A 71,353-nucleotide genomic window follows, 5' to 3' on the forward strand; every position below is an offset into this window, starting at 1 on the left:
ATGTGTGTACACGTGTGTGTATGTATGTGTGTGTACACGTGTGTGTATGTATGTGTGTGTACACGTGTGTATGTGTGTGTGTGTGTACATGTGTGTGTATGTATATGTGTGTACACGTGTGTATGTATGTGTGTGTACAAGTGTGTATGTATGTATATGTGTGTACATGTGTGTATGTATGTATATGTGTGTACACGTGTGTGTATGTATGTGTATGTACACGTGTGTGTATGTATGTGTGTGTACACGTGTGTGTGTGTGTATGTACACGTGTGTGTGTGTATGTACACGTGTGTATGTATGTATGTGTGTGTACACGTGTGTATGTGTGTGTATGTACACATGTGTGTATGTATGTGTGTGTACACGTGTGTGTGTGTGTATGTACACGTGTGTGTGTGTATGTACACGTGTGTATGTATGTATGTGTGTGTACACGTGTGTATGTGTGTGTATGTACACGTGTGTGTATGTATGTGTGTGTACACGTGTGTATGTGTGTGTATGTACACGTGTGTGTGTGTATGTACACGTGTGTATGTATGTGTGTGTACACGTGTGTATGTACACTTGTGTGTGTATGTACACGTGTTTATGTATGTGTGTGTACACGTGTGTGTGTGTATGTACACGTGTGTATGTATGTATGTGTGTACACGTGTGTATGTGTGTGTATGTACACGTGTGTGTATGTATGTGTGTGTACACGTGTGTGTGTGTATGTATGTATGTGTGTGTACACGTGTGTATGTGTGTGTATGTACACGTGTGTGTGTGTGTATGTACACGTGTGTATGTGTGTACTGTATGTGTGTGTACACGTGTGTATGTGTGTATGTACACGTGTGTGTGTGTATGTACACGTGTGTATGTATGTGTGTGTACACGTGTGTATGTGTGTGTATGTACACTTGTGTGTGTGTATGTACACGTGTGTATGTATGTGTGTGTACACGTGTGTGTGTGTATGTACACGTGTGTATGTATGTATGTATGTGTGTACACGTGTGTATGTGTGTGTATGTACACGTGTGTGTATGTATGTTTGTGTACACGTGTGTGTGTGTATGTATGTGTGTGTACACGTGTGTATGTGTGTGTATGTACACGTGTGTGTGTGTGTATGTACACGTGTGTATGTGTGTACTGTATGTGTGTGTACATGTGTGTATGTGTGTGTATGTACACGTGTGTGTGTGTATGTATGTACACGTGTGTGTGTGTGTATGTACACGTATGTACAGTGTATCACAAAAGTGAGTACACCCCTCACGTTTCTGCAGATATTTAATTATATCTTTTCATGGGACAACACTGACAAAATGACACTTTGACACAATGAAAAGTAGTCTGTGTGCAGCTTATATAACAGTGTAAATTTATTCTTCCCTCAAAATAACTCAATATTCAGCCATTAATGTCTAAACCACCGGCAACAAAAGTGAGTACACCCCTTAGTGAAAGTTCCTGAAGTGTCAATATTTTGTGTGGCCACCATTATTTCCCAGAACTGCCTTAACTCTCCTGGGCATGGAGTTTACCAGAGCTTCACAGGTTGCCACTGGAATGCTTTTCCACTGCTCCATGACGACATCACGGCGCTGGCGGATATTCGAGACTTTGCGCTCCTCCACCTTCCGCTTGAGGATGCCCCAAAGATGTTCTATTGGGTTTAGGTCTGGAGACATGCTTGGCCAGTCCATCACCTTTACCCTCAGCCTCTTCAATAAAGCAGAGGTCGTCTTAGAGGTGTGTTTGGGGTCATTATCATGCTGGAACACTGCCCTGCGACCCAGTTTCCGGAGGGAGGGGATCATGCTCTGCTTCAGTATTTCACAGTACATATTGGAGTTCATGTGTCCCTCAATGAAATGTAACTCCCCAACACCTGCTGCACATACGTGTAAAACATCATTACATATCATATATTTACAAAACAAAGTTATCCAACACACATATCACCCCTGAGAAAAAGGTTATTTAATTAAACGATCAGTAAACGAGACTGATCAGCAACTTTAGCTACACTAAAAAAAAATCCAACTTAAGGATTAGTTATCACTACTTGGAATAGTAAGTTGGGGACTTAAATTAAACTCAAAATGTATATTGTTGTGCTTAACATTTAATAGGAAATACACAAAACCTGAACAATCGTGTTATTGCTCGTTGCTGAAGAGAAAGGTGCAATATTACATAGCTGTAGCGTCTTCACTGAGCTTAGCTTTTAGATTTTACCCTGTAAGGTTAACTAGCTCAGCTACATTTGCTTAGCTGGTTGTTTTTTTCATGCCATGCAATGCAAAACCTGTTCATTTACGAGCCAGTCAGCAGGTGTTGTGTTGAAACAACACAAAGTGCATCATGGATTCACGGCCTTGTTTACACTCATTGTGTTTGTTCATTTAAAACAGCAGGTACAAAGAGCCATAATAATCATGCCCATCAGTATTTTGTATGCAAACTGTCCTACATCTCCTCACAAGCAACACAAAAGATAACTGAAGAGATGAACGATATTGTTTATTAAGTTTGCATGCACATCAAAGTGTAAAAGACATTTTTATCAAACATTATAGGAACATTGACGACTCTGTTGTTTAAGAAGTATTAGAAGCCATTTTAAGAACAAATCCCTTATTGGCAACTTCCAGGAAAGGTAAGAAAGGAATTCTCTCCACTGATTACACAAGACATGTCACTCTGAACCAACAGAATACACCGATCAGCCCTAACATTAAAACCACCTCACTGTCCACTTACCATATAGAAGCACTTTGTAGTTCTACAATTACTGACTGTAGTCCATCTGTTTCTCTACATACTGTTTTAACCTCTGCTTTCTCTAGGTGTCACTCTCACATAAAACAAATCTAAAACTTTCCCCGCTTTGGATAAACGCGGCGGCTCCAGAGAAACCAAAACTAGACGCCGAACAGTGGGTATGTTTCATTTAAAAAAGTATGATAATCTTTCTGTTAGGATTATAAACCGATGAGCAGGGATGGACTGGCCATCGGGAGGGTCGGGAGTTTTCCCGGTGGGTCGCTCCGTATGTGGGCCGCTGAGAGAGTGAAAAATAAATTCTGTTTTAAATATTCCTGAATAATAATCCTGAAGTGTGCATTGGCCCACCACAGTATCCTCACTGCATGTCCATTGGCCAATCACAGAAATGTCCCTCCCCCAGGATAAACCGTAATCACAAACACCGCTACAAAAAATACATAGTGAATGAGTGCGAGATGGAGAAATGGGCGAAAAGGCGTAAAGGAGGTGCAGAAAAAGCCCATCATAAAAAACAGAAAAATCTGCAAGCAGATGCAGAAAAGTGCAGGAAACTGGACAACCTGTTTGGCAGGGAGGAATTACAGCATAGCCAGAGAGCAGAAAGATAAAGTTAGAGTTCAGAGCCTCAGCTTCGTTAGTAACGCCGTTTAAGAAGAGATTGTGGGCCCATCTCAAATGTCGTTTATGCCCTACTTAGGGTACTTCCTAACAGTACAAAACATTTCTTTTAACAGGCACTGAAAGATTAATAAGTAGTTATCTAAGCTACTGTTGGGTACACGTGTGTATGTATGTGTGTGTACACGTGTGTATGTGTGTGTATGTGTGTACATGTGTGTGTATGTATATGTGTGTACACGTGTGTGTATGTATGTGTGTGTACACGTGTGTATGTGTGTGTATGTGTGTACATGTGTGTGTATGTATATGTGTGTACACGTGTGTGTATGTATGTGTGTGTACACGTGTGTATGTGTGTGTATGTGTGTGTATGTGTGTACATGTGTATGTATGTATATGTGTGTACACGTGTGTATGTATGTGTGTGTACACGTGTGTATGTATGTATATGTGTGTACATGTGTGTATGTATGTATATGTGTGTACACGTGTGTGTATGTATGTGTGTGTACACGTGTGTGTATGTATGTGTGTGTACACGTGTGTATGTGTGTGTGTGTGTACATGTGTGTGTATGTATATGTGTGTACACGTGTGTATGTATGTGTGTGTACAAGTGTGTATGTATGTATATGTGTGTACATGTGTGTATGTATGTATATGTGTGTACACGTGTGTGTATGTATGTGTATGTACACGTGTGTGTATGTATGTGTGTGTACACGTGTGTGTGTGTGTATGTACACGTGTGTGTGTGTATGTACACGTGTGTATGTATGTATGTGTGTGTACACGTGTGTATGTGTGTGTATGTACACGTGTGTGTATGTATGTGTGTGTACACGTGTGTGTGTGTGTATGTACACGTGTGTGTGTGTATGTACACGTGTGTATGTATGTATGTGTGTGTACACGTGTGTATGTGTGTGTATGTACACGTGTGTGTATGTATGTGTGTGTACACGTGTGTATGTGTGTGTATGTACACGTGTGTGTGTGTGTATGTACACGTGTGTATGTATGTGTGTGTACACGTGTGTATGTACACTTGTGTGTGTATGTACACGTGTTTATGTATGTGTGTGTACACGTGTGTGTGTGTATGTACACGTGTGTATGTATGTATGTGTGTACACGTGTGTATGTGTGTGTATGTACACGTGTGTGTATGTATGTGTGTGTACACGTGTGTGTGTGTATGTATGTATGTGTGTGTACACGTGTGTATGTGTGTGTATGTACACGTGTGTGTGTGTGTATGTACACGTGTGTATGTGTGTACTGTATGTGTGTGTACACGTGTGTATGTGTGTATGTACACGTGTGTGTGTGTATGTACACGTGTGTATGTATGTGTGTGTACACGTGTGTATGTGTGTGTATGTACACTTGTGTGTGTGTATGTACACGTGTGTATGTATGTGTGTGTACACGTGTGTGTGTGTATGTACACGTGTGTATGTATGTATGTATGTGTGTACACGTGTGTATGTGTGTGTATGTACACGTGTGTGTATGTATGTTTGTGTACACGTGTGTGTGTGTATGTATGTGTGTGTACACGTGTGTATGTGTGTGTATGTACACGTGTGTGTGTGTGTATGTACACGTGTGTATGTGTGTACTGTATGTGTGTGTACATGTGTGTATGTGTGTGTATGTACACGTGTGTGTGTGTATGTATGTACACGTGTGTGTGTGTGTATGTACACGTATGTACAGTGTATCACAAAAGTGAGTACACCCCTCACGTTTCTGCAGATATTTAATTATATCTTTTCATGGGACAACACTGACAAAATGACACTTTGACACAATGAAAAGTAGTCTGTGTGCAGCTTATATAACAGTGTAAATTTATTCTTCCCTCAAAATAACTCAATATTCAGCCATTAATGTCTAAACCACCGGCAACAAAAGTGAGTACACCCCTTAGTGAAAGTTCCTGAAGTGTCAATATTTTGTGTGGCCACCATTATTTCCCAGAACTGCCTTAACTCTCCTGGGCATGGAGTTTACCAGAGCTTCACAGGTTGCCACTGGAATGCTTTTCCACTGCTCCATGACGACATCACGGCGCTGGCGGATATTCGAGACTTTGCGCTCCTCCACCTTCCGCTTGAGGATGCCCCAAAGATGTTCTATTGGGTTTAGGTCTGGAGACATGCTTGGCCAGTCCATCACCTTTACCCTCAGCCTCTTCAATAAAGCAGAGGTCGTCTTAGAGGTGTGTTTGGGGTCATTATCATGCTGGAACACTGCCCTGCGACCCAGTTTCCGGAGGGAGGGGATCATGCTCTGCTTCAGTATTTCACAGTACATATTGGAGTTCATGTGTCCCTCAATGAAATGTAACTCCCCAACACCTGCTGCACATACGTGTAAAACATCATTACATATCATATATTTACAAAACAAAGTTATCCAACACACATATCACCCCTGAGAAAAAGGTTATTTAATTAAACGATCAGTAAACGAGACTGATCAGCAACTTTAGCTACACTAAAAAAAAATCCAACTTAAGGATTAGTTATCACTACTTGGAATAGTAAGTTGGGGACTTAAATTAAACTCAAAATGTATATTGTTGTGCTTAACATTTAATAGGAAATACACAAAACCTGAACAATCGTGTTATTGCTCGTTGCTGAAGAGAAAGGTGCAATATTACATAGCTGTAGCGTCTTCACTGAGCTTAGCTTTTAGATTTTACCCTGTAAGGTTAACTAGCTCAGCTACATTTGCTTAGCTGGTTGTTTTTTTCATGCCATGCAATGCAAAACCTGTTCATTTACGAGCCAGTCAGCAGGTGTTGTGTTGAAACAACACAAAGTGCATCATGGATTCACGGCCTTGTTTACACTCATTGTGTTTGTTCATTTAAAACAGCAGGTACAAAGAGCCATAATAATCATGCCCATCAGTATTTTGTATGCAAACTGTCCTACATCTCCTCACAAGCAACACAAAAGATAACTGAAGAGATGAACGATATTGTTTATTAAGTTTGCATGCACATCAAAGTGTAAAAGACATTTTTATCAAACATTATAGGAACATTGACGACTCTGTTGTTTAAGAAGTATTAGAAGCCATTTTAAGAACAAATCCCTTATTGGCAACTTCCAGGAAAGGTAAGAAAGGAATTCTCTCCACTGATTACACAAGACATGTCACTCTGAACCAACAGAATACACCGATCAGCCCTAACATTAAAACCACCTCACTGTCCACTTACCATATAGAAGCACTTTGTAGTTCTACAATTACTGACTGTAGTCCATCTGTTTCTCTACATACTGTTTTAACCTCTGCTTTCTCTAGGTGTCACTCTCACATAAAACAAATCTAAAACTTTCCCCGCTTTGGATAAACGCGGCGGCTCCAGAGAAACCAAAACTAGACGCCGAACAGTGGGTATGTTTCATTTAAAAAAGTATGATAATCTTTCTGTTAGGATTATAAACCGATGAGCAGGGATGGACTGGCCATCGGGAGGGTCGGGAGTTTTCCCGGTGGGTCGCTCCGTATGTGGGCCGCTGAGAGAGTGAAAAATAAATTCTGTTTTAAATATTCCTGAATAATAATCCTGAAGTGTGCATTGGCCCACCACAGTATCCTCACTGCATGTCCATTGGCCAATCACAGAAATGTCCCTCCCCCAGGATAAACCGTAATCACAAACACCGCTACAAAAAATACATAGTGAATGAGTGCGAGATGGAGAAATGGGCGAAAAGGCGTAAAGGAGGTGCAGAAAAAGCCCATCATAAAAAACAGAAAAATCTGCAAGCAGATGCAGAAAAGTGCAGGAAACTGGACAACCTGTTTGGCAGGGAGGAACTACAGCATAGCCAGAGAGCAGAAAGATAAAGTTAGAGTTCAGAGCCTCAGCTTCGTTAGTAACGCCGTTTAAGAAGAGATTGTGGGCCCATCTCAAATGTCGTTTATGCCCTACTTAGGGTACTTCCTAACAGTACAAAACATTTCTTTTAACAGGCACTGAAAGATTAATAAGTAGTTATCTAAGCTACTGGTACACGTGTGTATGTATGTGTGTGTACACGTGTGTATGTATGTATATGTGTGTACATGTGTGTGTATGTATGTATATGTGTGTACACGTGTGTGTATGTATGTGTGTGTGTGTACACGTGTGTATGTGTGTACACGTGTGTGTATGTATATGTGTGTACACGTGTGTATGTATGTATGTGTGTACACGTGTGTATGTATGTATATGTGTGTACACGTGTGTGTGTGTATGTACACGTGTGTATGTATGTATGTATGTGTGTGTACACGTGTGTATGTGTGTGTATGTACACGTGTGTGTATGTATATGTGTGTACACGTGTGTGTGTGTATGTATGTATGTGTGTGTACACGTGTGTATGTGTGTGTATGTACACGTGTGTGTGTGTATGTACACGTGTGTATGTATGTACTGTATGTGTGTGTACATGTGTGTATGTGTGTGTATGTACACGTGTGTGTGTATGTATGTACACGTGTGTATGTGTGTGTGTGTATGTACACGTATGTACAGTGTATCACAAAAGTGAGTACACCCCTCACATTTCTGCAGATATTTAAGTATATCTTTTCATGGGACAACACTGACAAAATGACACTTTGACACAATGAAAAGTAGTCTGTGTGCAGCTTATATAACAGTGTAAATTTATTCTTCCCTCAAAATAACTCAATATACAGCCATTAATGTTTAAACCACCGGCAACAAAAGTGAGTGAAATAGTGAAAGTTTCTGAAGTGTCAATATTTTGTGTGGCCACCATTATTTCCCAGAACTGCCTTAACTCTCCTGGGCATGGAGTTTACCAGAGCTTCACAGGTTGCCACTGGAATGCTTTTCCACTCCTCCATGACGACATCACGGAGCTGGCGGATATTCGAGACTTTGCGCTCCTCCACCTTCCGCTTGAGGATGCCCCAAAGATGTTCTATTGGGTTTAGGTCTGGAGACATGCTTGGCCAGTCCATCACCTTTACCCTCAGCCTCTTCAATAAAGCAGTGGTCGTCTTAGAGGTGTGTTTGCGGTCATTATCATGCTGGAACACTGCCCTGCGACCCAGTTTCCGGAGGGAGGGGATCATGCTCTGCTTCAGTATTTCACAGTACATATTGGAGTTCATGTGTCCCTCAATGAAATGTAACTCCCCAACACCTGCTGCACTCATGCAGCCCCAGACCATGGCATTCCCACCACCATGCTTGACTGTAGGCATGACACACTTATCTTTGTACTCCTCACCTGATTGCCGCCACACATGCTTGAGACCATCTGAACCAAACAAATTAATCTTGGTCTCATCAGACCATAGGACATGGTTCCAGTAATCCATGTCCTTTGTTGACATGTCTTCAGCAAACTGTTTGCGGGCTTTCTTGTGTAGAGACTTCAGAAGAGGCTTCCTTCTGGGGTGACAGCCATGCAGACCAATTTGATGTAGTGTGCGGCGTATGGTCTGAGCACTGACAGGCTGACCCCCCACCTTTTCAATCTCTGCAGCAATGCTGACAGCACTCCTGCGCCTATCTTTCAAAGACAGCAGTTGGATGTGACGCTGAGCACGTGCACTCAGCTTCTTTGGACGACCAACGCGAGGTCTGTTTTGAGTGGACCCTGCTCTTTTAAAACGCTGGATGATCTTGGCCACTGTGCTGCAGCTCAGTTTCAGGGTGTTGGCAATCTTCTTGAAACCTTGGCCATCTTCATGTAGCGCAACAATTCGTCTTTTAAGATCCTCAGAGAGTTCTTTGCCATGAGGTGCCATGTTGGAACTTTCAGTAACCAGTATGAGAGAGTGTGAGAGCTGTACTACTAAATTGAACACACCTGCTTCCTATGCACACCTGAGACCTAGTAACACTAACGAGTCACATGACATTTTGGAGGGAAAATGACAAGCAGTGCTCAATTTGGACATTTAGGGGTGTAGTCTCTTAGGGGTGTACTCACTTTTGTTGCCGGTGGTTTAGACATTAATGGCTGTATATTGAGTTATTTTGAGGGAAGAATACATTTACACTGTTATATAAGCTGCACACAGACTACTTTTCATTGTGTCAAAGTGTCATTTTGTCAGTGTTGTCCCATGAAAAGATATACTTAAATATCTGCAGAAATGTGAGGGGTGTACTCACTTTTGTGATACACTGTATGTATGTGTGTGTACACGTGTGTGTGTGTATGTATGTATGTATGTATGTGTGTGTACACAGGTGTATGTGTGTGTATGTGTGTGTATGTACACGTGTGTATGTGTGTGAGTATGTACACGTGTGTGTGTATGTACATGTATGTGTGTATGTGTGTGTATGTACACGTGTGTGTGTATGTACACGTGTGTATGTGTGTGTGTATGTACACGTGTGTGTGTATGTACACGTGTGTATGTGTGTATGTACACGTGTGTATGTGTGTGTGTATGTACACGTGTGTATGTGTGTGTGTATGTACACGTGTGTGTATGTATGTATGTGTGTGTACACGTGTGTATGTGTGTGTGTATGTATGTATGTGTACACGTGTGTGTGTATGTATGTGTGTGTACATGTGTGTGTATGTATGTGTGTGTACACGTGTGTATGTGTGTGTGTATGTACACGTGTGTATGTATGTATGTGTGTACACGTGTGCGTGTTTGTATGTACAGTGTATCACAAAAGTGAGTACACCCCTCACATTTCTGCAAATATTTCATTATATCTTTTCATGGGACAACACTATAGACATGAAACTTGGATATAACTTAGAGTAGTCAGTGTACAGCTTGTATAGCAGTGTAGATTTACTGTCTTCTGAAAATAACTCAACACACAGCCATTAATGTCTAAATGGCTGGCAACATAAGTGAGTACACCCCACAGTGAACATGTCCAAATTGTGCCCAAATGTGTCGTTGTCCCTCCCTGGTGTCATGTGTCAAGGTCCCAGGTGTAAATGGGGAGCAGGGCTGTTAAATTTGGTGTTTTGGGTACAATTCTCTCATACTGGCCACTGGATATTCAACATGGCACCTCATGGCAAAGAACTCTCTGAGGATGTGAGAAATAGAATTGTTGCTCTCCACAAAGATGGCCTGGGCTATAAGAAGATTGCTAACACCCTGAAACTGAGCTACAGCATGGTGGCCAAGGTCATACAGCGGTTTTCCAGGACAGGTTCCACTCGGAACAGGCTTCGCCAGGGTCGACCAAAGAAGTTGAGTCCACGTGTTCGGCGTCATATCCAGAGGTTGGCTTTAAAAAATAGACACATGAGTGCTGCCAGCATTGCTGCAGAGGTTGAAGACGTGGGAGGTCAGCCTGTCAGTGCTCAGACCATACGCCGCACACTGCATCAACTCGGTCTGCATGGTCTTCATCCCAGAGGGAAGCTGACGCACAAGAAAGCCAGCAAACAGTTTGCTGAAGACAAGCAGTCCAAGAACATGGATTACTGGAATGCCCTGTGGTCTGACGAGACCAAGATGAACTCGTTTGGCTCAGATGGTGTCCAGCATGTGTGGCGGCGCCCTAGTGAGAAGTACCAAGACAACTGTATCTTGCCTACAGTCAAGCATGGTGGTGGTAGCATCATGGTCTTGGGCTGCATGAGTGTTGCTGGCACTGGGGAGCTGCAGTTCATTGAGGGAAACATGAATTCCAACATGTACTGTGACATTCTGAAACAGAGCATGATCCCCTCCCTTCGAAAACTGGGCCTCATGGCAGTTTTCCAACAGGATAACGACCCCAAACACAACCTCCAAGATGACAACTGCCTTGCTGAGGAAGCTGAAGGTAAAGGTGATGGACTAAACCCAATTGAGCACCTGTGGCGCATCCTCAAGTGGAAGGTGGAGGAGTTCAAGGTGTCTAACATCCACCAGCTCCGGGATGTCATCATGGAGGAGTGGAAGAGGATTCCAGTAGCAACCTGTGCAGCTCTGGTGAATTCCATGCCCAGGAGGGTTAAGGCAGTGCTGGATAATAATGGTGGTCACACAAAATATTGACACTTTGGGCACAATTTGGACATGTTCACTGTGGGGTGTACTCACTTATGTTGCAGCTATTTAGACATTAATGGCTGTGTGTTGAGTTATTTTCAGAAAACAGTAAATCTACACTGCTATACAAGCTGTACACTGACTACTCTAAGTTATATCCAAGTTTTATTTCTATAGTGTTGTTCCATGAAAAGATATAATAAAATATTTGCAGAAACATGAGGGGTGTACTCACTTTTGTGATACACTGTATGTATGTGTACACGTGTGTGTGTGTGTATGTATGTGTGTGTACACGTGTGTATGTGTGTGTATGTATGTGTGTGTATGTACACGTGTGTGTATGTATGTGTGTGTACAAGTGTGTATGTGTGTGTGTATGTACACGTGTGTGTATGTATGTATGTGTGTGTACACGTGTGTATGTGTGTGTGTATGTATGTATGTGTACACGTGTGTGTGTGTATGTATGTATGTGTGTGTACACGTGTGTGTATGTATGTGTGTGTGTACACGTGTGTATGTGTGTGTGTATGTACACGTGTGTATGTATGTATGTGTGTACACGTGTTCGTGTTTGTATGTATGTGTGTGTATGTACACGTGTGTATGTGTGTATGTACACGTGTGTATGTGTGTGTGTATGTACACGTGTGTATGTATGTATGTGTACACGTGTGTGTGTGTATGTATGTATGTGTACACGTGTGTATGTGTGTGTATGTATGTGTGTGTATGTACACGTGTGTGTGTATGTGTGTGTACACGTGTGTATGTGTATGTACACGTGTGTGTGTGTATGTATGTGTGTGTGTACATGTGTGTATGTGTGTGTGAGTATGTACACATGTGTGTATGTATGTTTGTGTACACGTGTTTGTGTGTGTGTATGTACGTGTGTGTGTATGTATGTATGTGTGTACACGTGTGTATGTGTGTGTGTGTGTATGTACACGTGTGTGTGTGTATGTATGTGTGTGTACACGTGTGTATGTGTGTGTGTATGTATACGTGTGTGTGTGTGTATGTATGTATGTATGTATGTGTGTGTACACATGTGTATGTGTGTGTGTATGTACACGTGTGTGTGTGTGTATGTATGTATGTATGTGTGTGTACACGTGTGTATGTGTGTGTATGTGCATGTGTGTGTGTGTATGTATGTGTGTGTACACGTGTGTATGTGTGTGAGTATGTATGTGTGTGTGTATGTATGTGTACACGTGTGTATGTGTGTACATGTGTGTGTGTGTGTATGTATGTGTGTGTACACGTGTGTATGTGTGTGAGTATGTATGTGTGTGTGTGTATGTATGTGTGTGTACACGTGTGTATGTATGTGTGTGTACCCTTGTGTGTGTATGTATGTATGCCTGTGTACACGTGTGTATGTGTGTATTTATCTGTGTGTATACGTGTGTATCTGTATGTATGTGTTTTGTATGTCTAGGTGTGTGTGTACATGTGTGTATGTGTGTATTTATCTGTGTGTATACGTGTGTGTGTTGTGTGTGTGATTGTGGGTATCTGTCAGTGGTGTATAGTAATGAAGTAATAATACTTGGTTACAGTACTTAAGTAGTTTTTTTGGAGTATCTGTACTTCACTGGAGTATAAAAAATATCGTTAACTTTCACTTTTACTTTACTACATTTCCTAAACAAATTGTGTACTTTTACTCCGATACATTTGCCGTTTGCAAATCCGTTACTCGTTACTACAAAATAAAACGACAAGAATTTTTTAGCTGAATGATGTGAGCTGTGTGACAGACTGCAGCAGGTTTAGCAAATCTGTGCTTGTAAATTAGATCGGTGGTTAAACAAATTAATGCGCTGGTGTAAAGAAAGCGCGTCGTTCACCCAAAGATTCGGAACTATCGGCATTTCAGAATCTCCCCGTCCTACACACTGATGTAAGTTAAGAATGATTAACAAAGTAAATCCAGAGCATCATTGTTTATTATTATTAATATTATTATTAGCATTAACATTGTTCAGATATCTAGCTACCATTTTCGATTACATTTGAACCACAAATAAAACGTTTCACTAAATGAGTTCGTAATTACTTCAGTGCAGACATGAAGACGTGTCCATTATTTATAAAAACTCACCTACAGACAAATATTTCCTCAGATAACTTCTGAATCACACCGGCAGAGGAAAGATTCATGGTGCTGAGGAACGTGCACGTCTTTAATCCTTTAATGCTCTCAACAAGAACTCAACTTATTATGGATGATTTTTCAGCTGATGACTTCTAGTTGACACATAAGTTAGAAATTGTTCTTTTGGTAAGAATACCAATATTTTTTGAGTTTAACACGTCAATCAGGTAGTAGATACGGCCCAGAAAAGATGATTTAAATACAGCTTATTTTACCCAAATATTTTGATTTAAACTAATGGTTGAGCAGATCATTAAAGTGCTAAAACTGCCAGGTTTTGGTAAAATTTTGCTTCAAATTAATTCTGCCAAAATTCAGTTGTTTTTGGTTATTGGGATGTATACAGTATCCATGATGAATGTACAACCTAAATAAAAAAAATGGGACAGTATAAAAAATTTAAATAAAATAGATGCAGTGTTTTTTACATTTACATCGACTCTTTTTTCATCTTATATGGACCCAAAATATTTTGTGTTTTGTCTGGTCAACTTCATTACAATTCTTAACATACATAAACATAAGCATTTTAAGCCCACAACGCATTCTTAAAAAGTTGGAACAGGAAAATGTATTCCTCGTAATAAGGTTTAACAGTTGTGAACAGTTGATTATGATCATGAATTGGCACAAATCATGTTCAGATGAAAGGAAGAAAACAGGTTAATTGTTAAGGTGGTTTACAGGCTTAAAAGAACAATCTTCATATTTAAAATAACCGCTTCAGTTTATACTACAGCATTTACTTTTACTTCTACTTTTAATACTTAAGTACATTAAATATCAAATTACTTTTGATACTTAAGTACATTAAACATCAGATACTTTTAGACTTTTACTTAAGTAATATTTTAAGGTGACTTTTACTTCTATCAAAGTAAATTTCTGGTAAGATACTTGTATTTTTACTCAAGTCTGGACTTCAGGTACTTTATACACCACTGGTATCTGTGTGTACACATAAGTATATGTGTTATGGTTTTTGTATGGATGTTGTTAGGTTTTTCAGAACATTAAACATAAATTCAATATGGGAAGTTTTACGGCATTTTCCAAGTTTTACGACATCCAGGCCGCATGGTCTTTTGTCCAACATGGCGCCGGCTAGGCTCCCTCTCTGACTCCCACCGAGGGGGGGGGGGGAGGCGGAGCCCGGGGCTTTTTAGCACATTTCATTGGCTCCAACAGCAGCGGCGTAGGAGGAGCCTAGACTAGTTTAAAAAAGGACGGCGGGCTCAAAGGAGCGCTCTTGCTTTTGTGGTTGTGTGTCTAGACTGCAGGAGAAAAGAGCGCTGATCAGCTTAGCTCTGATATATATTCACAGATCATTTTTACACTTAATAAAGTGTTTTAAAGAGTACTTTCTGGACTTCCCGATTGCTTTCTTCAGGACCTTTTGAACTAAAAGATTCATCCTTAACAGATGGTAGCAGAGGAGATGGTTCGTAGAGGTCTGAGAATTGCATCAGAATTAATTCAGCTGACTGAGCTAAAGACCGGAGATTCTGAGGATATTTTGTACTCAATACAAGGCGCGCCTACAAGGTAAACAGACGTTCTCTGTATATATATTAGATGCATTTATTATTTAGCGTATTGAGTATGAAATTGAATCTCAGAGTCCGTAAGTGTCTGATTAAATTACTAAAGTATCATTAGATAGTTTAAAACTGTGAATATATGCCGAAGCTAAAAATGTATGTTTCCTGATTGCTGAGTTTGAATCAGACCGAGCAAAATAAACGGTAAAGGGCTGTTCGGCAGAGGCTCCACCCGGAACACCATTGGAGCGAAACGTGTCTGTCTGTTTCAAAAGCAGGGGCACGTGATTCGAATGATCTAAGTTTTAACGAGTCTGAGACTGGGTTAATTCTATAGATCTAGTATAATTCGAGCGTTGTAAAACCTAGGATCTGGCTGCTCAAAGAGCGGGATTCTAGGAATGAGCGAGCGTTGGAAATCTATTACCTGGCAGTTCAAAGAACGGGGTTCTATGATTTGAACGTGGAAATCTTAGGAGTCTGGCTGTTTGAAGAACGGGGTTCTATGAAAAAGATTGTCCTAAAATTCGGACTTGACTGTTTTGGGAACGGAGTTCGGTTAATTAGACTTTAAATTCTAAATTCGGTTCGAAAATGGTACATCAGGAGTTTATTTGTCAGTGTTTCTGTGTGCATTTGTATGTAACCTTTTGTTTGTCCGCCATCTGGCACATGTGGTTCCTTTGTCCGCCGGCGCCATTTTAGCTCTGGGTTGCAGCGTGGTTTCTTTTGTTCGGCGGCCATTTTGGACCAGAGAGCGCAACGTGGTTTTCTGTCTATCCGCCATTTTGGCTCTTGAGAACGCAGCGTGCTTTCCCGTCTATCCGCCATTTTGTTTTCTGTCTGTCCGCCATTTTGGCTCTTGGGAACGCAGCGTGGCTTCCCGTCTATCGGCCATTTTGGCTCTATGTGCGCGGCTTGCCGTATCTCTTGTCCATCGGCTATCTTTGTCTTTGTACGCCTGGATTGGGTAAGTGCTGCAGTTAATTTTATAATCAAATTTATTTTTATAATCTTAAGATAACTGTGAGTTAAAACAAGTATTTGTTATGGTACCTTACTAAGTGTGTTTTAAGGTAGGTAGCGTTCTTCAACTTTAAGGTGCTTAAACTAGGAAAGGGGGCACTTAGAGTAGAATTCATCCATGCATGAAAAGTATTACCCCTCTCCACTGAGAGGAGTAAGACATTTTCACAAATAGTTAAGGAAAATCTCCTTAATCAGAGTGGTTATAGTGGATAAGATTAAAATTTTTGACTAACCCAGCGCTTGTTAATCGTGTTAGGAGCTTTGCATGTATTGTTGAGAGATTGTTATATTGTTTTTTTTTGTTTTAATGTGTGGGGCAATGCTGGGCAATAATTCGACATCAATATGTCGCAAGTGGAGAATGTTTCAATAGCGGGGATATGATTTTAAACAAATTCGATCAATACACATACATACACGAAGCCAGTGCTTAGTGTTACCGCTCTGATCACACTGGTTACTGTAACAGTAGTTTTTAAAGCACATCACACAGACTGTAATTTTACTTTTATTTAAGTATGTTTTGTATTAGTAATTGCTACATTTTAAATAACATCTGTTACTGAGCAATATAAAAACGGTAAAGAAATCGCGGCTGGGGAACTGCTGCAGTGAAAATTACGACGGGGAGTCGTTTCGTTTGTCTCGGTTCCTTTTAAAGAGCCGTTTATTCGCATAACGACTCCCGGAAGAGTCGATTCCTTTGTTTCGGTTAGAAGAGCCGGTTCATAGATTCGAATCATTTTACGACACATCGCTAGTGGTTATACAGTTTGAAAAAGTTTTATGTCATTTGAAATGAAGCATTACACATCCCTAACTGTTTTAAGTGTTGCATCAACATGTTTCTTCTATTGCATTTGAGTTAAGGACAACGTTTCTTCTATTGCATTTGAATTAAAAACTACTGTTGAGGTTTGTATCCACTCCTGTTTACATTACACAGAGGAGACCCCCTACTGTTTACTCGGTGAGTACATTTTAAATGAGTTACTTTCTACTTTTTGCTTGAGTAGATTTTCAGAGTAGTAACTTTACTTGTAATTAAGTAAAGATTAATTAAAGTAATAGTACTTTTACTTGAATACACTTTTTGGTACTCTTTCCACCTCTGATTAAGACATGTGTTTATATATTAGATTATATATTGTCAAAGCTTGTGTTTAATTGAGAGTGATGTCGTGTTTTTTCTCTGTGTACAAATGCTGAATACAAGTAAAAGGTAAAAGCTAATATGTTACTGTTTCTAAAATATTGTGTAGTTGTAAAGAGTGAGATTTCATAGACTGTTGCAGGGTTCAGAAGTTTACAGGATACAAAGTCAACAAAGCCAAACTGCAGATATGCCGACCTGTCGTGACATTTCTAGGATGGAGGGTTTCCAGCAAGGGTCAATATCTGACTGCTGACACCAGAGGTTGCATCCTGAATCACCCGAAGCCAACTACCGTGAGTCACCTTCTGTCTTTTCTTGGCTTGACAGGTTATTCCAGGAACTACATCCCTAATTACTCAGGCTTGGTTGCACCTTTGAGGGCTGAAATTACCAGGTTAGGTCAAAGAAACCTAACAACCTAAGTAGAGTGGGCCAAGCCCCTTGAGGCTGCTTTTATTGAATTAAAACAGCAACTGACCTTAGCCAGTGACCTACAACAACCGAAATACTCTGACCCTTTCTATTTGGATGTTTCTGAAAAGAATGGCATTATAAATGCAGTTTTTTTCAGAAAAGGGGGGAGTGGAGAGCTGTACCCTTGTACCATAGCTCAAACAGCACATTTGGTCATGTCATCCTCTTATTGTCAATACAAGTCATGGTGTGACTGCATTTTTGATTTCCACAGCCTTTACCCTGTCAAGAGCGAGAAAAGACAGAATCAATAGTATTCTCACTCAACCTCATATCTCATACACTACAGGGAAGATGGTGAACATCAGGACTATATTACTCTATCTATTTTTTCTGGGCCTGATAGGAATCCTGAATTGGAAATGTTTGTGAAAGGATTTGCATCCAGAGATGCTGCAACAGACAGGAAACAAGTGGGCTTAGTTAAAATTTTAGCAAATGATACTTTGTGTCATTGTCCCTCCTATTCAATTTATTGGCTTAAACTGTTGAACTACATGCTCTAATAACAGCCTCTAGACTGGCTGAAAGCAAAACTGCTTACATATTTATGAACTAAAAACTTTCATATATGGAATCGAACAATTGGTTGTATTTGGTGGGAGAGTGTCTTGTTTTGACTAATTTAAATTTGGAAATCGCCCACCATACCTTGTTGCACAACTTGTGGATGCAATTCTGCTGCCCAAACAGAGAGCCATTTTGTAAATTGTGCATATTCTAAAGTTTTGTTCCAATTTTACAGGACAATGCCAGAGGTGAAACGGCCGACAAAGCTGTTGTACACCTTCCACTGCTCACTAACGACATTATCTGTTTACAGGTCCAGCTAACACCAGACTTTGATTGAACTAACTTTAAAATTCTGTGCTTTCCAACAGGATAAAAGTAGACAGTTAACTAAGTGGAACTATTTAAGTAGAGTTTAATGTGATTCAAGAAAGCCAAAGTGGATTAAAGCGCTGGTGATGATGAGCATGAGGGATTGGCTGACTAGGAGCAGGAGATGGTCATGTGAGAGTCTGTTGGATTGTGGGAAATGGAGTCTGTATTGTTAGAAGCAGGAGGTGTGTTAGTACCAGTGACCAAAAGTTGGGGTAAAAATCTGAATGAATAAATAATAAAAGTCAGGGGTTTGTAGGACTGATGGAAGTTGATATAGCAGAGCTGCTGTTATTTTAAGTATGGCAGAGTAAATAATAAATAGTGGATTGGTGATTTTGTATTGGGAAGAATGTGATTTAGAAAATTTGAAGGCTCTCTAGCATGCGGTGATGATGAAGTAGAATAAGTGTAGAAAATGTTAGATGTAATGTGTATGCACCTTCTGCTCTGATCAGTTTGAACTGTTTGAAGTGGAATTTTATATAGCAGGAAGGGTTAATGCAGTATGAGAGACAAATAATGAAGTGATTGTTTGTTTCCAGGGGATCACTGTCGATTGCCCTGAAGTATATGTTTGTTTCCATAGGACCATTGTCGGTTGCGGTGAAGTAATTGTTTGTTTCCAGGGGATCACTGTCGATTGCCCTGAAGTATATGTTTGTTTCCATAGGACCATTGTCGGTCGCTGTGAAGTAGTTGTTTGTTTCCAGGGGATCACTGTCGATTGCCCTGAAGTATATGTTTGTTTCCATAGGACCATTGTCGGTCGCGGTGAAGTGACTGTTTGTTTCCAGGGGATCACTGTCGATTGCCCTGAAGTATATGTTTGTTTCCATAGGACCATTGTCGGTCGCGGTGAAGTGACTGTTTGTTTCCAGGGGATCACTGTCGATTGCCCTGAAGTATATGTTTGTTTCCATAGGACCATTGTCGGTCGCGGTGAAGTGACTGTTTGTTTCCAGGGGATCACTGTCGATTGCCCTGAAGTATATGTTTGTTTCCATAGGACCATTGTCGGTCGCTGTGAAGTAGTTGTTTGTTTCCAGGGGATCACTGTCGATTGCCCTGAAGTATATGTTTGTTTCCATAGGACCATTGTCGGTCGCTGTGAAGTAGTTGTTTGTTTCCAGGGGATCACTGTCGATTGCCCTGAAGTATATGTTTGTTTCCATAGGACCATTGTCGGTCGCGGTGAAGTAATTGTTTGTTTCCAGGGGATCACTGTCGGTTGCCCTGAAGTATATGTTTGTTTCCATAGGGCCATTGTTGGTCGCTGTGAAGTAATTGTTTGTTTCCAGTAGACACTGTTGTTGTACTGAGGTTTACGTTTTTTTTTGTCTGAGTTGTGCCAGTGAATGTTAAAAGAATACTCGTATTCTTCGACTAGGCAGGAATCTTCTGTTCTAGGGTGTGACTCGTTAAAACCCATCAGTTTGTCTTTTTCTTGATACGTGTTACAGATTTTGCTCGAAAGGTTGTTTAAAGCGGTCTAAAATGTCTAATTTAACACAGAGAATTGAAACAAGTAGTTGTTAAGCGACTGGTGGAAACCTCCTCTGTCAAAGAAAAGGCGAAAACAGGCGCAAAAGTTGAGGAACTGAGTTGGACAGAGGTTGGTCTCTATCCACTGGAAACTAAAGCCCCACCTGGTTCTGAACAACGTATTAAAAATTTTTTCTAAATTTATCTAAAACATAAAGTTGACTAATGTAAAAGGAAATTGGAAGGTGCCCCTGCAGTAAAGAAATTGAGCGTGGGAAACCTGGTGCGGACAGATGGGTTTGTAATGTTGTGAATAATGCACTAGCCTCTCAGAAGGAGAGGACAAGTTGCATCCAACTAATAAACAATAAAAAAACCAACTATACGTAGATATATGAAAATTGAGGATTGGTGACTGGATTGAAGAATTTATTGGATTTATGTTTTGCATGTGTTTGTTGAAATAAGAAGGGAGTGGAAGGTATTGTTTGTGGTGTACTTGTGTGTCTTTGTTCTAAGTGGTACACATAAACAATTTTTTAATAATCTGTCCAGGTGAACTTAAGCAGTGGAATAAAAAGTAAGTTAGAATGGAAGGAATTGTGTAAAGTGGAATTGAGTTGTCTTAAGGGACAAAGTAGTTTGGCAGTTCGACAATACGACTGCAGCAGGTTGGAACAAGTCCAGACAGTATTGTTGTACTGTGGGGATTGATGGCGGTGTTATGTTTAGAAAACAAAGGAATGACCAAGACAGGGACAAGGAGATCGTCTGTAGATAAGGAAGAGATGATGGTAATAGTCAAATCAGAGATGGCATGGAGGGACCAATTGACTATAGAAACAGGTTATGACGACACAAATACCTGACTGGAATGGGTCAAGTACTCAGTATCTTCAGTGAAGATAGATAACTGCTTTGTTTGCGCAGCTACAAAACCTAATTTGGCCACACATCCAGTAACTTAAGGAAATTGGACATGCCTACTCTCATTGTTCAATGAGATTGAGCCAGTAGGGTGTAAGAATTTATCCATGTCTCACCCAGTAACTCAGGAACCAACCCCAACTAACATCAAAGCCTATAAAGGCAATTACACCTGTTTCAGGAGCAACAAACCAGGACCGATAAACAGGGGACATTTTTCAGAAGGTTGGTGTAAGGAAACCTTTATCCTGGATAGTAATGGGAATTATACAGGCAGCCAGCTGAATGCACAAAAATTCAGTAGGGCGGATTTAGTATGGTTGTGGAGATATGAGAATCCGGCGAAGGTTGCATGGGAATTGGTCTGGGGAGTGTGCGCTGGTCTTTTTGGTTATGCCTTTCAGAATCCAAAAGCAGCACGGAATGGAGGATGCCGCGGACGTCCTGACCAATCACCACAACCATCGAAGAGACACCCGAGAGGTCAAACCTGGCGGATCCTTCGACAAGACCGTGTGGATTGATGGTGTAGGGGTCCCAAGGGGGGTCCCAGATGAATTTAAGCCTTACAGAATAGAATGGCATTAGACATGTTGTCAACAGAGAAAGGTGGAGTTTGCCAGATTGTGGGTTCATCGTGTTGCACCTTCATCCCTAATAATACTGCACCTGATGGTAGTGTGACACAAGCTTTGGAAGGATTAAGGGCTTTGTCACGAGAATGGAAGGAAGTTATTACGAGTTTGGTGATGTCAGTATGTGTAGGATTGGTAATTTTAGTGATATGTTGTTGTTGTGGTATCCCGTGCATCAGGGTATTAATAGAAAAATTTGTGATAGAAGTAGTGTGTAGAGGAAGCCGAGGGGGGCAGGATCCACCAGTTATCCAGATGATGTTGGCTGATTTGTCTAGATATCATGTAGATGATGATGAGGAGGATACCCTTGAAGGTGGGCCGGAAGACCCACTTCGAGCAGTATAAGTGCTACTAACTCTGCTTAATTAAAGGTAAAACCGTCCAGACAAGACGAGGAGAGAGGACCAGCACTACTGATCACACACCGTGATGAAGGAAGGAGACTTGGAAGGACTGGCAGAGGCAGACAATGAGGGGACTGGAAGACCCACTCCAAGGGACAGAAGTGCCACTAACTGGACCAGCCAACAGGGAACAAATCACAGCGGAAACGGCCAGTGAAACCAACCATGCGGAAGAAGAGTCCAGAGGAGCCACCGGAACAACAAGAAGAAGAGAAAGGATTTGGTTAGACTAGGAGGGGAAAACATAAACATATAGTTCGCCGACACGCAGATCATCCTTGAAAACACTAGTTAAGTACAACACACATAGTTTAGCTACAAAACGCAAGGGGTTAGCTCAGGATTGTGTACGATGTATATAGGTTTGGTACTCTGCTATTTTTAGAAAAGATATTCTCTGTGTTTCATCGTTTAAATGTTTGTGCCGCTGCAGAAACAGGTAAGACCGACAGGGTAGAATCCATGGGACAGTAGGAGCCATGCAGAGAAACAGGAGCTATGGGCCCCTTCTGAATATCTGCAGTTCCGTCCGGTGGAGGACAACCTGAACGGACTTCCTGTGGAAGCTACGCACCCATTGTTTTTATTTTTTCTTCTGTTTTTGATTTCCTATTTTTTAAATTACGTTACTTTGGAGGGGCGGAGCCCGGGGCTTTTTAGCACATTTCATTGGCTCCAACAGCAGCGGCGTAGGAGGAGCCTAGACTAGTTTAAAAAAGGACGGCGGGCTCAAAGGAGCGCTCTTGCTTTTGTGGTTGTGTGTCTAGACTGCAGGAGAAAAGAGCGCTGATCAGCTTAGCTCTGGCATATATTCACAGATCATTTTTACACTTAATAAAGTGTTTTAAAGAGTACTTTCTGGACTTCCCGATTGCTTTCTTCAGGACCTTTTGAACTAAAAGATTCATCCTTAACAGAGTATGTGTGTGTGTGTGTACATGTGTGTGTGTGTGTGTGTGTTAATTCAGGTTGACTGTGGCGTATTCAGTCTCTCCAAGTTCGATCCATGCATTTGTTGTTGTTGTTCTGGTCGTGTTGTTGTGGACGACAGTAGAGTACAAAACATCATCCTGCAGGAATAATCATACACACACCAATTAATAACACACACACACACACACAGTACACACACAGTGGGAATGATACACACCTGCTCTTTTTCTTTAACACGTTTAGTGTTTGGATTTATAGCTGCGTACAGCACATTAGATCTGTTCTGTAGCAAGAGAGACACAGTGTCACTGATGTGCAGCACAGAACACTACAGCGCCCTCTTCTGGAGAAACTTCTGCTAAACATTTTTACATGTTTATACAACCCCAAATCAGAAAAAGTTGGGACAGCATGGAAAATGCAAATAAAATAAAAACACAGAGTTTCTTACATTGACTTTTATTTGATGTCAGACAGGATGAATCTGAGATATTTCATCTTTTATCTGCTCAACTTCATTTCATTTATTAATAAACATCCATTCCTTCATTTCAGACCTGTAACACCTTCCAGAAAAAGTTGGGACAGTAAAGCATTTACCACTTTGTAATGCTGCCGTTCCTTTTCACCACTTAAAAGAGGTTTTGGCACAGAGGAGAGCGAGTGATTTAGTGTTTCAGCTTTTATTTTGTCTTGTTCTTCCTGCAAACACGTCTTAAGACGTGCAGCAGTACGGGGGGTCGTCGTCGTTTCAAAATCCTCCACACGTTCTTTATTGGGGTCCAGTGCTCTCTTACAGCTCTTAAGCTACCTTTATGCCCTTTAAATTGCCCCTCGGGGACAAATAAAATAATCTGAATCTGAATCTGTACCCTCTTCTTCTATTTTCAGCATTTAGCAGATGCTTTTATCCAAAGCGACTTACAGTACTGTGACAGTATATTGTCTGAACAATTGAGGGTTAAGTGTCTTGCTCAAGGGCCCCACAGTGGCAACCTGGCAGTGGTGAGACTTGAACCGGCAACCTTATGATTACTGGACCTTCTGAGTACCTTAACCACTAGGCTACAATGTCCAAGGCAGCCATGCCTTTGTGAAGACCTGGAATGCTGATTCATCTGACCACAATACATGTTTCCACTGTGTGATGGTCCATCCTAGATTCCTCAGAGCCCAGAGAAGTCGATGCCACTTCGGGACATGGTTAACATAAGGCTTCTTTTTTGCACAGTAAAGTGTTCAGTATGATTAGTGCAGTAACTCTGTATTGTAGAGCTGATAAAGGTTTGATAAACTAATCCCTCACCCATGTGGTTATATCAGCTAGTGTTGAGTGGAGGTTCTTGATGCGTCTGAGGGATGGAAGATCACGAGCGTTCAGATTAAGCTGCACCCTCCACCTTTACACACTGAAATTCCTCCTGATTCCCTGAATGGTTTAATGATATTCTGCACTGTAGAGGGAGAACATGCAAATCCCTTCAGATCTTTCTTTGAGGTTGAATGTTTTTAAACATTTCAATCATTTTCTCACACATTTGTGGACAAACTGGATCCTCTGATCATCTTTACTCATCAGAGACTCTCAGCCTTTCCTGGATGCTGCTTTTGTATCAAACCATGATTACAATCACCTGTTCACATCACCTGTTTAGCATCACATCATTATTTAGTGTTTTCACCTCATTACTAGCCCTAAATTACCCCCGTCCCAACTTTTTTTGGAATGTGTTATAGGTCTGAAATGCAGGAATGGATGTTTATTAATAAATGAAATGAAGTTGAGCAGATAAAAGATGAAATATCTCAGGTTCATCCTGTCTGACATCTAATAAAAGTCAAAGTCACAGTAAGAAACGTGTATGAAAAGATCCAAAATAAATTCCATATAATTTTATACAGTTCCAAATATTTCCTTAGTCCCTTAAAGTTTAATGCAGGGGTGTCAAACTCACGGCCCGCGGGCCAGATCCGGCCCGCCACGTCATTTTTTGTGGCCCGCGAGAGCTTAAACGACTGTACGATTGTTGTGATGGTTCGAGTCGTTACAGAGACGCGCTTATAATTTAATGGGACTCCTGCGCCTTTAAATAAATGTTACTTACTTACTTACTGCGCCTTTAAACGGCAACCGGTGGCATCATAGTCATGGCAACTAACTTTGACCTTCACTCAGAAGCCATGTGACTTTTACGGCAAAAGAACGCGGGGTAGCGTAGTCAGTAACGTAAACAATAATAAATAAATACAAATAATTATCTTGCAATATAATACCAAAGCATTGTCTGTAAGTAGTGGCATTTATATTCTGTATAATGTTTAGTGAGTATATCACAGCGTTTTAGTTAAAATTTACTGTAATTAAATACAATTGTTACCGTTACTACAGCAATTAGTATCTTTACACAAAATGATAACTCGTTAGCGCTATTTTACGTTTGGTTAAAGCTCATATTGTACCAGATGTAACACTTGACTACAGCTGTGTGCTTTTACTGTATTAAGTTCTTTATTGTTTTTATTTTTACTTCATTCTGGTGCACACAGTGTATCACACAGCTGGGAAGCAAATAAAACCGACTGTATTCTGAAGAGAGCTGTCTGTCTGTCTGTCTGTCTGTCTGTCTAGCTGAGAAAGGGGGATAAACTATTAGTGAGGGCAGAATGATGTCTTAAAATACACTGTAAAATCCTACATAAATGCTGATTTTGTGACCTGCAAAGTGACCGCATCCCACCAGTAGATGATGTTAAGAAATATTTACACATGATCCCAAAATGTACAAGAAGATAAGTAAGAAAATTAAGCAGAAGGAGGAAATGTAATGAAAGTGAAAACAAGTTTGTACTTCAGGAAGAAAAACGGTGCGTAATGACTCTTGTGTTATGAGGCCGTGTCTGTGGTAAAGGAGGACAGTATAAATGCAGAATTCAGCCTCCAAGAAAAACAACAGACTGCAATCACAGCAGAATACGTTACAATCGGCCCTTTGAGGGCCACAATAATGCCGATGTGGCCCTCGGTGAAAATGAGTTTGACACCCCTGGTTTAATGTAATTCCATATAATTTCATATAGTTCTACACACTACACACTTCCATGTAGTTCTTCATAGTTCTGTAAAATCCTAATAAAATGAACACAAGTACATTTCTATTCTAGAGTGAAGGTGGGTGTTCACCTGTGCCTCCTGCTGCCCCCTTTGTCCTGGTTGTTCCTCTCGGCTTCCTGTCCGTCCGTCTCTTCGTCCTACAGGATGAAACCAGACAAACATCAGGACTCATCAAGAGCTTCATCACTACATGGTGTCACCCACAGGAAGACGTGTTCCCATAAGGTGAGTGTGTGGTACCTCTGTATCTCCAGTAGATGACCACACCAAGTCCCATCAAGAGCAGCAGACCCCCCACAGCAGCACCGATGATTAAAGAAGTTGGCATCTCTGTGTCTGAGACAAGGACTGTAAAGGATCAGCTCCAGAACTAAACTTCTCTACCAACCCCACAGCCTAGTCTCCAGATCTAACACCCATTTAAATCTATTCAATTAAATCTTATTATGAATAAATAAATAAATAAAATCCACTGAGGTTGGAGTTTCTGACCGCATGTTTCTATGTGTGGGGCAAATGCTTCCACCTAGTGGACGGAAATAAAACTGCTATGCTATTTATGCATGAGCTGCCCTGATATTTATCCCCAACCATACATTATCTTCAACTAATTATTATTTACTCATCATTTTTATTATTCATTTATTATTATTATCATTATTATTATTTTTATTATTATCATTATTATTATTATCCATTTACCAGAACATTTAATCAGTATTACTAGGTAATAGGTAAACAGGAGTTGTTTTACCTGTTACGTTCAGCTGAATATTTCTAGAAATATTGCCGATTTTACACCTGTACTCCCCTCCATCTTCCTCAGTCAGGTTAGATATGCGCAGAGAGAAGTTTCCTGAATCACCAGGATGAAGCAGCTGAACTCTTCCTGTGTAGCGCTTGGTTCTGTCCTCTGGGTAGATTTTTGTATGATGACAGTTATGATTTCTTAAAAGCCATGTGATGTTTTTTGCTCTTTGCTGTGGTTCAGTGTAGGAACAGGGCAGAACGATGGACTGTCCCACAAATCCCATCACTTTTTTCTGACGCTTCAGTTTACTGCAAACTGGAGGAAATGAAAGAGATCAGTATATAACAGAGATCAGTGTATAACAGAGATCAGTGTATAACAGAGATCAGTATATAACACAGATCAGTATATAACAGAGATCAGTATATAACAGAGATCAGTGTATAACTGAGATCAGTATATAACAGAGATCAGTGTATAACAGAGATCAGTATATAACAGAAATCAGTATATAACAGAGATCAGTATATAACAGACATCAGTATATAACAGAGATCAGTATATAACAGAAATCAGTATATAACTGAGATCAGTGTATAACAGAGATCAGTATATAACAGAGATCAGTATATAACAGAGATCAGTGTATAACTGAGATCAGTGTATAACGAGATCTGTATATAACAGAGATCTGTATATAACAGATCAGTGTATAACAGAGATCAGTGTATAAATGAGATCAGTATATAACAGAGATCAGTGTATAACTGAGATCAGTATATAACGAGATCTGTATATAACAGAGATCTGTATATAACAGATCAGTGTATAACAGAGATCAGTGTATAACAGACATCAGTATATAACTGAGATCAGTATATACCAGAGATCAGTATATAACAGAGATCAGTATATAACTGAGATCAGTATATAACAGAGATCAGTATATAACAGAGATCAGTATATAACAGAAATCAGTATATAACTGAGATCAGTATATAACAGAGATCAGTGTATAACAGAGATCAGTATATAACAGAGATCAGTGTATTACTGAGATCAGTATATAACGAGATCTGTATATAACAGAGATCTGTATATAACAGATCAGTGTATAAATGAGATCAGTATATAACAGAGATCAGTGTATAACAGAGATCAGTATATAACAAGATCTGGTTATAACAGAGATCTGTATATAACAGATCAGTGTATAACAGAGATCAGTGTATGAATGAGATCAGTATATTACAGAGATCAGTGTATAACAGAGATCAGTATATAACGAGATCAGTATATAACAGAGATCAGTGTATAACAGAGATCTGTATATAACAGATCAGTGTATAACAGAGATCAGTGTATAACAGAGATCAGTGTATAACTGAGATCAGCATATAACAGAGATCAGTATATAACAGAGATCAGTATATAACAGAAATCAGTATATAACTGAGATCAGTATATAACAGAGATCAGTGTATAACAGAGATCAGTATATAACAGAGATCAGTGTATAACTGAGATCAGTATATAACGAGATCTGTATATAACAGATCAGTGTATAACAGAGATCAGTGTATAAATGAGATCAGTATATAACAGAGATCAGTGTATAACAGAGATCAGTATATAACAAGATCTGTATTTAACAGAGATCTGTATATAACAGATCAGTGTATAACAGAGATCAGTGTATAAATGAGATCAGTATATTACAGAGATCAGTGTATAACAGAGATCAGTATATAACAAGATCAGTATATAACAGTGTAATATATGTGGGCCAGTGATAGCTCAGTGGTTAAGGTACTGGACTAGTAAACAGAAGGTTCCCGGTTCAAGCCCCAATTACCACCAAGTTGCCACTGTTGGGTCTCTGAGCAAGGCCCTTAATCCTCAATTGCTCATTGTGTAAGTCGCTTTGGATAAAAGCGTCTGCTAAATGCTGAAAATGTAATTGTAAATGTAAATGTATAACAGAGATCAGTGTATAACAGAGATCAGTGTATAACAGGTATCAGTATATAACAGAGATCAGTATATAACAAAGATCAGTGTATAACAGAGATCAGTATAAAACAGAGATCAGTGTATAACAGAGATCTGTATATAACAGAGATCAGTATAAAACAGAGATCAGTGTATAACAGAGATCAGTGTATAACAGAGATCAGTGTATAACTGAGATCTGTATATAACAGAGATCAATGTATAACAGAGATCAGTATATAACAGAGATCAGTGTATAACTGAGATCTGTATTTAACAGAGATCAATGTATAACAGAGATCAGTATATAACAGAGATCAGTGTATAACAGAGATCAGTGTATAACAGGGATCAGTATATAACAGAGATCAGTATATAACAGAGATCAGTGTATAACAGAGATCAGTATATAACAGAGATATGTATATAAGAGAGATCAGTATTAAACAGAGATCAGTAAAAAACAGAGATCAGTGTATAACAGAGATCTGTATATAACAGAGATCAGTGTATAACTGAGATCAGTATATAACGAGATCTGTATATAACAGAGATCTGTATATAACAGATCAGTGTATAACAGAGATCAGTGTATAAATGAGATCAGTATATAACAGAGATCAATGTATAATAGAGATCAGTGTATAACAGAGATCAGTATATAACAGAGATCAGTATAAGACAGAGATCAGTATATGACAGAGATCTATATATAACAGAGATCAGTATAAAACAGAAATCAGTGTATAACAGAGATCTGTATATAACAGAGATCAGTATAAAAACAGAGATCAGTGTATAACAGAGATCAGTGTATAACTGAGATCAGTATAAAACAGAGATCAGTGTATAACAGAGATCAGTGTATAACAGAGATCTGTATATAACAGAGATCAGTATAAAACAGAGATCAGTGTATAACAGAGATCAGAATATAACAGAGATCAGTATATAATAATAATAATAAAAATTTTTTATTTTATAAGCGCCTTTCATGAAACCCAAGGACACTTTACAATTCAAATCAAACAAAGGATAAAATTTAAAGTTCATATAGTAACAGACAGTAACAGTCAGACAAGAGGTACACCACAAAAGTACACCAGATAAAACAAGATAAAATAAAAGTAAAATAAAATAGTATAAAAGTAAATAGATAAGAACAAAATAGCTTATTGGCTTGAAGTTTGAAACGCAATTTCAAACAGGTATGTTTTTAAGTATCTCTTAAAAGTGGTTACTGATGTGCACGTACGGAGATACAGAGGGGTTGAGTTCCATAACTTAGGACCAACAACACTGAATGCTCTTTCACCATACGTGCGTAGTTTGACAGTTGGAACTGAAAGCAAGTGAGCATCAGCCGACCGGAGGGAGCGATTGGGACAGTATCTGGACAGCAGAACTGATAGATATTCAGGTGCCAAACCATGCAAGCATTTAAAAACCAATAGCAGAATCTTGTACTGAATGCGATAATGAACCGGAAGCCAGTGCAATTCTTTTAACTTTGGGGTTATGTGTTCGAATGATCTGGTGCGTGTGAGAACTCTTGCTGCTGCATTCTGAACATACTGGAGCTTTTTTAGACTCTTGATAGGGAGCCCAATAAGAACCGAGTTGCAGTAGTCAAGTCTAGAAGTAATAAAAGCGTGTATTAGAGTTTCAGCAACAGTGGTAGGAAGAGATGAACGCAGTCTGGCTATATTTTTCAGATGAAAGAAAGCAGTTTTTGTTATGTTATTGATGTGGGCCTCCAACGAGAGTGTGCAGTCTATAATGACACCGAGGTCGCGAACCTGGGCTACAGAGGACTGGATAAAGCCTGGAACAGATATTGAGGGCTGACTGATTTTTTTGAAAGTGGAAGGGGATGCAATGAGGATAGCTTCTGATTTATTATTATTTAATTTGAGAAAGTTATTAGCCATCCATTTCCTGATATCTTCCAAGCAGCTGACCAGGGAGTTAGGAGGCAATGTTTCCAAAGGCTTTGTGCAGATGTAAATTTGTGTGTCGTCCGCATAGCAGTGGAACCGAAGTCCGCATTGCCGGATAATATCACCAAGTGGAAGCAAATAAATTATAAACAGGAGTGGGCCCAGAACTGAGCCCTGGGGGACACCATAAGAAACAAATGAAGTGCTAGATCTAAAATTACCCAAGGATACAAACTGTTGCCTATCAGAAAGATATGATTTGAACCAATCAAGAGCTGTGCCAGTCACCCCGATCAAATTTTCTAGCCTGTGCAGTAGTGTTTTGTGGCAAACCGTATCAAATGCCGCAGTCAGGTCAAGTAGGACTAATATAGTCACCTGACCAGAATCAGCTGCTAGCAACAGATCATTAATTACCCTCACCAAGGCAGTTTCTGTACTATGGTTGGCTCGAAAACCAGACTGAAACTGCTCAAACAGATTGTAAACAGTTAGGTGTTCTTTAAGTTGGAAAGAAACTGTACGTTCGAGCAGTTTACTAATGAAGGGGAGATTAGATATGGGGCGGTAATTGTTAAGGTCATCAGGGGCAAGACCTGGCTTCTTCAAGATTGGTGTAATGGATGACAATTTTAAACCTGAAGGAACAGAACCTGTGGTGAGAGAACTATTAATAATATTGACGATTAAATGACAGAGTGATGTCTGACATGCTTTAACTAGGGGGGTGGGCAATGGGTCAAGAACACATGTAGTTGATCTGGCATCCTTAATAAGCTTAGTTACAAATGTGTCATCAACAAGATAGAAGGAGGATAGAAAGTTTGTAACTGTTAGGTAAGACCCTAGAGGTTCTGACGCATTTCCAGACTTGAATTCTGAGTTAATGTTTATTATCTTATCGTTAAAAAACACTAAGAAGTCATTACAGAGAGTAAGTGAAGGGGTCAAAGGAAAGCTATTTGCAGGCTGGAGAAGTTTGTTTATTATGGAAAATAAAGCTCTTGGATTACTTTGACAGTTGGTGATGCTTAAAGAATGAAAGTCTGATGTATGTTATACACTGATCTGTGTTATATACTGATCTCTGTTATATACTGATCTCTGTAATATACTGATATAACAGAGATCAGTGTATAACAGAGATCAGTATATAACAGAGATCAGTGTATAACAGAGATCAGTATATAAGAGAGATCAGTGTATAACAGAGATCAGAATATAACAGAGATCAGTGTATATAACAGAGATCAGTGTATATAACAGAGATCAGTATATAAGAGAGATCAGTGTATAACAGAGATCAGTATATAAGAGAGATCAGTGTATAACAGAGATCAGTATATAACAAATATCACTGAGATTCTAAAAAGTAAATGGAACCAGATCAAGAACCAGAGTTCCTTCAGTAGAAAAGCGCTAATAGAACACAATTATTAGTACAGCTCGTTTCTCTCTGGTTCCACCACAGCTGATCAGAGGGAGTCACCGGGGTTCGTGCCCTTTTAGTCTGAATTAAAGTCGTGACCTTCAGATGTTTGTCAGTATCCAGATGCTCTCAGGAATACTAAAATCCTTTAACACAAGACGAGAGTGCGCTGATCATTATTTATTATTTCTTAAGTTACTTTATCGAACTGTACGATGTTTACATTTAATTATCCAACCTGGTGTGTTTAAAATAAATCAATAAATTCTACTGGGGTCCGAGTTTCTGACCGTGTGTCTCTACTTAATAACCAGAACATGATGTTAGAAATGTTAGAAATGATGACCGGAGGTCAGGATCAAACTCAGGTGCTTATGACCAATGTAGATGTGCAACACTCACTCTACACGTTTGTTCAGCGCCAGTGGTGCAGCTTTTAAAGTAGGGCTGCAACGATTAGTAGACATAATCGATAACGTTGACTATAAAAATTTGTCGACGTGGAACTTCATTGTCGACGCATCGTTATTATTGCAACAAAGGTGGCGCAGCATTGCTTCCATGGCGCAGCAGGGAGTTTATGAAGACAGAGAGGCAAAGATAGAGAGACCGAAACTTTCTAAAGTATTTCAGGAGCATTTCAGCCAAAATAACCCAAAGAAACGAGCTGAACGCAGACGCTACAGAGCAGAGTTGTGGTTTCACGCCAGCACTACGGTGAAACGCCAGCACCCTGCAGCCGTGATGACCAGCGTTACTCATTTCATGGCATGGACACAGGTAAGTTTTTACACCGCTTTGTGCTTTAACCAACATAGTACTTGTCAAAAAACTTCCTAAGAGATCGCTATTTTTCAGGTTTGTTAGCTAGCTAACGCATTAAGTGCAATAGTTAATCAGTCAGTTAATGTGAGTAACGTTATATAACTTAAGGTTATAGCCTAACGTTACCCTGTCTCGTCTTCCATATTTTTTGCTCTCATTAATGAGAGCATTCATTCTAAATAATAAGCCTCCTCCACTTAATGATAGCTAGTTAGCTCAGCAGATAATTCAGTTAAGATATTTAACCTGTTATGGTTTAGTTGGCATAGCCAGTACACTATTTGTGATAAACTATGATACACAGCCTTCAGTTTGTGATCATTAATACAGCTTTCTCATTTGTGCTTTCTATTAATAGCACTAAGCAATGGAGTGTGGATGAGAAGAGGTTCATGCACCCCTCAAACGGCCGAGGTCTTCACAGACAGCATTCACATGTTTCTCAACCACATGTTATAAATGTTTTTGACTTCCAGAGTGATAACTTCTGAAACATAACAGTTTCTAATGCTGTCCAAAGCTTTCTTATTTCATTGGATTTTTTATTGTGATTGTGTATTAATGTTTCAAATATATTTAATTAAACTATCAAGCTTAAGTTTCATATTCATGTTTCATGGGTCAGTATTTTCATTTGATCTCAGAACTTAAAAATAACATAACAGAGTTTTGCTATGTTGAGGCAGAGATGGAGGGAATGACGTAAATAATCGTTGACTAGTCGACTAATCGAAAAAATAATCATCAGATTAGTCGAATACTAAAATAATCGTTAGTTGCAGCCCTAGTGTAAAGGTACCTTATCATTGACTGAAAAGGCATTTTTAATTTTTACATTTCTAAGTGTGTGTGAGGCATGTTAAAATAATGTGAGAATGTTTGTACTACTAAAAATTTAAGAGAATAAAAAAAATGTTATATAACAAGAACATGGAATCAATATCACAAGGTACTTTACTACAGTAATCAGAATTGATGAGTTGTTTTACCTGTTACGTTGAGCTGAAAATATTTAGAAATATTGCCGATTTTACACCTGTACACCCCTCCATCCTCCTCAGTCAGGTTAGATATGAGCAGAGAGAAGTTTCTTGAATCACCAGGATGAACCCGCTGAACTCTTCCTGTGTAGCGCTCGGTTTTGTTATTTGCGTAAATTTGTGTACAATTCTTGTTTACAAAAAACCATGTGAGCTCTTCTGTTGTTGGCTGTGATTCAGTGTAGGAACAGGGCAGAACGACGGACTGTCCCACAAATCCCGTCACTTTTCTCTGATGCTTCAGTTCACTGCAGCCTGGAAAAAATAAAGACATCAGTATATAACAGAGATCAGTATATAACAGAGATCAGTGTATAAAAGAGATCAGTGTATAACAGAGATCAGTGTATAACAGAGATCAGTATGTAACAGAGATCAGTGTATAACAGAGATCAGTGTATAACAGAGATCAGTGTATAACAGAGATCAGTATGTAACAGAGATCAGTATATAACAGAGATCAGTGTATAACAGAGATCAGTATATAACAGAGATCAGTGTATAACAGAGATCAGTGTATAACAGAGATCAGTATGTAACAGAGATCAGTGTATAACAGAGATCAGTATATAACAGAGATCAGTGTATAACAGAGATCAGTGTATAACAGAGATCAGTATATAACAGAGATCAGTGTGTAACAGAGATCAGTGTATAACAGAGATCAGTATATAACAGAGATCAGTGTATAACAGAGATCAGTGTATAACAGAGATCAGTATATAACAGAGATCAGTGTATAACAGAGATCAGTGTATAACAGAGATCAGTGTATAACAGAGATCAGTATATAACAGAGATCAGTGTATAACAGAGATCAGTATATACCACAGATCAGTATATAACAGAGATCAATATAAAACAGAGATCAGTATATAACAGAGATATATAACAGAGATCAGTGTATAACAAAGATCAGTATATAACAGAGAGCAGTGTATAACAGAGATCAGTGTATAACAGAGATCAGTGTATAACAGAGATCCGTATATTACAGAGATCAGTATATAACAGAGATCAGTATATAACAGAGATCAGTGTATAACAGAGATTACAGAGATCAGTATATAACAGAGATCAGTATATAACAGAGATCAATATAAAACAGAGATCAGTATATAACAGAGATATTTAACAGAGATCAGTGTATAACAGAGATCAGTATATAACAGATCAGTATATAACAGAGATCAGAATATAACAGAGATCAGTGTATAACAGAGGTCAGAATATAACAGAGATCAGTATATAACAGATCAGTATATAACAGAGATCAGAATATAACAGAGATCAGTATATAACAGAGATCAGAATATAACAGAGATCAGTATATAACAGAGATCAGTGTACAACAGAGATCAGAATATAACAGAGATCAGTATAAAACAGAGATCAGTATATAACAGAGATCAGTATATAACAGAGGTCAGTGTATAACAGAGGTCAGTGTATAACAGAGATCAGAATATAACAGAGATCAGTATATAACAGAGATCAGTGTATATAACAGAGATCAGTGTATATAACAGAGATCAGTGTATAACAGAGATCAGTGTGTAACAGAGATCAGTGTATAACAGAGATCAGTATATAACAGAGATCAGTGTATAACAGAGATCAGTGTATATAACAGAGATCAGTGTATATAACAGAGATCAGTATATAACAGAGATCAGTGTATAACAGAGATCAGTGTATAACAGAGATCAGTGTGTAACAGAGATCAGTGTATAACAGAGATCAGTATGTAACAGAGATCAGTGTATAACAGAGATCAGTATAACAGAGATCAGTGTATAACAGAGATCAGTGTATAACAGAGATCAGTATGTAACAGAGATCAGTGTATAACAGAGATCAGTGTGTAACAGAGATCAGTATAACAGAGATCAGTGTATAACAGAGATCAGTGTATAACAGAGATCAGTGTATAACAGAGATCAGTATATAACAGAGATCAGTGTATAACAGAGATCAGTATGTAACAGAGATCAGTGTATAACAGAGATCAGGGTGTAACAGAGATCAGTGTATAACAGAGATCAGTATAACAGAGATCAGTGTATAACAGAGATCAGTGTATAACAGAGATCAGTGTATAACAGTATAAAACACTCCAGAGCAGCTTCATGTGTATCAGAGGCGTCTTGTCTAGTAATGGTTTCATGCAACCAGCTGCTCTGGAGTGTTTTTGTACTTTGATTTGGACCGTGTTACAGACAGGAATGGATGTTTGTTACCAACTGAAATAAAGTTGAGCAGAACATCAAGTAAAATATTGGATTCATCCTGTCTGCGATTAAATTAAAGTAAAAGGAAATGGAAGAAACTGTATTATTTTATGTATGATGTTTGGGTGTAGGACAGTGTGTGTGTGTGTGTGTGTGTGTGAGAGAGTGTGTGTGCGTGTGCGTGTGTGTGTGTGTGAGGGCAGTTGTAGCCTAGTGGTTAAGGTACTGGACTAGTAATCAGAAGGTTGCCGGTTCAAGCCACATCACTGCCAGGTTGCAGCTGTTGGGCCCTTGAGCAAGGCCCTTAACCCTCAGTTGCTTAGATTGTATACTGTCACAACTGTAAGTCGCTTTGGATGAAAGCGTCCGCTAAATGCCGAAAAATGTGTGTGGTGCTTGTTTAGTGAAAGTTTATTTATTCTTACAGAACTGTCACCTTTAACCAAAACCAGTTTGTCTGACTAACAGCTTCCTGCTTCTTTTTTAGGCACTTCCTCTTTTTATCTCTGTGTACATTTTTATCTACATTTACATCTTTGGAATTTAGCGGACGCTTTTATCCAAAGTGATGTTACACATTTCAAGCAATTTAAGGTTAATGGCCTTGCTCAAGGGCCCAACAGTGGCAACCTGGCAGATGTGGGGCTTAAACCAGCGACTTTCCGAGTACTAGTCCTGAACCTTAACTGCTGATTTACTTCCTCTCTTTTATATCCATCCAACCAACTACCAACCCCCCACCAACCACCTCAACCAGCTGCTACTGAAACACAGAGGAAGCTTTAATGTGTCTCAGTTAGCATGTAAATGTTAAAAACCCTGATCATGGTATTAATCTTATAACATGTGTAAGGTGAACCAATCAGAACACCTGGATCTTTTTACATGAGAACAGAAGTAATGAACTCACCTTCAGTAAGATGAAGCGCTGACAGGAAGAGAAGAACAAACATCTGCATCTCTCCTGAAGATCAAATCCAAATAATTAATCCAGAGATCTAATAAACACACCAGCGCTGAACTACTGCAGTCAGTCTGAAGGTCCTGAACCTAAAGACCAAAGTACTGAACCTACACTGAAGTACTGTACCTACACTGGAGTCCTGAACCTACACTGGAGTACTGAACCTACACTGGAGTCCTGAACCTACACTGGAGTCCTTAATACTGAACCTACACTGAAGTACTGAACCTACACTGGAGTACTGAACCTACACTGGAGTCCTGAACCTACACTGAAGTACTGAACCTACACTGGAGTCCTTAATACTGAACCTACACTGGAGTCCTGAATCTACACTGGAGTGATACGTATAGCTGATTGCATAATTACATACATGCACACCATCTATCACAGAGAGATCACAGGAAGTAAATATATAGCACATCCTGATGCGGTTCCTGATAACCAGCCGCATGAGTACTTACTTACTGTAGTTGTGTAAGAGGAACATTTCTCATTAGCTGTTCAACACTCCGGGTCTCAGCTGTTGTATATCATCATAATGCCCTGTGCTTTTCAATAGTAAACTGGTCTGGACTGCAGGCAGACCAGTGTAGCACTTGCACTCTTTTACTACAACCCTGAATCAAAAAAAACAATAATTGGGACAGCATGGAAAATGCAATTAAAAATAACAGAGTTTCTTACTTTGACTTTTATTTGGAATGCAAAAATCATGAAGACGTGTCCATCAATTACAGAAACTCACCTGCTGATTAATATTTCTTCAGATAACTTCTGTATCACACCGGCAGAGGAAACATTCACGGTGTTGAGGAACATGCAGCACGTCTTTAACCCTTTAATGGTCTCAACAAGAGAATAATGTTTAAAAGATGATTTATCTGCAATTCTTGCTTTCTTGGGACTTTAACAACAACAAACTATCAATATTTCTTTTACTAGTGAACACAGTATTTTTGACGAGTCTTTACCAAACTGTTGAGATGCATTATACACACCGATCAGCCATAACATTAAAACCACCTCCTAGTTTCTACACTCACTGTCCATTTTATCAGCTTCACTTACCATATAGAAGAACTTTGTAGCAGAGATGGGGACTCGAGTCCGAGACACAGCGACTTCAGACTCGACTCGCATAAAATGACTCATGTACAACCAAAGTCAGCAACATTAGTTATGTGTGACAATTATATATATATATATATATATATATATATATATATATATATATATATACAGTACAGGCCAAAAGTTTGGACACACCAGCCAAAAGTTTGGACACACCTTCTCTTCAATGTTTTTTCTTGATTATTTTTATTTTCTACATTGTAGATTAATACTGAAGACATCCAAACTATGAAGAATTATGTAGTGAACCAAAAAGTGTTAAACAAACCAGAATATGTTTTATATTTTACCAACTCTACCTCTGCACAACCCAGCTGATGGTCTCAAACACATTAAAAAAGCACCAAATGCCAAAAATTCACTCTAGACAAGGCACAAACATTCATTGAAAACCATTCCAGGTGGAAACCTAATAAAGCTGGTTGAGAAAATTTCAAAGAGTGTGCAAATCTGTCATTAAAGCAAAAGATGGCTACTTTGAAGAATCTAAAATATAAAACATATTCTGGTTTGTTTAACACTTTTTTGTTTACTACATAATTCCATATGTGTTCCTTCATAGTTTGGATGTCTTTAGTATTAATCTACAATGTAGAAAATTAAAAAAAAAATAAGAAAAACCACAGGAATGAGAAGGTGTGTCCAAACTTTTGGCCTGTACTGTATATATATACAGTGTATCACAAAAGTGAGTACACCCCTCACATTTCTGCAGATATTTAAGTATATCTTTTCATGGAACAACACTGACAAAATGACACTTTGACACAATGAAAAGTAGTCTGTGTGCAGCTTATATAACAGTGTAAATTTATTCTTCCCTCAAAATAACTCAATATACAGCCATTAATGTCTAAACCACCGGCAACAAAAGTGAGTACACCCCTAAGAGACTACACCCCTAAATGTCCAAATTGAGCACTGCTTGTCATTTTCCCTCCAAAATGTCATGTGATTTGTTAGTGTTACTAGGTCTCAGGTGTGCATAGGGAGCAGTTGTGTTCAATTTAGTAGTACAGCTCTCACACTCTCTCATACTGGTCACTGAAAGCTCCAACATGGCACCTCATGGCAAAGAACTCTCTGAGGATCTTAAAAGACGAATTGTTGCGCTACATGAAGATGGCCAAGGCTACAAGAAGATTGCCAACACCCTGAAACTGAGCTGCAGCACAGTGGCCAAGATCATCCAGCGTTTTAAAAGAGCAGGGTCCACTCAGAACAGACCTCGCGTTGGTCGTCCAAAGAAGCTGAGTGCACGTGCTCAGCGTCACATCCCACTGCTGTCTTTGAAAGCTAGGCGCAGGAGTGCTGTCAGCATTGCTGCAGAGATTGAAAAGGTGGGGGGTCAGCCTGTCAGTGCTCAGACCATACGCCGCACACTACATCAAATTGGTCTGCATGGCTGTCACCCCAGAAGGAAGCCTCTTCTGAAGTCTCTACACAAGAAAGCCCGCAAACAGTTTGCTGAAGACATGTCAACAAAGGACATGGATTACTGGAACCATGTCCTATGGTCTGATGAGACCAAGATTAATTTGTTTGGTTCAGATGGTCTCAAGCATGTGTGGCGGCAATCAGGTGAGGAGTACAAAGATAAGTGTGTCATGCCTACAGTCAAGCATGGTGGTGGGAATGCCATGGTCTGGGGCTGCATGAGTGCAGCAGGTGTTGGGGAGTTACATTTCATTGAGGGACACATGAACTCCAATATGTACTGTGAAATACTGAAGCAGAACATGATCCCCTCCCTCCGGAAACTGGGTCGCAGGGCAGTGTTCCAGGATGATAATGACCCCAAACACACCTCTAAGACGACCACTGCTTTATTGAAGAGGCTGAGGGTAAAGGTGATGGACTGGCCAAGCATGTCTCCAGACCTAAACCCAATAGAACATCTTTGGGGCATCCTCAAGCGGAAGGTGGAGAAGCGCAAAGTCTCGAATATCCGCCAGCTCCGTGAAGTCATCATGGAGGAGTGAAAAAGCATTCCAGTGGCAACCTGTGAAGCTCTGGTAAACTCCATGCCCAGGAGAGTTAAGGCAGTTCTGGGAAATAATGGTGGCCACACAAAATATTGACACTTCAGGAACTTTCACTAAGGGGTGTACTCACTTTTGTTGCCAGTGGTTTAGACATTAATGGCTGTATATTGAGTTATTTTGAGGGAAGAATAAATTTACACTGTTATATAAGCTGCACACAGACTACTTTTCATTGTGTCAAAGTGTCATTTTGTCAGTGTTGTCCCATGAAAAGATATACTTAAATATCTGCAGAAATGTGAGGGGTGTACTCACTTTTGTGATACACTGTATATAGTGAGGTGAGTGGTTTAGTTCATGTTGTGGAGGATCCCCATCCCCCCCCGTAGTTACATCGTTAACTATGTTAAAGCGTTTATATAGTCCGTTCAACAGCAGTGTTTGTAATGTTCACACGACGTGTTCAGCTCATAGACTGAGTCTGAGATCATTTAGTCTGTAACACGTATCCATGCGCACAGACGCCTGAGACAAATCCGGCTTTAACCAAAGACGATATTAATTAAGAACTGTAATTTTGTCTAGTGATGATTTCTCACGCATTTCTTAAACAAAAAATATTATTTAAAATACTTTTATATTTTGCAACATGTAGCAGCAGCAGCTCGAGTCATTTCTAACTGGAGAAAGACGCGTGTTATCACTACAATATAAACACAATGTTACTGTGTTAAAGCAGCACAAATTACCACAGAGACACAAATTTACGTAGCTCAAACAGCTCAATAAAAATAGTCTGATCAACAATTATATATACTGTACAGTATATGATCCAACATCATTCTTATCATGTCATTTTCTGCTCTCTAATAGTAATAATAATAATAATAATAATAATATAATAATAATAATAATAATAATAACGCTCCGGCCGTCTTAACCCACAACACACACAATGTGTAAATGTTCCAGCAGCTTCCGGTGTAGTGATGAAGCGTCGCTCCCTACTCCCTACACAGTCTGAAGTTCACTTCATCTGAACATTCTCGTTACCTTTGGATCAGAATCTCACTTAAAATGGTGGAGTACCCTACGTAGTGCACTTCACAGGAACAACCGGGGTGAATGGAACGCTCCTACAGAATCGGTGCTGATGGTTGAAAGACGCTTTCTGAACCAATCAGAGCTTCTGATTGTAATTGTTAGTAAGAAATGCTGTTATTTGCATTTATTCAGTTTGCGTCACACAGATGACGTGGTAATGAAACGCTCGATCGGCTTTCTAACCACTTCCTGTTTTACTTCACCACCGGGAAAAGTTTGGAGGTTTTTAATTATAAGCACATTTACAAAATAACGGATTCTGTTCCTAATGGGACGCACGCTTATAAATGTAATAGCATCTGGAAGAACAGAAGCTCAGGTAAGCAGCGGTTATGATTGTTTTTGCTATGTTTGGGACTTTGGCCGCTGTGCCGTGATTTATCGAGTGTTTGGATTTATAGCTGCGTACAGCACATCAGATCTGTTCTGTAGAAAGAGAGACACAGTGTCACTGATGTGCAGCACAGAACACTACAGCGCCCTCTTCTGGAGAAACTTCTGCTAAACATTAGTGAGTGAGTGACTGAGTGAGTGAGTAATCAGTGTCACAAGATGCATCACATGTAAAAATATTATGTACGTGTTTATATAGAGAGTGAAGAACCAAAATTAGTTCCATATAATTTTATATACAGTGGGGCCAAAAAGTATTTAGTCAGCCACTGATTGTGCAGGTTCTCCTACTTAGAAAGATGAGAGAGGTCTGTAATTTTCATCATAGCTACACTTCAACTATGAGAGACAAAATGAGAAAAAATAATCCAGGAAATCACATTGTAGGATTTTTAAAGAATTTATTTGTAAATTATGCTGGAAAATAAGTATTTGGTCAATAACAAAAGTTCAACTCAATACTTTGTAACATAACCTTTGTTGGCAATGACAGAGGTGAAACGTTTCCTGTAAGTCTTCACCAGGTTTGCACACACTGTAGCTGGTATTTTGGCCCATTCCTCCATGCAGATCTCCTCTAGAGCAGTGATGTTTTGGGGCTGTCGCTGGGCAACACGGACTCCACAAATTTTCTATGGGGTTGAGGTCTGGAGACTGGCTAGGCCACTCCAGGACCTTGAAATGCTTTTTACGGAGCCACTCCTTTGTTGCCCGAGCGGTGCGTTTGGGATCATTGTCATGCTGGAAGACCCAGCCACGTTCCATCTTCAATGCTCTCACTGATGGAAGGAGGTTTTGGCTTAAAATCTCACGATACATGGCCCCGTTCATTCTTCCCTTAACACGGATCAGTCGTCCTGTCCCCTTTGCAGAAAAACAGCCCCAAAGCATGATGTTTCCACCCCCATGCTTCACAGTAGGTATGGTGTTCTTCAGCATTCTTCTTCCTCCAAACACGACGAGTTGAGTTTTTACCAAAAAGTTCCATTTTGGTTTCAACTGACCACATGATATTCTCCCAATCCTCTTCTGGATCATCCATATGCTCTCTGGCAAACTTCAGACGGGCCTGGACATGTACTGGCTTAAGCAGGGGGACACGCCTGGCACGGCAGGATTTGAGTCCCTCTCGGCGTAGTGTGTTACTGATGGTAGCCTTTGTTACTTTGATCCCAGCTCTCTGCAGGTCATTCCTCAGGTCCCTCCGTGTAGTTCTGGGATTTTTGCTCACCGTTCTCATGATCATTTTGACCCCACGGGATGAGATCTTGACCCCAAGGGAGATTATCAATGGTCTTGTATGTCTTCCATTTTCTTACAATTGCTCCCACAGTTGATTTATTCACACCAACCTGCTTGCCTATTGTAGATTCACTCTTCCCAGCCTGGTGCAGGTCTACAATTTTCTTCCTGGTGTCCTTCGACAGCTCTTTGGTCTTGGCCATGGTTGAGTTTGGAGTCTGACTGTTTGAGGCTGTGGACAGGTGTCTTTTATACAGATAACGAGGTCAAACAGGTGCCATTAATACAGGTAACGAGTGGAGGACAGAAGAGCTTCTTAAAGAAGAAGTTACAGGTCTGTGAGAGCCAGAAATCTTGCTTGTTTGTTATTGACCAAATACTTATTTTCCACCATAATTTACAAATAAATTCTTTTAAAATCCTACAATGTGATTTCCTGGATTTTTTTTTCTCATTTTGTCTCTAATAGTTGAAGTGTAGCTATGATGAAAATTACAGACCTTTCTCATCTTTCTAAGTAGGAGAACCTGCACAATCAGTGGCTGACTAAATACTTTTTGACCCCACTGTAGTTCCAAATATTTCTATAAAGAACCACATAGTCCCATATAGTTCTACATCATTCAATGCTGTTCTATTTAGTTCCATCTGGTTCTACATACTTCCATATAGTTCTGCAGCTTCACTAACTAACCAGGAACTTTTAATCACCAGTGTTTTTAACTTTTACCAGATTGTTAATATTTATGATGGTTTCCTATTAACCTCTTTGGATATTTTGGAACATATCCCCCATCTAGTTTGTTTGTTTATTTCCATTCTAGGTTGGCATGGTGGCTCGGTGGGTGGCACAGTCACCTCACAGCAAGAAAGTCCTGGGTTCCGGAAGCTCCAGTTTCCTCCCACAGTCCAAAGACTACCGTTCCTGTCATGAATGTAACCAAAGTGTTAAACTAGGGTGACCATACGTCCTCTTTTTCTCGGACATGTCCTCTTTTTGAGATCTAAAAAATGCGTTCGGTCGGGATTTTTAAATCACCAAAAATGTCTGCACTCGCTATTCTGTGTGGATGTTTTTTGCACTGGTTTGCATTGGTTTGTTTTTAGGTCTTTTTAGGAGTGCATCTGTTTTGTTAAAATAAGTCTGATTTTACACCGTGATGCTGCTGCATTCTGTGGAAATTGCTCAGCAAGCACTGGAAGACACATCTTACTGCTGGATTCCTACTGATGGGAGCAAGTCATTAAAGTTAAAAACACTCCTAATAAGTCGGCTGATACGATTGTACAATACATCAAAGAAACTAAACAATAAAGGGATTTTTATTCATAGGTGACAACTGTTTTTTAATTTGTTGTTATTATTGTTTAGGGCTTAACACTGAATGTGAAGGAATAAGATGATCTGACCATAAAGGTCCTTGTTAAAGAGCAGCTGTACATTTATTACAGTTCAGTAACACAGCTGGATGGTTATTGACTCATTTGTCAACTGTGTAAACCTCATATAATGGCAACATGATGTCACAGCTGCTTTTATGGTACCCAGTTTTATAAAGAATGTAATATGCAATTTGTTATGAACAATGCATATATGTTTCAGGCAGAGCGGAACTACTGCTCATTAATATTTTATTATTGTTATACTCAATAAGCAGCTCAGGTAAATAAAGATGTTTGAAATAAGTTAAATCTGGTTTTGTGTGTATTGCACATTCAAACATTAATAATATTCCATAACTGATTAAAAATGTGTCATTTTGTGTAAGTGTATATAATGACTTCAATAATTAAGGGAACTGATGACAAAGCATTTACATTTTACACCCTTTATATTTATTTTAGGGCGGCACGGTGGCTAAGTGGGTAACACTGTCGCCTCACAGCAAGAAGGTCCTGGGTTCGAACCCCAGGTGGGGCGGTCCGGGTCCTTGGAGTTTGCATGTTCTCCCCGTGTCTGCGTGAGTTTCCTCTGGGTGCTCCGGTTTCCTCCCACAGTCCAAAGACGTGCAAGTGAGGTGAATTGAAGATACTAAATTTGTCCATGACTGTGGTCGATATAACCTTGTGTAATGAATAACTACCGTTCCTGTCATGAATGTAACCAATGTGTAAAAACATGACGTTATAATCCTAATGAACAAACAAATATGTATTTTAGTCGACTGAATCGACTGTAGATTTAGTCGACTAAAGTCTTATGATAATTAGTCGACTAAAACTAGACTAAAACTAAAACAATTCAGATGACTAAATTACGACTAAAACTAAATCAAAATTTGCTGTCAAAATTAACACTGCACCCTAGTTAAACATGATGTTAAAATCCTAATAAAATGAATAAAAATACATTTCTATTCTAGAGTGAAGGTGGGTGTTCACCTGTGCTTCCTGTTGTCCTGGTTGTTTCTCTCGGCTTCCTGTCTGTCCGTCTCTCCGTCCTACAGAATGAAACCAGACAAACATCAGGACTCATCAAGAGCTTCATCACTACATGGTGTCACCCACAGGAAGACGTGTTCCCATAAGGTGAGTGTGTGGTACCTCTGTATCTCCAGTAGATGACCACACCAAGTCCCATCAAGAGCAGCAGACCCCCCACAGCAGCACCGATGATTAAAGAAGTTGGCATCTCTGTGTCTGAGACAAGGACTGTAAAGGATCAGCTCCAGAACTACACTTCTCTACCAACTCCACAGCCTAGTCTCCAGATCTAACACATCTATTAAATCTATTCAATTAAATCTGGTTATGAATGAATGAATAAATAAACAAATTAATTAATTAATTAATAATTAATTCCACTCCTCCGACCACGTTTCTATGTGTGGCAAATTCTGCCACCTAGTGGACGGAAATAAAAATGCCATGTTATTTATGCATGAGCTGCCCTGATATTTATCAACAATAACCCAACCATACATTATCTTCAACTAATTATTATTCATTTATCATTAATTATTATTATTATTATCTATTATTATTACCACTATTTTTATTATCCATTTACCAGAACATTTCATCAGTATTACTAGGTAATAGGTAAAACTGTTTTACCTGTTACGTTGAGCTGAATATATTTAGAACTATTGCCGATTTTACACCTGTACACCCCTCCATCCTCCTCAGTCAGGTTAGATATGAGCGGAGAGAAGTCTCCTGAATCTGGAGGATGAACCAGCCAAACTCTTCCTGTGTAGCGTTTGGTTCTGTCCTCTGGACCATGTGAGCTTTTCTGTTGTGTGTTGTAGTTTAGTGCAGGAACAGGGCAGGACGACGGACTTTCCCACAAATCCCATCACGTTTTTCTGATGCTCCAGTTCACTGCAACCTGGAGAGAATGAAAGAGATCAGTTTATCTACAATAAAAAATGCATTTGTCTTCCCCACAGAGAGGTGCTCTATTGTTAGGTTTACACTAAACTCTTAAGTAGCTTCACTACACACATATTTATCAGGCTACCTACAGCATCAAAAACCTCCTGAGCAGTGCACTGGTTTTTGCAACTTTATTAATAATGATGTCATTGTCTATAGACATGAGAATTTCCTTCTCTGTGTACATTAACATGAAGGCCTCCAAGACGTCCTGAGACAGTGAGCTTCGTAGCCTATTTTTCACATTTTAATGCAGAGAAGCTCCGCTCGCATGCAACCTGAGTGCTTGGAGTCAACAGAAACTTATATGCCAGCCCAATTACATGGTAGGCATCTGTAAGGAGGTTATACTGTGAGAGGATCAGATAAACACAGATGGCACAGTTTTTGCAAGAAGAGCAGGTCCTACTCTCAAGTTCAAACTCTGGCTCTATATATGACAGCCCACTATCCTCCTCAATAGTCTGTGTCACCTCTCTTCCTGTCCTGACAATATAATCCTCCTCCAGAGGAGACTTTTTCAGTCTCTCCCACTGGGATGCCAGGCTATACAGCTCTCCATGCAATGTACTAGCAGTTGCTCTGTCATCAAACCTCAATAGACACTTGCTAATCTCTTGGAGTGCTGTATTGAGGAGTCCATTTGCCCTTATCTCCGGAAAATTTTTAGGGTCAAGGCAAGCAAAATCTGAGGCAAGCTTTGCATTGGCTGAAAACCTCCTATCTATGCTGCCAACAACAGTGTCCAGAATTACATTATGGACCTTGACCTCAAATGCAGTATCAGGTGAGGCTACTGGATCATCTTCCAGGAGCTCTCCTGGCATTCTTTTCTTTTTTCAAACATGTTGTTGTGGAAGTGCAATCTTGACAATAAGCTCACTGTCTGCCTTTTCCAGTTTCTCATTGGTCCAACTCACAAACACATCAGCTGCTGCTTTTACTCCCTCAAAGTCCCTGACATATTTATTGAGACTATCCTCTGTCCCCTCAACCAAACGCTGAGCTGCCAAAATATCCATCCCATGCGTCTGTAGATACTTGGATAGAGGGGAGGAAAATCTGAGCAGTGAGGATAACCTCATATTTCATAAGGGTTTTTATGTGTCCCTTCGCTTTCACCCTAACCGCTGACTTCATAGTGTCATCCTCTTTGATTGCGACTAGGGTCAACAGGAGGTCAATAAAGAGGGCATCCCTAGGATCACCAAAGCACCCAAACACTTTTGTTAGGGCCTGATCCTTAGCCCACCACCTTGTTGCCCCTTTTGGGGCCAGTTTTCTGTGTCTTCTGTCATCACTCATCTCCTCCCACTTCTGCATGCGTTTCCACGACTCCCTCAGAAACACTGCCACATCGTTTAGTATTGAAAAAAGTGATGCACTTTCAACCACACTGCCTGTTGTGTCTGCCAGGACTAGGTTTAAAATATGGCCATAACACCAGACATGGATCTGTGTAGGAGACTGCTCAGAGAGAAATGCAGAGAACCCCTGATACTGTCCCTGCATATTGGCAGCACCATCAGTGGCCAATATCAATGCTGAGCTCATCTAAGGTCTGTTTCAATGCCTCTGTGAAATACTTTTCACAGTCCACGACAGCAACCAGCCGCTCATGAATGACATCTGTAACATATCTTAAGACGATAGCACACTGGTCTGTTGACGAAACATCTTGAGTAGAATCAATTTGAACTGAAAACATGCCTGCCTCTCTAACCTCATCTGCAATTGTGCTCTTTTTTGAGAACATCCACAACTTTGTTGACTATGTCCTTCGATATAAGAGTCACAAGAGAACCCCTACCTTTTGCCCCACTGTCATGATGTATCTTGCTTTGCTCAATACAACTGCTAATGTGCTGCTGAAGGCACAGATCATACCGGCTCAAAAGAATGAACAACTCTAAAAAGTTGCCATGATTGACTGCAGTGTTTTCTAGAGTATAAGCACTCTCTGCTTTATCCCCTCTGTAACTGAGACCACATGTTCCTATGACTTTAACCACATCTACTATGCGTTCCATTACCTGACGCTTCTTTTTCACCTGCTCATGATGTAAAGACATTTGTTTGCCTGCCAGAAGGCTTTTTACATCTGCCCCTTTAGCCATCAGAAAGTAAGCATCAGCACTATCCCTGTGGATCTTACTTTTCTCATGCTCTCCAATGCGCTGATGAATATGTTTCCATGCTTTCATACCACCTTTATGAATGGATTATCAGGTTCAGCGGGTGCAATTGCCAAACAGACAGAACAATACAGTTTTGTGTTTACAGATTGTGTTTTTTCACTACATGTCAACCATTTGCGGTTGGTGCCTTGCTTGTTGTAAAACACTTTAGCCACTTTAGGGAGTTTCGTGGGCTGCTGTGGATGGTAACTGAAAAACATTTGTAGATCCTGTCTTTGAGGATGAGCAAAATAATCAAAATCAGTCTCCTCATCTGCACTAGCAGCTGCCTGAGTTTGTGGGATCTCCTGCTGCACTGCTGCTGTCTCACTGGACTCTTCCCTCTCAGCATCTGACTCACCTGTATTATATAGCATTAAAACAATGTTTACCTACTTCATTTGGGCTGATTTTAATGCATTTTCAGCAATCTGAATATCTGGGTATCATTTAGAATCTATCCATCACATCTGTTCTGTGTGCAACTTGTTACATAAAATAGTTTTTTTAGTTAATTTTTATCCTCTCTACCTGTCTCTGTAGTCCTGGCCTCTCCGTGCCTACTTGGTTCACCAGCAGGATCAGACTGGCTTATCTGCTGCTCTGAGGCTAAAAACAAACATGTCATTAAGGGTTACCCTATTTTGCTGAATAACATAACATGCTTGAATTTTTTGTTTTTTACAATTTAGCCTATATTATGATGGTGTAAAATTGATAATGATTTAGGATATTTGTCTCCATTTGTTAAAATAAATTAGGCTATCATGCTGACATCTTTCTGAATGTCTGAACAATTTAACATATATCATGTATATTCTCTATGTTATATTTTACATTACAAATAACTATGATAGTTTAAATAACTCTGTTAGAATATCCTCTACCTGTCCCTTCAGTAGTCATGGCCTCCTCGGGATCATCAGTACAGTAGCGTCGGAACAAAAACATTCCATTAATGAGTTAGGCTGTTTAATATATTACACTTCAAATTATGTTTATTATTTTCAGCTTGAAACTGGATATTTGTGATTAATGGTGTGTACTGGGTTCTACAAAATAAACTACGCTAAGTTGTCATTGCAAATGTTGTGCAATAGCCTTACAGTGACAATACAAAATTATTTACATATCTCTTTTTACCGGCTGCATGGGGTCTGTCCTCTGGAAAACAGCTCTGTTCATTTGGCAGCATCTTCTTCCAACGCCTTTCTTATTTTTTACCTGGCCTTTTTGGCTCCACCGGGCCTCTTCCTGCCCTCCATCACCACCGACTGATGGTTTGCGCTATTCTGTTGCTATATTTACTTTTACCGGCGCTCCAGAAAAGACGCCTCGTGGGCCAAACCAACTTAAACATTTGGGAGGGGAGAATTCCCTCAGATGGTAGAACCCATCTAATCTACTGCGATGTAGGGGCTGCGCTGTCAGATAAATGGAGAGTGAATGTAAAAGGAAGAAGATTAGATAAGTGACAGATAAATGTCAAGATTATTTTTCCCAACCGGCCCAAACTCCAGATTGACATGAGCCGGCCCATCGGTAATCCTCCCGAATCTCCCGATTAGCCCCTCTGGGCCTGGGAATGGATGTTCATTACCAAATGAAATAAAGTTGACCAGACAAAGCGTGTAAAATGTAGGTTTCATCCTGTCTGCGATCAAATAAAAGTCAAACGAAATGGAAGAAACTCTGATTGTGTTTTTTTTTTTTATTTTGTGTTTTCCATACGGTCTCAACTTTTTGGGTGTTTGCTAGTGTGTGTGTGTGTGTGTGTGTGTGTGTGTGGTGCTTGTTTAGTGAAACTGTTTATTCATTTTTACAAAACTGTCACCTTCAACCATACCCAGTTTGTCTGACTCACAGCTTCCTGCTACTTTTTAAGGTACTTCCTCTTTTTATCTGCATTTACACTTTTTGGCATTTAGCGGACGCTTCTATTCAAAGCGACTTACAATTGTGAGTGTACACATTGCAGCAATTTAGGGGTAAAGGCCTTGCTCAAGGGCCCAACAGTGGCAACCTGGTAGATGTGGGGCTTAAATCAGCGACCTTCTGAGTACTAGTCCTGTACCTTAACCGCTGAGCTACCCCTGCCTCTTTTCTATCCATCCAATCAACTACCAAACCACCTCAACCAGCTGGTACTGAAACACAAAAGAAGCTTTAATGTGTTTCAGAAACTGTTAGCAGTTTCATCATTTGTTATTAATCTTATAACATGTGTAAGGTGAACCAATCAGAACATCTGGATCTTTTTTACATGAGAACAGAAGTAATGAACTCACCTTCAGTAAGATGAAGCGCTGACAGGAAGAGAAGAACAAACATCTGCATCTCTCCTGAAGATCAAATCCAAATAATTAATCCAGAGGTCTAATTAACACACCAGCGCTGAACTACTGCACTCAGTCTGAAGGTCCTGAACCTACAGACCAAAGTACTGAACCTACACTGGAGTCCTGAACCTACACTGGAGTACTGAACCTACAGACCAAAGTACTGAACCTACACTGGAGTACTGAACCTACACTGGAGTACTGAACCTAAAGACCAGTACTGAATCTACACTGGAGTCCTGAACCTACACTGGAGTACTGTACCTACACTGGAGTACTGAACCTAAAGACCAAAGTACTGAACCTACACTGGAGTCCTGAACCTACACTGGAGTACTGAACCTACACTGGAGTACTGAACCTAAAGACCAAAGTACTGAACTTACACTGGAGTACTGAACCTACACTGGAGTACTGAACCTAAAGACCAAAGTACTGAACTTACACTGGAGTACTGAACCTACACTGGTTTCACCTATTTCAATTTCATTGTGCAAGTGTACAATGACAATAAAGGATTCATTCAATCATTCAATATAATGTTTCAAAGATGATTTTTTTGCAATTCTTGGTTTCTTGGGACTTTAACAACAACAAACTATTAATATTTCTTTTACTAGTGAACACAGTATTTTTGACGAGTCTTTACCAAACTGTTGAGATGCATTATACACACTGATCAGCCATAACATTAAAACCACCTAGTTTCTACACTCACTGTCCATGTTATCAGCTCCACTTACCATATAGAAGCACTTTGTAGTTCTACAATTACTGACTGTAGTCCATCTGTTTCACCCTGTTCTTCAATGGTCAGGACCACCACAGAGCAGGTATTATTTAGGTGGTGGATCATTCTCAACAAGTATATTTTAATAACAAAAATAGTTTAAAATAATTGCAATAAATCATCTGTTGTATAACTTGTAGCCAAACTAAGCTTACATTTCAAGCATAAACACATTAGAAACATTTAGGGCAAGTTTGCATTAAAAAAAAAAAAACTTCTTTGACTTTTGAAGGTCCGCTGGGTAATACGTGATGGATTACCGCCGATAAGAACTGCGCACAAATAGAAATATATATAGAACGGCTCCCAGAGGCGCGACTCGGTTCCTTTCGTTCATTTTAAAGGACCATTCAATAAAATTAGCAGGTATTATTTAGGTGGTGGATGATTCTCAGCACTGCAGTGACACTGACATGGTGGTGTTGTGTTAGTGTGTGTTGTGTTGGTATGAGTGGATCAGACACAGCAGCGCTGCTGGAGTTTTTAAACACCGTGTCCACTCACCGTCCACTCTATTAGGCACTCCTACCTAGTCAGAGACGATCGCTCATCTATTGCTGCTGTTTGAGTCGCTCATCTTCTAGACCTTCATCAGTGGTCACAGGACGCTGCCCACGGGGCGCTGTTGGCTGGATATTTTTGGTTGGTGGACGATTCTCAGTCCAGCAGTGACAGTGAGGTGTTTACAAACTCCAGTGAGTGTGTGTGTACATGTGTATGTGTGTGTTACAGAGGTGGAAAGTTACTGTAATTGAGGAGTTTTTTGTGTACTTGTACTTTGTAAAGTAGATTTTACAACCAGTAATTTTACTTTTACTTAAGTATGTTTTGTATTAGGAATTGTAATTCACTACATTTTAAATAACATCCATTACTGAGTAAAATCGCGTCTGGGAAACTGCTGCAATGAATTCTGGGATGAATTGCTCTTCGTTCTTTTTTTCAGGCAGCAAGAGGAGCTACTGTAACTATAATACACCCCTGATATTAATATCAATGATGAACAATCATGCACATTGACAACACGTATATTTTAATAACAAAAACAGTTTAAAATAATTGCAATAAATCATCTGTTGTATAACTTGTAGCCAAACTAAGCTTACATTTCAAGCATAAACACATTATAAACACAAAAACAATTCAGTAAAATCTACAAAAATTTGCATTTAGGGCAAGTTTGTATTAAAAAAAACAAGTTGTTTGACTTTTGAAGGTCCGCTGGGTAATACATGGTAGAGAAAAAACTACAGTGAGAGACAGACTGTGGTTACATTTAGTTTCAGAACAATCCGCTCTGGTACAGAGATGTGGTGTGTTTGTTTCTGCTAAGCTGAACGGGTGGATTACCCCCGATAAGAACCGCACACAAATATAAATAAATATATATTGTATGAACTGTATATATATAACGGCTCCCAGAGGCACGACCCATCACTAGTGGTTATACAGTTTTAAAAAGTATTATGGGATGGTCTGTAATAAAATGACACATTACACATCCCTAAATGTTTTAAATGTTGTATCAACATGTTTTTTTATTAGATTATAATTAAAACAACTATTGTGAGATTTATATGCACTTGTCCTGTTTGCATTAAGTTTTTACTTAAGTAAAAATTCATTACAGTAATAGTACTTTTACTTGAGTACAATATTTTAGTTTTCTTTCCACCTCTGGTGTGTTAATTCAGGTTGACTGTGGCGTATTCAGTCTCTCCAAGTTCGATCCGTGCATTTGTTGTTGTTGTTCTGGTTGTGTTGATGTGGACGACAGTAGAGTACAAAACATCATCCTGCAGGAATAATCATACACACACCAATTAATAACACACACACACACACACATATACACAGTACACACACACACGCAGTGGGAATGATACACACCTGCTCTTTTTCTTTAACACGTTTAGTTTTTGAATGTATCAATCAGATTTGTTCTGCAGAAAGAGAGACACAGTGGGTGTGTTTGAAAACCTCGTGAGCTGCCTTGCTGTCTTAATGCCTACACAGGCAGCTGCCTCAGTAGAGAGGATTCTAATAAGTTAATGACTTATAATGAAGGTTATTCAAACGCACTACTCAGACAGCTATTCCATCGGGTTTAGAATTTAGCATCTTGCCATTAAAACCAAAGGGATGGAGTAGCACAGCACGCTAACGTCAATATAGCATCTCCCTTCATGTACCGATAACAGTTACATTCACTGACGAGCCCGAACTTGCAAATAAAAACACTCGGTACAAGTTTATACAAGTTAAAAATCAGTAATATTTTATTTACGTTTAAAAATAACTCAGTTTGTTTGTCCACACTGTCAGCCATGTTTATTTTTTTTGTGAGAGAAGAGCTGCCGCAATGCATGCTGGGATTGCCTTGATCACTAAGGCAGCGTCAGATGCTCACTCGTTCTTGAGTCAAAATAACATTGAAATATTAAGATGCCTCAGTAGTGAGGATATTACGGCATCTAGGATTTCGAACAGCCTCCTTCTCGGGAGCGCAGCACAGGATGACGTAAAATGCGTCTATGTAGAGAGAGAGCTAGCTTTTCCAACACACCCACAGTGTCACTGATGTGCAGCACAGAACACTACAGCGCCCTCTTCTGGAGAAACTTCTGCCAGACCACCTACTTCCATTGCTCTGTGGTCCAGTTCCGGTGCTCACGTGTCCATTGTTGGTGCTTTCGGTGGTGGACAGGGGTCAGCATGGGCACCCTGACTGGTCTGCAGCCCCATACACAACAAACTGTGCTGCTCTGTGTTCTGACACCTTTCTATCAGAACCAGCATGAACTTCTTCAGCAGTTTCAGCTACAGGAGCTCGTCTGTTGGATCGGACCAATGAGCCTTGGCCGCCCATCACCCTGTTGCCAGTTTACCACTGTTCCTTCCTTGGAGGCACTTTTGGTAGATACTGACCACTGCACAAGAGCTGCAGTTTTGGAAATGCTCTGACCCAGTCGTGTCAAACTCCAAAATCTTCACGCTCGCCTATTTTTCCTGCTTCTAACATCAACTTTGAGGATAAAATGTTCACTTGCTATAAGTCTATAATTTACATACACTCACCAACCCGGACTTTCATACTAATCCAACACAATGGTGTTATTTCAATTCTTGGTTGGCATGGTGGCTCGGTGGGTGGCACAGTAGCCTCACAGCAAGAAGGTCCTGGGTTCTGGGAGCTCTGGTTTCCTCCCACAGTACAAAGACATGTAAGTGAGGTGAACTGGAGATACTAAATCGTTCACGACTGTGTTCGGTATTAAACTTGAACTGATGTAACTACCCGTCCTGTCATAAATGTAACCAAAGCGTAAAACATGACGTTAAAATCCTAATAAAATGAACACAAGTACATTTCTATTCTAGAGTGAAGGTGGGTGCTCACCTGTGCTTCCTGCTGCCCCCTCTGTCCTGGTTGTTCCTCTCTACTTCCTGTCCGTCCGTCTCTCCGTCCTACAGAATGAAACCAGACAAACATCAGGACTCATCGAGAGCTTCATCACTACATGGTGTCACCCACAGGAAGACATGTTCCCATAAGGTGAGTGTGTGGTACCTCTGTATCTCCAGTAGATGACCACACCAAGTCCCATCAAGAGCAGCAGACCCCCCACAGCAGCACCGATGATTAAAGAAGTTGGCATCTCTGTGTCTGAGACAAGGACTGTAAAGGATCAGCTCCAGAACTAAACTTCTCTACCAACCCCACAGCCTAGTCTCCAGATCTAACACATCTATTAAAGATCTATTCAATTAAATCTGGTAATGAATAAATAAATAAATTAATTAATTAATTAAAAAAATTAATTAATTCATTCCACTGAGGTTGGAGTTTCTGACCACGTTTCTGTGTATGGCGCAAATGCTGCCACCTAGTGGATAGAAATAAAATGCCATGCTATTTATACTATTTACGCACGAGCTGCCCCGATATTTATCAACAATAACCCAACCATACATTATATTCAACTAATTCTTATTATTATTATTCATTTATCATTATTATTATTATCCATTTACCAGAACATTTAATCAGTATTACTAGGTAATAGGTAAACAGGAGTTGTTTTACCTGTTACGTTCAGCTGAATATTTCTAGAAATATTGCCGATTTTACACCTGTACTCCCCTCCATCTTCCTCAGTCAGGTTAGATATGCGCAGAGAGAAGTTTCCTGAATCACCAGGATGAAGCAGCTGAACTCTTACTGTGTAGCGCTTGGTTCTGTCCTCTGGGTAGATTTGTGTACGATGACAGTTATGATTTCTAAAGAGCCATGTGATATTTTTTGCTCTTTGCTGTGGTTCAGTGCAGGAACAGGGCAGGACGATGGACTGTCCCACAAATCCCATCACCTGATGCTTCGGTTTACTGCAACCTGGAGGAAATGAAATAGATCAGTGTATAACAGAGAGCACCAAGATTCTAAAAAGTAAATGGAACCAGTTGAAGAACCAGAGTTCCTTCAGTAGAAAAGCGCTAATAGAACACAATTATTAGTACAGCTCGTTCTTCTCTGGTTCCACCACAGCTGATCAGAGGGAGTCACTGGGGTTGGTGCCCTTTTAGTCTGAATTAAAGTCGTGACTTTCAGATGTTTGTCAGTATTCAGATCTCTCAGTAATAATAAAATCCTTTAACACAAAGACTAGAGTGCGCTGATCATTATTTATTATTTCTTAAGTTTCTTTATCGAACTGTACGATGTTTACATTTAATTATCCAACCTGGTGTGTTTAAAATAAATAAATAAATTCCACTGGGGTCCGAGTTTCTGACCGTGTGTCTCTACTTAATAACCAGAACATGATGTTAGAAATGATGACCAGAGGTCAGGATCAAACTTTGGTGCTTATGACCAATGTAGATGTGTAACACTCTAAAAGCTGAACAGACGTGTAAAGGTACCTTATTATTAACTGAAAAAACACATTGAATTTTTACATTTACATAAGTGATAAGAATGTTTGTACTAGTAAAAATCGAAGAGAATAAAAAATTATGCTATATAATAAAACATGGAATCAATATCACCAGGTACTTTACTACAGTATTCAGAACTAAAAATGAGTTGTTGTACCTGTTACGGCGAGCTGAATATTTCTAGAAATATTGCTGATTTTACACCTGTACACCCCTCCATCCTTTTCAGTCAGGTTAGATATGAGCAGAGAGAAGTTTCCTGGATCATGAGGATGAAGCAGCTGAACTCTTCCTGTGTAGCGTTTAGTTTTGTTATCTGGGTAAATTTCTTTACCATTAAGTTTATCATTTCCAAAAATCCATGTGGGCTTTTCTGTTGTGTGTTGTGGTTTAGTGCAGGAACAGGGCAGGACGACGGACTGTCTCACGTTTCCCGTCACCTTTTCCTGATGCTTCAGTTCACTGCAACCTGGAGGAAATAAAGACATCAGTATATAACAAAGCTGCTACACAGGAACTGTAGAACCTGATCAAGTTCCTCTCTGGTTCCACCACAGCTGCTCCATCCTGTGGAATTAGTGGCTGATCAAAGGGAGCCACTGGAGTTCGTGGGCTTTTAGACTGGATTAAAGACTAACTAACTTACAATGATTGATTCATTCTTGAAATATTATATCTAACTGTAAATTTTTGTACATTTAATTATTTAATTCGGAGGATTTATTGTTTCCATTTCACGTTCTCCAGGTTTGTGTAATGCCAAGTTCACACTACACGACTTTCTAATTTGCCGGGTCACTATACAGTTCTCACTACACGACTGAATCTCTTGCACTCAGGAGTCTTTCAGTCGGTGTGTATTTCACACTACACGACTGATCGGTGATAGGGGGATTTTTTTTTACAAAACACACGTAAGAAGTGACGAGGGGTTTAATGCTACCACGTCCAAAAATGTACGTCAACAAGTAGCTGAGAGAGATCAAAGTGTTTGTGCGCTGATGTGCAGCGTAAAATCAAGGAGTAAAAATAAATGAATCTCAGTGGATTTGGTTACACGAGCAGCAGGGATTGTTCTATAGTGAGTTGGAGGTTAATTAATATTGTTTGCAATGCAGCGTGGGTGTTTTGTAGAGAACGATCAGGTCAGAAATACTGTAAAATGTGTGTGTGCTGATGTATTCTGATATAAACTATATTATTTTTCCTGTGTACGTATCCTGCGTTCTCATTGGCTCACTGCCAGTCGCACATCTCAGATCAGATATCTGACCTGCTAGAAATCTCGATTCCGGTCGCCGAGCGGTAAGCGAGCCAGTCTAGTCGAGTTGTTGGGTAGTTCACACTTAGCGATTGGGAGTCGAGTTTTGATCACCGAGCGAACGCCGAGCTGCTCCTGAGCCGGAAAATCTAGCGCCGTCGTGTGAACCAGGCAGAAACTAAACATTCATTTTGGTCTTTAGCGACATCTGCTTGTTGCATGACATCATTACTGGCCAAGACGCCTCTGATACACGTAAAGCTGCTGTACTGTGTGTGTGTGTGTGTGTGTGTGTGTGTGTGGTGCTTGTTTAGTAAAAGTTTATTCATTCTTACAGAACTGTCACCTTTAACCAAACCCAGTTTCTCTGACTAACAGCTTCCTGCTTCTTTTTTAGGCACTTCCTCTTTGTGTACATTCAACTTTTTATCTACATTTACTACAACATCTACAGACTTTACTTTTTATCTACAGACTTACAATTGTGACTGTACACACTGCAAGCAATTTAGGGTTAAAGACCTTGCTCAGGGGGCCAACAGTAGCAACCTGGCTTAAACCAGCGACCTTCCGAGTACTAGTCCTGAACCTTAACCACTGATTTATTTCTTCATACAACCAACTACCAATCAGCAATCATTCAACCAACTACCAACCCCCCACCAACCACCTCAACCAGCTGGTACTGAAACACAAAAGAAGCTTTAATGTGTTTCAGTTAGCAGGAAAATGTTAAAAACCCTGATCATGGTATTAATCTTATAACATGTGTAAGGTGAACCAATCAGAACATCTGGATCTTTTTACATGAGAACTGAAGTAATGAACTCACCTTCAGTAAGATGAAGCGCTGACAGGAAGAGAAGAACAAACATCTGCATCTCTCCTGAAGATCAAATCCAAATAATTAATCCAGAGATCTAATAAACACACCAGCGCTGAACTACTGCAGTCAGTCTGAAGGTCCTGAACCTAAAGACCAAAGTACTGAACCTACACTGGAGTCCTGAACCTACACTGAAGTACTGAACCTACACTGAAGTACTGAACCTACACTGGAGACCTGAACCTAAAGACCAAAGTACTGAACCTACACTGCAGTACTGAACCTACACTGGAGTACTAAACCTACACTGAAGTACTGAACCTACACTGGAGTACTGAACCTACACTGAAGTACTGAACCTACACTGAAGTACTGAACCTACACTGAAGTACTGAACCTACACTGGAGTACTAAACCTATACTGGAGTATTAAACCTACACTGGAGTACTGAACCTACACTGAAGTACTGAACCTACACTGAAGTACTGAACCTACACTGAAGTACTGAACCTACACTGGAGACCTGAACCTAAAGACCAAAGTACTGAACCTACACTGAAGTACTGAACCTACACTAAAGTACTGAACCTACACTGAAGTACTGAACCTACACTGGAGACCTGAACCTAAAGACCAAAGTACTGAACCTACACTGAAGTACTGAACCTACACTGCAGTACTGAACCTACACTGGAGTCCTGAACCTACACTGAAGTACTGAACCTACACTGAAGTACTGAACCTACACTGAAGTACTGAACCTACACTGGAGTCCTGAACCTACACTGCAGTGATACTTATAGCTGATTGCATGAGCACATACATGCACACCATCTATCACAGAGAGATCACAGGAAGTAAATATATATAAAAATATATATATGGCAAATCCTGATGAGGTTCCTGATAAAGAAATGATAAACCAGCTGCATGAGCAGGTCAGAAACTAGAGCAAAAGATTACATGATTCTATTGAATTCTCATAATATGTGTGTGTGTGTGTGTGTGTGTGTGGGTGTGTGTGTGTTTGTGTGTGTTTGTGTGTGTGTGGGTGTGTGTGTGTGTGTGTGTGTGTTTGTGTGTGTGGGTGTGTGTGGGTGTGTGTGTGTGGGTGTGTGTGTGGGTGTGTGTGTGTTTGTGTGTGTTTGTGTGTGTGTGGGTGTGTGTGTGTGGGTGGGTGTGTGTGTGTGGGTGGGTGTGTATGTGTGTGTGTGTGTGTGTGTGTATGTGTGTGTGGGTGTGTGTGTGTGTGTGTGTGTGTGTGTGTATGTGTGTGTGTGTGTGTGTGTGTATGTGTGTGTGTATGTGTGTGTGTATGTGTGTGTGTGGGTGGGTGTGTGTTCACAGCTGCTTCTGAGTGTAAATGTTGTGACATTTTTTCTGCTGATGCCGCCAAATCAGTCCAACGTTCATCACAACGTACTAACTGTAGTGGAACATTTCTTATCAGCTCCACTTACCATATAGAAGCACTTTGTAGTTCTACAATTACTGACTGTAGTCCATCTGTTTCATGCTGTCCTTCAATGGTCAGGACCCCCACAAATTATTTAGGTGGTGGAAGATTCTCAGCACTGCAGTGACACTGACATGGTGCTGGTGTGTTAGTATGTGTTGTGCTGGTGCTGATGGAGTTTTTAAACACCTCACTGTCACTGCTGGACTGAGAATCATCCACCAACCAAAAACATCCAGCCAACAATGCCCTGTGGACAGCGTCCTGTGACCACTGATGAAGGTCTAGAAGATGAGCGACTCAAACAGCAGCAATAGATGAGCGATCGTCTCTGACTTTACATCTACAAGGTGGAACAACTAGGTAGGAGTGTCTAATAGAGTGGACAGTGAGTGGACACGGTATTTAAAATCCACTCATACCAGCACAACACACACTAACACACCAGCACCATGTCAGTGTCACTGCAGTGCTGATGTGCAGCGTAAAATCAAGGAGTAAAAATAAATGAATCTCAGTGGATTTGGTTACACGAGCAGCAGGGATTGTTCTATAGTGAGTTGGAGGTTAATTAATATTGTTTGCAATGCAGCGTGGGTGTTTTGTAGAGAACGATCAGGTCAGAAATACTGTAAAATGTGTGTGTGCTGATGTATTCTGATATAAACTATATTATTTTTCCTGTGTACGTATCCTGCGTTCTCATTGGCTCACTGCCAGTCGCACATCTCAGATCAGATATCTGACCTGCTAGAAATCTCGATTCCGGTCGCCGAGCGGTAAGCGAGCCAGTCTAGTCGAGTTGTTGGGTAGTTCACACTTAGCGATTGGGAGTCGAGTTTTGATCACCGAGCGAACGCCGAGCTGCTCCTGAGCCGGAAAATCTAGCGCCGTCGTGTGAACCAGGCAGAAACTAAACATTCATTTTGGTCTTTAGCGACATCTGCTTGTTGCATGACATCATTACTGGCCAAGACGCCTCTGATACACGTAAAGCTGCTGTACTGTGTGTGTGTGTGTGTGTGTGTGTGTGTGGTGCTTGTTTAGTAAAAGTTTATTCATTCTTACAGAACTGTCACCTTTAACCAAACCCAGTTTCTCTGACTAACAGCTTCCTGCTTCTTTTTTAGGCACTTCCTCTTTGTGTACATTCAACTTTTTATCTACATTTACTACAACATCTACAGACTTTACTTTTTATCTACAGACTTACAATTGTGACTGTACACACTGCAAGCAATTTAGGGTTAAAGACCTTGCTCAGGGGGCCAACAGTAGCAACCTGGCTTAAACCAGCGACCTTCCGAGTACTAGTCCTGAACCTTAACCACTGATTTATTTCTTCATACAACCAACTACCAATCAGCAATCATTCAACCAACTACCAACCCCCCACCAACCACCTCAACCAGCTGGTACTGAAACACAAAAGAAGCTTTAATGTGTTTCAGTTAGCAGGAAAATGTTAAAAACCCTGATCATGGTATTAATCTTATAACATGTGTAAGGTGAACCAATCAGAACATCTGGATCTTTTTACATGAGAACTGAAGTAATGAACTCACCTTCAGTAAGATGAAGCGCTGACAGGAAGAGAAGAACAAACATCTGCATCTCTCCTGAAGATCAAATCCAAATAATTAATCCAGAGATCTAATAAACACACCAGCGCTGAACTACTGCAGTCAGTCTGAAGGTCCTGAACCTAAAGACCAAAGTACTGAACCTACACTGGAGTCCTGAACCTACACTGAAGTACTGAACCTACACTGAAGTACTGAACCTACACTGGAGACCTGAACCTAAAGACCAAAGTACTGAACCTACACTGCAGTACTGAACCTACACTGGAGTACTAAACCTACACTGAAGTACTGAACCTACACTGGAGTACTGAACCTACACTGAAGTACTGAACCTACACTGAAGTACTGAACCTACACTGAAGTACTGAACCTACACTGGAGTACTAAACCTATACTGGAGTATTAAACCTACACTGGAGTACTGAACCTACACTGAAGTACTGAACCTACACTGAAGTACTGAACCTACACTGAAGTACTGAACCTACACTGGAGACCTGAACCTAAAGACCAAAGTACTGAACCTACACTGAAGTACTGAACCTACACTAAAGTACTGAACCTACACTGAAGTACTGAACCTACACTGGAGACCTGAACCTAAAGACCAAAGTACTGAACCTACACTGAAGTACTGAACCTACACTGCAGTACTGAACCTACACTGGAGTCCTGAACCTACACTGAAGTACTGAACCTACACTGAAGTACTGAACCTACACTGAAGTACTGAACCTACACTGGAGTCCTGAACCTACACTGCAGTGATACTTATAGCTGATTGCATGAGCACATACATGCACACCATCTATCACAGAGAGATCACAGGAAGTAAATATATATAAAAATATATATATGGCAAATCCTGATGAGGTTCCTGATAAAGAAATGATAAACCAGCTGCATGAGCAGGTCAGAAACTAGAGCAAAAGATTACATGATTCTATTGAATTCTCATAATATGTGTGTGTGTGTGTGTGTGTGTGTGGGTGTGTGTGTGTTTGTGTGTGTTTGTGTGTGTGTGGGTGTGTGTGTGTGTGTGTGTGTGTTTGTGTGTGTGGGTGTGTGTGGGTGTGTGTGTGTGGGTGTGTGTGTGGGTGTGTGTGTGTTTGTGTGTGTTTGTGTGTGTGTGGGTGTGTGTGTGTGGGTGGGTGTGTGTGTGTGGGTGGGTGTGTATGTGTGTGTGTGTGTGTGTGTGTGTATGTGTGTGTGGGTGTGTGTGTGTGTGTGTGTGTGTGTGTGTGTGTGTGTGTATGTGTGTGTGTGTGTGTGTGTATATGTGTGTGTGTATGTGTGTGTGTATGTGTGTGTGTGGGTGGGTGTGTGTTCACAGCTGCTTCTGAGTGTAAATGTTGTGACATTTTTTCTGCTGATGCCGCCAAATCAGTCCAACGTTCATCACAACGTACTTACTGTAGTGGAACATTTCTTATCAGCTCCACTTACCATATAGAAGCACTTTGTAGTTCTACAATTACTGACTGTAGTCCATCTGTTTCATGCTGTCCTTCAATGGTCAGGACCCCCACAAATTATTTAGGTGGTGGAAGATTCTCAGCACTGCAGTGACACTGACATGGTGCTGGTGTGTTAGTATGTGTTGTGCTGGTGCTGATGGAGTTTTTAAACACCTCACTGTCACTGCTGGACTGAGAATCATCCACCAACCAAAAACATCCAGCCAACAATGCCCTGTGGACAGCGTCCTGTGACCACTGATGAAGGTCTAGAAGATGAGCGACTCAAACAGCAGCAATAGATGAGCGATCGTCTCTGACTTTACATCTACAAGGTGGAACAACTAGGTAGGAGTGTCTAATAGAGTGGACAGTGAGTGGACACGGTATTTAAAATCCACTCATACCAGCACAACACACACTAACACACCAGCACCATGTCAGTGTCACTGCAGTGCTGAGAATCATCCACCACCTAAATAATACCTGCTCTGTGGGGGTCCTGACCATTGAAGAACAGGGTAAAAGGGGGTAACAAAGTATGTAGAGAAACAGATACAAGTGCTTCTATATGGTAAGTGGAGCTGATAAAATGGACAGTGAGTGTAGAAACAAGGAGGTGGTTTTAATGTTATGGCTGATCTGTGTACGTGTGTGTAATTGTTTATCTACACACTTTGTTCTCTCATCATTTAAGAGCTGAATGAAAGCATGATGGATGATTTCTTATTTACTTAAAAAATACATAAAATAATGGAGCGATTGGGAGAAGAACGATTGTAAACGGTAAATAGGCCTTTAGGGGGAGCAGTATACCAGTACACAGGTTTACTCAGGTGGCACGTTGGAGCCACACCGAGGATGAATTGTACCGGTCCTTTTAAAGCCAGCGATGCTCTCTGATATAAAGATACTCTTGTAAACTCATAAAATAAGTGGAGTTCCACCAAACAATCCATTTCTCTTTGCTCGTCGAGAGATGCCAGAGTTCTCTGGAACCATTTCATCCACAAGACTGAGGAAATATCTCCACCATGTCCAAAGATCTCAACCTGGAGGAAAAGGAAGCAGAACAGCTTACATCTCTTAGGGCATGGCGTACGTGTCCTTCAGGATTCTTACAGGACACCAGAGTGAACGCTTCCGCTAGCTATAGTTAGCAAACTACTACTGGCACTGGAGAGGGGATTTCCTATTCTTATAGAATCAAACAAATTAGACCTTGTATCATCCAGTAGTGAAGAGGAGGAGGACGAAGCAAGGACAAAAACAAATTGTTTTTATTTTACATACATTTATAAAATAGTAAACACATTAATAATCACAGAAAAATATCAAACAGAAATATCAGTATCGGATTCACTTTAAGCTGAACCCCAGTGGTGATCGTGTCTCGCTAATGGCTCAAATACGACAAACAAAAAAGGGAACGAGGAAAAAATAAAGGAGGTGGTCAAAATAACAGAAACCAAAGAACAAATGCTAAACACAAAACATCCACAACCCCCAGCGGAGAAAGAGGTTATAAAAGGGAAAGAGAAGAACTGAGAACTGGTCGTCACGATATGACAGGTTACTCTGACCTTCTGCAACAACCAAGTACTTAATAAAAAGAGCATGATAGATGGTAAATGGTGGCTGGTAGATGTTGGATGTCGAGTAGTGGATAATACACTCAAAAAACAAAGAATTGGCACAAATCAAATTGATATTAATTGATTTGACCCATTTTTAAAATGTACTTAAAATATCTGTGTTAATACAACGTAATTATCCTAATTGTTAAATTGACCTAAATCAATCAACTGAAATAAAAGAGAATAAATTGAGTTTATCCAACTCTCGCGAGGTTTTAAATTCATTAAACAAAAAAATTACTTTTGATTAACTTAAAAAAGTGAAGTAATTGAACAGAAAACCCTCCCATAAACGTGTAAGTCCGCCCCTTTTCAGGTGTTGGTGAATCAAAAATGATTTTCGGGTAGCCATTTTTTCTTGTGTGAGGGTCATTTGTTTTAACTTTTGTAACCTGCAAATTACTTTTTACTTTTCATTTAAGGCTTTTTGTAAAAGTAAACTTGTCTTTCTCGAATATCTTTTGGAAAGTAGAACCTTTGTTAAACTAAGTCGACGAACTTTATTCCCCCGACTGTGCTGTGTTTGAGTAGCATGTACACCAGTCTGACGGAGCTTTTTCATCTTTCATCCGTTAACCCAACTCCAGTCTAATGTTGGTAAGTGTTGTACTTTACTTAACAATTTTCTTTAAAATAAATGATCTTAATGTTGACACTAAATAAATAATCAAACAGCGCTGCTTTATTTGCCGTATTTAGGCTACATGCTAGCATGCTAGCCTTCATACGAAGCAAAGAGTGTGCTGGCTTGTTTTATTGTAATCCTTAAATGAACGCTATTAATGTTGATATTAATATTTTTGGTTCTTGTTTCTTTGTTTTGTTTTAGAGAGCTGCCAGCCAAATGTTAAGAAATCAGCTTGCCGTGTGAAACAGTACAGGTTCATGATTACTGTAAAGAGCTGTTTGTGCTTTCATACAGTCTGTACAGTTTTTAATGTTTCCTTGACATGTTGTATTTTAAGTAAATACTTCTGAAGTGAAATAAAAAAGAGAAGAATTTTATGATTGTCTGTTTTTCTATAAATAAACATTTCTAATTGATATTTAAAATGTATTTAACATAAACTATTTTAAACTATTTTTTTAAATTGAGCTCAAGATAAGTAGAATTATTGGGAAAAGCAGTTGCTATAACAAAAAAAGAAAGTTTAATCAACTTGCCTTTTATGTGTAATAACTTAATGTTTTAAAATCATAAGTTAAATCAACAAAATTCACTTAATTGTTACATCAATTTTAGTACAATTAGTAGAACCAACATAAGTAAAATAAGTTAAATCAACATGGTTTGGAACAACTTAAATGAAATAAGTTGCATCAACTTTAGGAAAATAAGTTGGATCAACACTAGAAAATCTTGTCCAGATTACCTTAATGAGTTGAGTCAAACTTAACAGATCAAATTAAGTTTAGACTACTTAAATAAATTGTGGTGGATAAACAAAATTGCTTTATGTCCAAAGAAATAAATACAATTGTGTGGAAATACTTTCCATAATTCAATTAAGTTCAGCCAAATAATTTTTTTTTTGAGTGTAGATGTTAGATGGCACATGGTAGATGGTGGCTGGTAGATGGTAGATATTTGCTGGTGTATAGTCGATGTTAGATGCTGAATGGTAGATGTTAGATGTTGAATAGTGGATAACAGATGTTAGATGGCACATGGTAGATGGTGGCTGGTAGATGGTAGATATTTGCTGGTGTATAGTCGATGTTAGATGCTGAATGGTAGATGTTAGATGTTGGATGGTGTGTGTTGGATGGTACATGGTGGATGCTAGATTTGAGATGGTACATGTTAAATGGAAGATGTTGGACCGTAGATGTTGAATGGTAGCGTTGGCTCTGATAGGTGGTAGATGGTAGATGTTAGATGTTTAATGGTATATGTGGCTCTCGTGGACAGTAGATGTTAGATGGCAGATGTTAGATGTTGGATGGTGGATGTTGGATGGTGGATGTTGGAGCTGAAGATTCTTGTTCATCTTCTGCTTGAACGTCTTTTGCAGCATCTTCATGATCAGCGCTGGATTTTACACCTGCAGATAAAGAGATTAATGAAGACCTGAGGAAGTGGGTTCAGATCCCTCATCAACCATTTTAAACATTCAATAATTGTCTGCAACTAAACATCTTCTGTGATGTGGTGTTTCTCATCAGCATGGAGGAACCTGAGCTCCACTCTTCCTTACAGAACCACTTTAGATCATCAGACATGAACTGCTGCTTTCAGGTCTCACCAGGTTACAAAATGCCTACAAGCTTCAGGTCAGATCTTTATGGATCTCTGTCCTACTGCGTAACTAAAGAGCACCTCAGCTTCAGCCTCAGCTTCAGAGCATGGAAGATGATTTCACATTCTCCTCAAGACTTTTCTCAAATAGAATAGCAGCAGGTTATCCAGGTCCTGCACTGCCACACCATACTGTGAGAAGTTCTCAGACCTGCTGTGGAAGAATCTCACATTCTGATTGGCCGGTCCAGGGAAGCTTAACCCGAAATCTAGAGCCCTGACGTTCCTGTTAGCAGAGGTTCATGTTTTGCTGATGTACGTGCTAATAACAACACAAACACATTGTGTTAACACATCAACCACAAAAGTGTTAAGTTAGACTAGCTAAGCTTTCAGTTCCTCAAGAACAAGAATAAACATAATGCATCAGAAACGAGTTATCTGTTTACTAAAGCTGTAGCTAATCATGCAAACTCCTCCTGAACCACCTTAATGCTGTTACTCAGCTTGATGTGTGGAGTTTAAATTCCCTGTAAGAAGAATTAACCATAAAAACATTGATTTCATATTTTCTTCCCAAACCTTGGCATGGAGACCACTGTTCCATAAACTCTGTACTTAACACTTGTTTGTATAATTGACTTCAAGAACCTTTACAAAAGCTCTACAGAAACTTTACAAAATCTCTACAAACACTCTACAGAACCTCTACAGAACCTCTACAAACACTCTACAGAACCTCTACAGAAGATCTTCAGAAGCTCTACAAAAGCTCCACAGAAACTCTACATAACCTCTGGTTCTACCGATGATCGGAGGCTCTACAGATGATCAGAAGCTCTATAAAATCTCTACAAACGCTTTACAAAAAATCTTCAGGAGCTCTACAGAATCTCTACAAATGCTTTATAGAATCTCTACAGAAGCTTTACAGAACCTTCACAAACGCTCTACAGAAGCTCTACAGAAGATCTTCAAAAGCTCTTCAAAAGCTCTTCAGAAACTCTACAGAGCTACTACTAAAGATCTACAGAAGCTCTACAGAAACTTTACAAAAGCTCTGCAGAAGTGCTACAGAAACTCTACAGAAGCTCTGCAGAAGCTGTACAGAACCTCTAGAAGCTCTACAGAAGCTGTACAAGCACTCTACAGAAGCTCTACAGATCCTCTACAGAAGCTGTACAAGCACTCTACAGAAGCTCTGCATAATTTCTATAGAAGCTCTACAAAAACTCTACAAACGCTCTACACAAGCTCTACAGAAACTCTTCAGAAACTCTATGGATCTTCAGGTTATGTTTATTCGGATCTGATGTTGCTAGATGAAGGTCGGGCGTGTCTCTTACATGTGTACAGTGAGGATGAAGGAGGCGGTGAGGTTGGGTTTGGCGGTGAATGGTACGATGAGGTACTGCCCCGGTCTCAGTCTGAAGAACTCCACCACCTCCCGAGTCCCTGACGTGAGTGAAGACTCCACCACGGGGGAACTGATGGTGAAGAACGAAGCTGGAAGAGTGTTCTGATCCTTCAGCTGAAGAGCAGGAGAGGAAGGAACCAAGCGGAGAGGTCAGAGTCAGAGGGTACGAAAAAGTCAGGAGGTCAAAAATCATTTCAATAATATAAAGAACACATGAATACAGATAAAGCTTTAGCTCCAAAAGAGTTAGGACAGGGTGTAAACACTAATAACAGCAGACAGCAGTAGCTTGTAAATTTTAAATAAAAACACTCAGTTTAATGTTTTATTTTATTATTTTGATACTTTTTGTAAATATACGCTTAATAAAAATGTACTGATTCCAAAATAATTCCACAATTTTGGCACCTAATCACCTAATGAACATCATAACAACATGACTTCATAGTTTAAGAGTGCAAGTGCTAGACTGACCTGCCTGTCTGAAGTCCAGACATGTCTACTAATAAAAATGTGTGGAATATTTTAATAAGCAAAATATAACAACAGATATTCCGGACTGTTGAGCAGCCGAAGTGTTTTATTAATCAGAATGTTAATAATGTGATTAACACAGTAAATACGCCCCATCACAGCCATAAAGTAATACAATAATAATAAAGCTGGTTTATTAATCATGTGTGATCTGTGATGATGAAGGACGAGTGTAGAAGGTAAAAGGTTACGTACCTCCGGTGGAACCTGCAAGAACAGAGAAACATAAAATTACACCACAAGCACAGAAAGTACCAAGGAACACGGGTACAGTTATCATTCTAACAGTGTTATATAGAGAGATATTATAACTGTTATTATTACTGTTATTATAACTGTTACTGTAAATGTTACTGATTCTAATAATGTTAATAATGTTATTATAACTGGTAATATAACTATCATTATGACTGCTATTAGTACTGTCACTGATTCTAATACTGTTATTATAACTGTTACTAATACTGATTGTATTGCTGTTATAATAACTATTGCTGTTCTTATAACTGCTACTGATTCTAATACTGTTATTATAACTGTTATTATTACTGATATTACAACTGTTACTGTAAATGTTACTGATTCTAATAATGTTAATAATGTTATTATAACTGGTAATATAACTATCATTATGACTGCTATTAGTACTGTCACTGATTCTAATACTGTTATTAGTCACTAATACTGATTGTATTGCTGTTATAATAACTATTGCTGTTCTTATAACTGTTACTAACTCTAATACTGTTATTATAACTGTTATTATAACTGTTACTAATACTGATTGTATAACTGTTATAATAACAATTATAATAACTATTGCTGTTCTTATAACTGTTACTGATTGTAATACTGTTAATAAAACTGTTATTATAACTGTTACTAATACTGATTCTATTACTGTTATAATAACTATTATAATAACTATTGCTGTTCTTATAACTGTTACTGATTGTAATACTGTTAATATAACTGTTATTATAACTGTTACTAATACTGATTCTATTACTGTTATAATAACTATTGCTGTTCTTATAACTGTTACTCATTATGTTGCTTATTATAAATCTAATCTAAAACTTAGATTAATCTAAAACTGATGTTATAACTTATTATTACTGTTACTAGTACTGATTCTGTTACTGTTGCTTTTATTGTCATCACTAATGTTATTAGAACTGTTACTGATTCTAAAACTGATGTTATAACTTATTATTACTGTTACTGACACTATAACTGGTACTATTACTGTTACTAGAACTGTTAATATTAATTATACTATTAATTTAATTAGTTTTTCTGTTACTAATATTTTCGGCATTTAGCAGACACTTTTATCCAAAGCGACTTACACAATGAGCTGAACACGATGAGCAATTGAGGGTTAAGGGCCTTGCTCAGGGACCCAACAGTGGCAACTTGGTGGTGGTGGGGCTTGAACCGGCAACCTTCTGTTTACTAGTCCAGTACCTTAACCACTGAGCTATCACTGGCCCCTAATACTAGTGATCCTATTACTGTTATCATAACTTATTATAACTGCTAAATTACTATTAGTATATCTTCTTCTGTTACTTATACTGATTTTATTACTGTTATTATAACTGTTATGATTATTATCACTATATCTGCTTTTATTAGTGTTTCTAATACTGATAATATTGTTACTAACTAAAGTTCTTTATATAACTGTTACTGTTATTATAACTGTTATTATTAAAGTTGCTTCAGTCTGTCAGTGTAAAACGTTTTCCTCCTGTTGGATGCTCGCTGATGTTCTGCGCTGTAGAGCAGTTATGATTTTATTTACTAAATTTAATAACATGGTGGTGTGAATAATGTGATTGTTTTTACTGATCAGCCAGTAAACGAAGTGTACAAGAATGATTCACTAACCACAGGTGTAGCTTATTCAATTATCAATGAGTATGTACAGAACAGGTAAACATGTGTGTGTGTGTGTGTGTGTGTGTGATGGTTGAACACTAACCATGAACACACTGAAGCCGATGGGGAGGTTCTGAACCTGACGTGTGTGTGTGTGTGTGTGTGTGTGTGTGTGAGTGTGTGTGCGTGTGTGTGGGTGTGTGTGTGTGTGTGTGT

General features: G+C 39.6%; 3 protein-coding genes across 4 annotated transcripts in view; all 3 read right to left on the reverse strand.

Moving 5' to 3' along the window:
- Positions 1–22,945: 22,945 nt before the first annotated feature.
- Positions 22,946–46,498, reverse strand: LOC134310708 (uncharacterized). Its single transcript, XM_062992337.1, has 10 exons — positions 46,272–46,498; positions 45,759–45,854; positions 45,597–45,655; positions 45,068–45,347; positions 37,303–37,356; positions 34,111–34,416; positions 26,939–27,250; positions 26,425–26,520; positions 26,254–26,321; positions 22,946–23,209 (listed from the first exon to the last, which is right to left on the reverse strand). The coding sequence occupies exons 2-10, from the start codon at positions 45,844–45,846 to the stop codon at positions 23,099–23,101; spliced, it is 1,374 nt and encodes a 457-aa protein (XP_062848407.1). The 5' UTR covers positions 45,847–45,854; positions 46,272–46,498; the 3' UTR covers positions 22,946–23,098.
- Positions 46,499–52,975: 6,477 nt separating this feature from the next.
- On the reverse strand, positions 52,976–59,251 carry LOC134310631 (cell surface A33 antigen-like). Of its 2 annotated transcripts, none has more exons than XM_062992263.1 (6): positions 58,930–59,242; positions 56,994–57,305; positions 55,986–56,291; positions 55,470–55,565; positions 55,299–55,366; positions 52,976–53,694 (listed from the first exon to the last, which is right to left on the reverse strand). In XM_062992263.1, exons 1-6 carry the CDS (start codon positions 58,976–58,978, stop codon positions 53,584–53,586), a joined length of 942 nt encoding a protein of 313 aa, XP_062848333.1. In that variant the 5' UTR covers positions 58,979–59,242; the 3' UTR covers positions 52,976–53,583. The 2 variants fall into 2 exon arrangements, with proteins under 2 accessions (XP_062848333.1, XP_062848334.1); XM_062992264.1 differs by lacking the exon at positions 52,976–53,694 and adding an exon at positions 53,787–53,841 and having other exon boundaries at positions 58,930–59,251.
- A 7,231-nt stretch (positions 59,252–66,482) lies between these two features.
- Positions 66,483–71,353, reverse strand: part of LOC134310709 (calpain-2 catalytic subunit-like) — a 22,107-nt gene continuing 17,236 nt past the window's right edge. The window contains exons 12-14 of the mRNA XM_062992338.1: positions 69,446–69,457; positions 68,646–68,830; positions 66,483–67,105 (exon numbers count right to left, since the gene is read on the reverse strand). Of these exons, the coding sequence (XP_062848408.1) occupies positions 67,087–67,105; positions 68,646–68,830; positions 69,446–69,457 (216 nt within the window). The 3' untranslated portion in view covers positions 66,483–67,086. The remainder of the gene's footprint in view (positions 67,106–68,645; positions 68,831–69,445; positions 69,458–71,353) is intronic.

This window comes from Trichomycterus rosablanca, chromosome 3 (genome assembly GCF_030014385.1).
Source record: "Trichomycterus rosablanca isolate fTriRos1 chromosome 3, fTriRos1.hap1, whole genome shotgun sequence".
NCBI lineage: Eukaryota > Metazoa > Chordata > Actinopteri > Siluriformes > Trichomycteridae > Trichomycterus > Trichomycterus rosablanca.

Coding starts and splice junctions, on each gene's coding strand:
- LOC134310708 (XM_062992337.1), bottom strand. CDS start 45,846: ATGCCAACTTCTTTAATCATCGGTGCTGCTGTGGGGGGTCTGCTGCTC. Junction 37,357..45,067: donor GTGTTACCCACTTAGCCACC/GTGCCGCCCTAA, acceptor TTTGATCTTCAG/GAGAGATGCAGATGTTTGTT. Junction 26,521..26,938: donor TATTCAGCTGAACGTAACAG/GTAAAACAACTC, acceptor TCCTTGTCTCAG/ACACAGAGATGCCAACTTCT.
- LOC134310631 (XM_062992263.1), bottom strand. CDS start 58,978: ATGCAGATGTTTGTTCTTCTCTTCCTGTCAGCGCTTCATCTTACTGAA. Junction 55,566..55,985: donor TATTCAGCTGAACGTAACAG/GTAAAACAACTC, acceptor TCCTTGTCTCAG/ACACAGAGATGCCAACTTCT. Junction 55,367..55,469: donor CATCTACTGGAGATACAGAG/GTACCACACACT, acceptor TTCATTCTGTAG/GACGGAGAGACGGACGGACA.